At 34.3% G+C, this 72089-nt stretch overlaps 1 long non-coding RNA gene across 5 annotated transcripts; it reads left to right on the forward strand.

The window, feature by feature from the left end:
* Positions 1–2554: 2554 nt before the first annotated feature.
* On the forward strand, positions 2555–43807 carry LOC148953194 (uncharacterized). 5 transcript variants are annotated; one of them, XR_016141697.1, is made up of 4 exons: positions 2573–2659; positions 7724–7765; positions 36468–36593; positions 43312–43807. It is a non-coding gene; the product is annotated as an uncharacterized LOC148953194 (long non-coding RNA). The 5 variants fall into 5 exon arrangements; XR_016141695.1 differs by lacking the exon at positions 7724–7765 and having other exon boundaries at positions 2555–2659; positions 43312–43805; XR_016141698.1 differs by lacking the exon at positions 7724–7765 and having other exon boundaries at positions 2562–2580; positions 43312–43805.
* Positions 43808–72089: the final 28282 nt, after the last annotated feature.

The following is a 72089-nucleotide window of genomic DNA, read 5'->3' on the forward strand; positions in this document are numbered from 1 at the left end:
GAGCTTTCGTTAAATAATCTTTGGACGGTTTTGAATAAATTGACTATCAAAAATTTTTATCGGATGTATTTGGAGAAAAGACGTCGGAGGGGGGGTGGGGGTGGGGCCCAGCTACTTCACGATCACTTTTTACTATTAGATTTCCATACAAATGAGCCTCCTCTAAATGTTTTACAACCACCCCTTCCATAGCAATAGGAAACTATAAGCAACAATAGGTTAACAATAGGCAACTAGAATAACTTATAGCCCTTGCCCCAGGGAGGATTGTCAACCCCAGAGGTATGGTCATTTAACCTTTGGACTATTTTAAACAAAATGGCTATCTCAAAATTTTTATCGGATGCATTTCGGGAAAAGAGAGCTAGAGGGGGGGGGTAGTTGCTCTCCAATCACTTTTGACTATTATAAGGGCACTAGAACTGTTTATTCCCGGTTTAATGAGCCACTTCTAAAGTTTATACAACAACTCTTTCCATATGGAGGGCATCCTGGAAACAAATAATAAAACATTGAAGCTATTTAAAATTTATTTATTCATCTATATTTCGGATGTATTTGGAGAAAAGACGTCGAAGGGGGGGGGGGGGAGGGGGTAAGTCCGGCTACCCTATGATCACTTTTGACGATTGCATTTCCGAACAAATGGGCCTCCTCTAAATTTTTTACAACCACACCCTCCATAATAAACCTTATATATTAACAATAGGCATCTAGCATAGCTTATAGCCCATGCCCTAGGGAGGATTGTCAATCCCAGAGGTATAGTCATTTCACCTTTGGACTATTTTGAACAAAATGGCTATCTCAAAATATTGAAAAAGAGGGTGAAAAGAAGATGTGGTGGGGGACTAATTGCCATCCTCTCACTTTTGACTCTTAAAAAGGACACTAGAAATTCCGATTTCCAATCAAATGATCCCCTTCCGATGTCCGAGATCCAATCAAATGCGTCCCTTCCGAAGTTAATACGACCACCCCTTTCATACAAAACTATATTCCACAGGGGCATAAATTACAACACTTGTCAATGGGCTCTAGGGGTTCGTGTCAACCCTAGAGCTTTTGTTAAATGATCTTTGGACCATTTTGAACAAATTGGCTATCTAAAATTTTGTATAGGATATATTTGGAGAAAAGGCGTCGGAGAGGGGGGGGGTCGGCTACCCTATAATCACTTTTGACTATTGTATTTCCAAAAAAATGAGCCTCCTCTAAGTTTTTTACAACCATCCCTTCCTTAAAAACCTTATATGTTAACAATAGGCAACTAGCATAACTTATAAACCCTTGCCCCAGGGGCTGGGGAATGTCAAACCAGAAGAATGGTTACTTTGAATCTTAAAAAAGGAACTATAAATATCAATGTCCAATCAAATAAGTCCTCTCCTAAGTTTATACGACCACCCCTTCCATAAGAAGTGCCTTTGGGGAGAAAACAAACAAATAAATTATAAAACACTTAAGCGGCGTTCACATGCATGTCTAGCTAGAATCCCATGTCTAGACATGTGTCTAGCCAGACTTTAATGTCTAGGCAACGACCGTTCACAAGTAAAATTCAGTGCTTAGCTAAAACTAAAAATTTAGCTTTAAATAGATTACAGTTGTCATAGCTAGCCAATCAAGAGAGCTTATGCGGGCAAAACTTTCAAAATTGTAATTCCTATTTTTACTGTCACAAGATAATGGATGATATCAGCCAAAATCATTCATTACCTGTACTTCAGTATTATGTCTGGTGTTGTATATTTGCCTAAAATGAAAAATACGATTAATTGGGAAACAAAAATTAAACTTCAGTTAAAAATATAAACATAGATGATGAAAATACTGGAACTTGACACATTCTGATTGGCTGTAATCAAAAATCCTAGACATTGAGTTCTAAGCGCCATGTCTAGCATGTCTAGCTAAGCACCGAATTTTACTTGTGAACGGTTGTTGCCTAGACATTGAAGTTAAGCTAGATATGTGTCTAGACATGGGATTCTAGCTAGACACGAGCATATACAGGAGCATTCAAAGAGAGGGGCAACGATGGCAGCTGCTAAGGGTGCCACGGCAGGGGGATACCTCTGCAGGAGGCTACAAACTTTGATTTGGCTTTTTTTTACATATATTTGAGTCAGGAAGGGTACTGTAATTAATTTTCCTTGGGCACCACCAGCCCTAAGAAGGGCTCTACTGATAAATACATGAAGTGATCAGAACTATATGTATTTCTATGGTTAAGGTAGGAAATGAGGTTAGTCAAGAGTTAAGCAGCAGTGGTCAATCAGGTATAGTTTTAAATAGTGGATACTCAGTCCTTTGTTCTCCTGCATCTTGGGAGAATACAAAGATGGAGGCTTTGAGTGGATTGACACGGAGGAGGAAAGTAATTAGTTGCGTTGACCTCAAACAACTTTGTTTGGTAGTGAGTTGTTAGTAGTAGTAGTTCGATGAAACAATTTAATCTTTTGTGGCACATTTTCGGTTGAAAAACTCGTGTAATTTGTCTGAAAGTGGCGGAAACACTGCAGCATAGAAGCAAGAGTTTCATTTTGAAATAGCGACACATGGAATGGAGTTTCAAATGTGGGCCTAAGAGTGTTTAATCTGTCAATACAAATGTTCAGTCACTTTATTTTGAGTCATTCTTATATGGAAAAATTCGGTATATATATACCAAGTCATATTATTGAGTTAGGAAAAAAGTGAATACACCATTCGATGCCTTTTTTTATGCTGATTACAAATAGGGCCTATAATAATTATTTCTATCGGAATTTTAGCCCCCCCCCCTATACATGCCAATTCAGGGTAGGCTATATATTTCTACATTAGGGGTTAAAGTTCTACCAGATCATATTATTGAGTTAGGAATAAAGTGAATACACCATTCGATGCCTTTTTTTATGCTGATTACAAATATAATAATCATTTCTATTGGAAATGAATTTCAGCCCCCCCTAGGCCTATATATACCTAACCTAGCCTAAACCTTAATTGGCATATACCGGGGGGGGGCTGAAATTCATTTCCAATAGAAATGATTATTATATTCGTAATCAGCATAAAAAAGGCATTGAATGGTGTATTCACTTTATTCATAACTCAATAATATGATTTAGTAGAACTTTAGGTAAAGGGTAAAGGTGAATATCCACCAACTCATATTATTGAGTTAGGAATAAAGTAAATACACCAGTTGATAACTTTTTTTTATGCTGATTACGAATATAATAAGCTTTTCTATTGAAAATGAATTTCAGCCCCCCCCATCTATATATACCTAACCCTGAATTTGCATATCTAGGGGGGGGGGGCTGAAATTCATTTATGATAAAAATGCTTATTATATTTGTAATCAGCTTAACAAAAAGCATTGAATAGTGTATTCACTTTAGTCCTAACTCAATAATATGTTTTGGTAGATATTTACCAGGGTAAATTTCTACCAAATCATATTATTGAGTTAGGAATAAAGTGAATACACCATTTGATGCCTTTTTTATGCTGATTACAAATATAATAATGATTTCCAACAATTAACAACATATATATGAGATTTTCGGGACATAAAACTACAATTACCAATTAAAAAACTAACAATTATCTAGTTCAACATTGAAATAATGTTACTTGCTCAGTATCTAATCTAACTATGAGAATTTTAGAAAATCTGTACATAGAACACTTTACCAAAGAAGAGGACAATAATAAATTACGCAGACAAGAAGATTATTGGATCCATGCTCTTGGTACCGCGTATCCTTTTGGGCTAAATGATAGAGTTGCAAAATACGGAGACATGTCCAATGTACTTGCTAACTGTATTAATGGCTTAACTGAGCACCCTTCTTTTAATTGCCCCACTAAACATAAAAACCAATCAAGAGGACATAGGAAAAATAATAAAAAGAATTATTTATATTTAAATGCATTTTTAATCAATTTAGGTCACATATTTGAGACTAATGGAATGGCTAGTTTAATAAAATCTTTAATTAAATTATCAAGGAATAATTTGATAAAAACATTCTGGATTGCAAAAAATAATACAACTTGAAACTCGAAAACGAAATTAATTTATGAGACAGTTTGCATTTTAGCTAAATTAAAATTTATTTCAAAATATAAAAAATCTGATAAGATTGTTAATAAGGATAATAGATTATATTTGTCTGTTAATTTTAGTTCTAAACAAAGAGAATATATTAATTTACCCAGAATCTTAATCCAGCGAAGAGTGAAGAATGCCCTTCCATGTAATTTGGTGCATAAAGATAGTCCAATTTTAACATATAAATTTTCAAAAACGATTGGTCAAATGATTTTTAACTATAATTCAATACTTAAAAAACTTGACAAGGAGAGTAATTGGAAACCGGTTTGTAGTTGCGAGCAATTTTTACCGTAATTGGATCAAACTTACAAGCATATTTTGACGGAGGATTTGTCCATTATAAAGCATCTTGATCTTCAAAATATAATGAAAATGGGGGCTAAATTCCGTCTTTCTTACGGGATAAAACCAGCAGATATTCTTTGGGGATTAAAGAATGATTAAATTTATTTATTGATAAATGGTGCAAGAAGGAGAAAATTACTAAAGACAGATTTCAGAATTGGATAAATTTGATTTTGACTAGTGTACAAAATAGCATGTATAGAATTAATCCAACAAAATCTGAAAAAAATTCAATATTTTATATTGCCAATATGAAACAAGCAATTGCTAATATACAGAATGAATTTGTAATTCTACCAATTGATAAAGCTTGTAATCCTTCTCCCGTAATTTGTCAGAAAATCTATTGGGTTATATTATCAAAAGAGCTAAATAACAAAAAATACATACGAAAAGGCTCATATAGAGGAGAATAGTTTAATTGAAAATATAGAACAAAGAATTTTGAAAAAATTTGATATTAAAATAAATGATAATGATAAAAAGTTTCCTTTCTTATATTGGACAGTAAAATTTCATAAAAATCCACCAAAACCACGTTTTATTGCTGGGGCCGCAAGGTGTCCAACCAGAATTACGGCCACTGACCTATCTTTAATTTTAGGAGAAATTAGAAATAAATTTAAAGCATATTGCTCAGGAATTAAAAAAATTTCTAACTTTAACCCATATTGGAGTGTTAATAACTCGTTACAAGTGATAGATTCTTTGGCTGATGTTTCAGCTAAAAGAGTCGATTCATTTTACTTTACTACTCTTTATACAAATTTGTCACTTAATTTAGTATTCGAAAAATTGAAAATGGTGATAAAGAAATCTTTTCTTTTGTCTAATATAGGATTTTTGAAAATTGATACTTTTAATAAAAAAGCCCAATAGACGAACTTCTTTAGAAGTACTATAAATTCAAGATGTTATAGCTTGGATATGGTATGTGATTTATTGGAATTTATTCTATTTAATACTTTTATAAGATTTATTGGTAATTTATATAAACAAACTGTTGGCATTCCTAAGGGTAGGAATACGAGTCCATTCATAGCGGACTTGTTTTTAAGTCAATTAGAATACAAATATATGATAAATAAAAATAGCCCAAGCAATGTAAAATATATCCTTTCAAATAATAAAAGATATCTGGACGATCTCTTAGTAATAAATTGTGCAGAGTTTATTGAGATTTCAAAAAATATTTATCCACAAGAGGTAATTCTGGAGCCTAGCTATGAGATAGGACACTCTGATCATTTCTTAGATTTAAATATTAATATTTCAAATAATAATAAATTAGTTTTTAAAATATATAATAAAACAGATGATTTTAATTTTGAAGTAATTAATTTTCCATTCCTTGAAAGTAATATTCATTCTAATATCACTTATTCAGCTTATTATTCCCAATTATTTAGGTATGCAAAAATATGCAGTAATTACAAAGATTTTAAAAATATATATAAAAGGATGAGCGAAAAACTTAACTTGAGGTTTTTCTGCAAAAAAACTAGTTGGCAATTCAAAAAATTTAGTTTTATGTATCCCGAACTTTTAGGTAAATATACAAAAAATTATAAAGAAATACTTAATGATATTTTAATATAACTTCTCTTTTGCTTTTCTTTTTTGGAATTTTGAATTTGTAGACTGTTTTCAAACAAGCTTGAAGAACTTTAAATCTGTAATTGGTTCCGGATACCAATAAAAGACTTTTTTTATAACTCACATCTGGACCAGTCTTCATTTGTTCCAGAATGGTCTTTGTTCAGTGACCTCTGGGATTTTACTAAGGGAAGAATGAAACTCACTTGGTATGTAATTCTTAATAGCTTTACTAGTGTGCATGTATTTCACAAGTTTTACCTGACATAGGGATACCCTATAGATCTTGTGGTAGAGGCTCCACTGTGCCGGGTAAAGAAAGTAAAGCTTCGAAACCCGTTAAGGCAGGTGGTATTTCTTCTGGTGAGCCCTTATGGAAGGTTCTACTTGGAAATATTTTGCTAGGTTTAAGGTGCTTTTGCTTGTAAATTTACAACGACTTACATTTATTGATGACAACTTTACATGGATTTGGACATTTCTATTTGGTTGATGGTTCAGCTATACTGTTTGGTTCTAGGTAGTTGGACCGATGAGTAAGGTTAAAACCCTCGTTCAAGTGCACATTTGTCTCAATTGCTTGATTAGGATGACAGTTTTTTTTTTTTTTTTTTTTTTTTTTTTTTTTTTTTTTTTTTGCCAAGTAATTACGTCTAAAACATAATATTTGTAAAGAACATAAAAAAAGGCATTGAGTGGTATATTCACTTTAGTTGTAACTCAATAATATAATTTGGTAAATATTTACTGTATAATAGCCTAAGTTCATCAAAAATATGTCAGTATAAAAGGATATGTGTATGTTAGTTTCAATTTTTCTTTTAGAAAAACAGCTTTTGTAGTGACATTTTTTTTTTAAAGACATAAAGCTCAGGTTTTTCAAGACAAAGCTCAAAAATGGGGTAAAATTCTACTTTAGCTGCTTTTGACTATCTTGGGAAGGGGTTAGGTTAGGAAAATGAAACTTTCAGGGATGGGTCTTCAGGCTAAAGTATGACCTGGGAAGGTATTTTGAAGTACCTACCTCTACTCCTTCTCTCTCTAGAGGGTTCTGACCTTTGATGACCTTTAAAAATCTGTGTTATAGAAGTGAAACTTTGCAAAATAGATCTTCTGCTTAAATAAAGAGCAACAAAATTGGATAAATTTTTACCAAATCATATTATTAACTTACAAATAAATTAAATATACCACTTAATGCCTTTTTTATGCTCTTTCCAAATATAATAATCATTTTTGTCGGAAATGAATTTTACCCCCACCCCTATATATACCAATTCAGAGTATATATTTCCGGATTAAGGGGGGCTGAGGGCAAATTTTATTTCTTATGTAAATGGGAGGTAATTTTAAACTTTACCTCTAACCCCCTAATGTGCAAATATATACCCTGAATTGGTATTTAGGGGTGGGGGTAAAATTCATTTCCAACAAAAATGATTGTTATATTTGGAAGGAGCATAAAAAAGGCATCAAGTGGTATATTCACTTTATTTGTAAATCGATATTATGATTTGATAAATAATTACCCAAAATTTTTTTCAGCTTCAAAACTTTGCTCAATCCCAATGTAGAAGGTTTAAAGATATGCAAACACATTTCCTAAATTTTGGAAATAAAACATTGATATGACTTAAAATTCTGCTCAAATAACTGAAATTGCATTTTCAGAGCTAAGGCCAGAGAAAAAGAAACTGGTAACTGAAAATTAAGGTAAAATGTTGTTTTGTCAAAATTTCAATGGGTATAGACCTGTCATGTAGACAAATTTCAGGACCCTCTAGAGGGAGATGGAGTGGAGGTAGGTACTTCAAAATACCTTCCGGGACATACTTTAGCCTGTAGACCCATCCCTGAAAGTTTCATTTTCCTAACCTAACCCCATTTCAAGATAGCCAAAAGTAACTAAAGTAGAATTTTACCAAAAATAGAACTTTGATAAGAATAAGATTTTTATTCAGATTCACAATATATATGTTTTATTAAGTTTAATGTTACCCATCAAATTTCAGGCTACAAGCCTAAGAAGAAAAATGGATTTGAGGATGACAGCCCCCAGGGCAATGCATATAAGTTATACTAGTTGCCCATTGTTAACATTTAAGGTTTTTATAGAAGGGGTGGTTGTATAAACTTCAGAAGTGGCTCATTAATTTGAAATCAGTGATAAAAACAATAGTGATAGAGCATACCTAATGTTTGTTTCTGCTTTTCTCGCTTTTTTAATATAATTAACTATCCTGTGCATATACAAACAGTTTAAAAAAAAGGTTAAATGTTATTTGTCTTAAACCTATGCACATGCATAATAGAAAAGATGGTGATGGGGTCCAACTTGTTTCCTGGAGGGCTCTTAGTGAGCTTGAGTAGAGAAAATGGTCTCTCTGCTGAGTCCCTGGGGCAGGAAAAAGACATCAGAATAAGTATACTATTTACATTTGATCAGGCCTTATAATGTTTCCATTGTTAGTAAATTTTTAACCAATTACTCAAATACCATGATTTACATCTTGATTTTTATTATTACAATACAATCTTGATTTTTATTATTATATCTTTCAAACAACTCAAGCTCTTCTTTTACATTTCCAGTAGGCATATTTAACTTAAAGTAAAATCCCTCTCTTAGTGTTGATTTAGCTTCTCTATATGCAGTGAGATTAGGTGCTTTTTTATGATTTTGTTAACAATTAACTATTTTATTAATGACTATTAATGGTGCCCTTTGAAGAATGATAGGAATTCCATCTGTGTGAACTAGGGTAAAGGCACCAATGATTTGACAGTATTTTTTTTCAAAAAAACACTTTTACTACTCTGGAAGGCCTAACTTGGCAAAAAAAACACTTTTTCTACTCTGGAAGGCCTAACAAGACTTTCGGTTTGAAAAGGGTTTCAGTATGTAGGAAAAACATGATAAAAGCTAATATCTATGTTTGAATTTGGCTGAAGGAAAATTTTTAGTTGGCCTTGTATTCCACTACATCAGAAAAGAATTTTTGACACTTGGAACATAGTTATGTCAATATAACATTAGCTGCCATTTTAATTTGACTTTATCAAGAAAAAACCAATGTGGCTACATTTTAGAGAAGATCAGATGTATCTTGATGAATTGGTGCTGATCCCAACTTTTTTTTTTACAAAAAAAAAAACAAGTAATGACAGTTTGAACATTACATAGTTAAAAAGTTGTTGAGAGCTCTTTTTGTGTCAAAAACAGGAAACTGATTAAATTGAATATTCCCTTTTTATCTCAGTGTATTGGATATAATGTCCCCATTTTGCATTGTCAAAATATAACAATGGGTTCAGGAGATGGTGTTCCAAGTCACAACTAAGCAGAGTTATCCTGTTTTGAAGGAAAATTTCAACAGTGGTTCCAAAATTGCACTGTCAAATCATCAGTACCTTTATCCTAACTATAAGTAAGAGAGCAAATTTCAGGCAATTTTTGGTATTCTTTTAGTTTGTTTTTGGAATAATATTTTCCTAGTTAGAATAATTCAGATAATGGTTACCATTCCTGAATCAGCTACAAAAGGCAATTTGTCAATGTGTTAAATTAAAAAAAGTACTTTCCCAAAAAGAAGTTTTCAAAGTAAAGACCCATATTAAAATTTAAGACAAGCAGAAAGAAAGTCCTATATTAAGTCCTATATCACTGCATATGTGACCAAAGCTCATTTTTTTTAATTCTGTGAATAAATAAGAAAAAATTAATAAACATCAAAATGAATGAAAGAAGATGAAAATACTGCCATAACAACCACTGAAATCTTGATCATCTAAAATCCTTTTCTCAGTCAGTAAATACAATAAGTTCATTGATTTAATTTCTAAAACAGAGGCTAAAACTATAGCATTGTCTATAGTAAAGATCATAAGGCTTCATTGTTTTATTATTTATTTATTTATTATTTTTGAAGATGATTTCTTAACCACATTGGCAAATGTGGTGAATATTTTGAGGGGACAAACGCCTCTCTTCTTCAGCATGAAACGAAGTAATATAATCAATGCGAGTGCCGAAGAACAAACTAACAAATAAAACGCGGAAAGTTAATGTTAATGTGAAAAAAAAACAATGAAAAAAAAACAAAAATTAACAGATGAATAAAAATCAATAAAAGCCAAAAATTGTAAGAATTAAAACCAAACACCTAACAACAATAAAAGTGAGTCATTCACTAATATCCGTGATTTGCAAAGAAATTCAAAATTGAACCGCCATCAATGGATACTAGCAAATAACTGAGAAATAAAAGAAAAACATGCATTCACTCAAACCTAGACAAAACAGCAATGAATGAGTTTGAGAGCAATGTCATCTGACTCCTGATTTTAATAATTGCATTCCTTGCAGACACTTTTTGAGACTTAAGGGGCTGTTGATGTGTCTGATGAATTGATTGGGAAGTATTACAAGGTTTATATCTGGGACTATAAAGGTATCAGCTTCTCTTTTGAGAAAACCGAAATACAACTCATTTATTTCTTAAATCACCTGAATCCTTGCTCAAAGCTAGATCTAAATGTTGGTATATATAAATTCCAACAGCTTCTCTGTAGTGCTGGACAATACCTTTGTCATGCGAAATTAGGCTAGCTTGATTAAACAAAATAGTATGGTCTGGGTTTTCAAAAATGTGCTCTGCAACAGCAGAGTCAAAAATTTCAGTTTTTTTTTGCGTTTTATGTGTATTATTAATTGAGGTAGAGTACTGAGTTAATCTATCCATAAGTTGCTGATCAGTTCTTCCAATATACCAAAGACCACACAAACAAGGAGTTCTGTAGACACCAGAGTTTTCACCTATCAGGAGAGGGTCTTTACCTTAATAAATTTGGGAACTGATAGTTTTTCTGGGTCTATAGTAAGTGTAAATATTATTTTTTTTGTAGATTTTTTGAAATGTGGTCTGAAACCCCTTTAACGTACGGGAGACCAAGATAAACTAAATTTTCCATTTGATTTACGTTTTCTGTGTAACTATCTGATAATCTTTTAATGTGTTTTGCAATTACAGAATTTAGTAAACTAATTGGATAACCATTCCCAAATAAAATATCTCTAAGGTGGTCGAGCTCTGAATCCAAGAAGCGACAACTCCTCTTTTCACAGCAGGAGAATGATTAGAGGAATAATTTAAGTAATGGTCACTATGTGTGGGTTTTCTATGGACACCAAACTCGAAACATGTATCATCTCGGTGCACCAGAACATCTAAGAAAGGAAGACGCTTCTCTACCTCTGATTCCTGAGTAAATTTAAGTTTGGATAGGGAAATTCTTATCAGTTTATTTTGCCCACTAATTCAGGCTCAAAAATCCTATATTAAAAATTCCGCTGATTTCGTTTCCAAGGTGAAGCGAGTCTAGGTTTAACCAAATACAAGAATTGACAGTTTTGATGCAGATTCAATGTTTACCAATTGTGATCCTCAAAAGGCCGAACTGATTTTGGAGCATAAAGTTAATTCTAACCCATCTATATCAGAAAAATCTACTCTTTTGAATCAGACACTTCTTTCACTTACAGCTCTTTATAACAGAACTTCTTTTTACTTCCATTATAGAGGCATTTTTTATAGACAGAAATATGGGCTTTCTATGGGCTCCCCCCTTTCACCAATACAGGCTGATATCTTCATGAAAGACCTTGAAGAAAGGGCTATTTCGCAAAGTTTTTGTAAACCTTTATTTTGGCTTCGTTTTAAAGACGATATTTTTCATTTGTGGGAGCATGGTGAGAAGTCTCTGGGTTCTTTTCTTCACTTGCTCAACTCCTTGGATCAAAAACTCTGGTGTCTACAGAATTCCTTGTTCGTGTGGCCTTTGGTATATTGGAAGAACTGATCAGTGACTTACGGATAGATTAACTCAGCACTCTACCTCAATTAATAATACACATAAAAAGCAAAAAAAAAAAATGAAAATTTTGACTCTGCTGTTGCAGAGCACATTTTTGAAAACCCAGACCATACTATTCTGTTTAATCAAGCTAGCCTAATTTTGTATGACAAAGGTATTGCCCAGCACTACAGAGAAGCTGTTGAAATTTATAAATACCAACATTTAGGTCTAGCTTTGAACAGGGATTCAGGTGATTTAAGAATAAATGAGTTGTATTTCGTTTTTCTGAAAAAAGAAGCCGAGACTTTAATGGTCCGAGATATAAACCTTGTAACACTTTCCCAATCACTTAATCAGACACGTCAACAACCCCTTAAGTCTCAAAGAGTGTCTGCAAGGAATGCAATTATTAAAATCAGGAGTCAGATGACATGGCTCTCAAACTCATTCAATGCTGTTTTGTTTTGTTTTGAGTGAATGAATGTTTTTCTTTTATTTCTAAGTTATTCGCTAGTATCCGTCGATGGCGGTTCAATTTTGAATTTATTTGCAAATCACGGATATTGGTGAATTACTCACTTTATTGTTGTTAGGTATTTGGTTTTAGTTCTTACAATTTTTTGGCTTTTATTGATTTTTATTCATCTTTTAATTTATTGTTTTTTTTTCATTGTTTTTTTTTCACATTCACATTGACTTTCCGCGTTTTATTTGTTTGTTTGTTCTTCGGCACTCGCATTGATTATATTTTTTCGTTTCGCGCTGAAGAAGAGAAGCGTTTGTCTCTCGAAATATTCGCTTTGTTGTGTTTTTTCAGTATTTTCGATTGGCCTTTAAAAACCCCATTTTTGCTCGCTTTTCTTTCTTTTTATTATTTTTGTTTCCCAGAGGCTCTTCATTTGGAATGGGTTGTGGCATAAACTTTGGAGGGAGCTCATTTGATTGGAAATCAGAAGTTATAGTGTCCCTTCTAAGAGTCAAAAGTGACTGGAGGGCAACTAACCTCCTGTGCCCTCCTTTCCCCAAATGCATTCGATCAAAATTTTGAGATTGCTATTTTGTTCAAAATTGTCATAAGATAATATAACAATGCCTCCAGGGTTGACACAGCCACCCAGAGCCCTAGAGCAAGGGTTGCAAATTATGCTCTGGGGGTATATAAGGTTTTTTTTTTGGAAGGGGTGGTTGTATAAACTTTGGAGGAGGCTCATTTGATTTGAAATTAAAATTTCGAGTTCCTTTTTTATGAGTCAAATGTGATTAGCAGACAAGAAGGCCCCCTCCCATGCCTTTTTTCCCCAAATTTATCCAACCAAAATTTTGAGATAGCCATTTTGTTCAAAATTGCCGAAAGGTCATATATCAATGCCACTAGGGATTGCACAATCCCCCAGAGCCCAGAGGCAAGGGTTGTAAGTTATAACCCAGGGGCATATAAGGTTCTTATGGAAGGGGTAGCTATGTAGACTTTGGACGAGACTCATTTGATTTGAAATTGAAAGTTGTAGTTCCCCTTCTAAGAGTCCAAAGTGATTGGAGGGCAATGTCTCCAAGTGCTTCTGATCAAATTTTAAGATAGCCACTTTGTTCAAAATAGTCCAAAGATCATATAAAAATGCCTCTAGGGTTGACAGAACCCCCCAAAGCCCAGGAACATTGGTTTTAAGTTATGCCCTGGGGGCATATATGGTTCTTATGGAAGGGAGGCTCATTTGATTGGAAATTGAAAGTTCTAGTTTACTTCTTAAGAGACAAAAGTCATCAGAGGGAAACCAGCCCCAAGACCCACCTCCCTTTCATCCTTTTGCTTCAAATATGTTTAATCAAAATTTTGCGATAGGTATTTTGTTGAAAATAGTTCAAAGGAAAAGCAATTATTGTTCCAGGTTTGATTCCCAGCCCCTTGGACAAAGGCTGTAAGTTATGCTAGTAGCCCATTGTTAACATAAAGTGTTTTATGGAAAGGGTGGATGTATAAACATTGGAGGAGGCTCATTTGATTTGAAATTCAAGAGTCAAAACTGGTCAGAGGGTAACCAGCCCCCCTTTCATTCATTTCTTTCCCCAAACGCATCCAATAAATATTTTGAGATACAGTAACAATTTAGTTCGAAATAGTCCAAAAATGAAATAACTGTAACTCATGGGTTGACAAACCCCCAACAGCTCCCAGGGTCACTTATGGAAGTTTTCCATTGATAGGATAAAAGGTTTTTTGTTCTGGATTCTGGATCTCCAAAATTGGAAATAAGAAGTTCTAGTGCCCCTTTTAAGAGGAAAAAGTGATTGGAGGGGCACTACCCTCCCCCCCCCCCCCCTACCCACGCCCTGTTTCCCCAAATGTATCTAATTCAAATTTTGAAATAGTCGTTTTATTCAAAATTATTCAAAGATTAAATAACTACACCTGCAGGGTTGACAAAACCCCCCATAGCTCCCAGGGCAAGAACTGTAAGCTATACAAATCGTGTTCTGCAAACCACCACCCACCCATCCTTTTTTGCCAACATATCTCTTTTTAAGAGTCAACAGTGATTGGAGGGCAATGATTGTGATGGAGCTCCCCCCCCCCTCCCCGGACACCTTTCCCCAAATGCATCCAATCAAAATTTTGAGATAGTCATTTCGTTCAAATAGTCCAAAGGTCAAATAACGATGCCCCCAAGGCTAACAAAACTCCTGTAACCTGGGGACAAGACCTGTAAGTTGTGTAAGTTGCCTATTGTTAACACATAAGGTTTCTATGGAAGGGGTGGTTATGAACTTTGGAGGAGGCATATTCGATTCAAGTTTCAGTTGCTGGGTCTTTTTTACAGGGACAAGTACCAAGCTTGTTACACAACCTTGCTGCAGTGGGGGTTGAATCCAGGCCCGTATTGCCATGCAGTTCCTATTTGTCATAATATAAAAAAACGAACCATAATAACCAAGATTATTGAACAAAACAACAAATTAATATGCGTTTTAATATACATACACTGATATTTATTCCCTGAAGGCTTAATAATTCTAGATTTATTAAAGTTAAAAAACTGAAAAAAATTTAAAATGCATTTTGTTTTCAGTAAAGCTCTTTTCAGCCAATAAACAGTTGCATTCATTACTTCTGTCAGAACTAAGAACTGTGAGAACTTTTAGATGCTCCCCTTTACAGTTATAAAAGTATCAAGAAAACGTTTTATTCAGAATAGTCACAAGGTCTAATAGCTTTGCCCCTGTGGATGTCATCCCCCCATGTCATGTATTTTGTTTTCAGTAAAGCTCTTTTTAGCTAATAAACAGTAGCATTCATTACTTCTGTCAGAACTAAGAACTGGGAGAACTTTTAGATGCTCCCCTTTACGGTTATAAAAGTATCAAGAAAACGTTTTATTCAGAATAGTCACAAGGTCTAATAGTTTTGCCCCCGTGGATGTCATGCCCCCAGGGCAAGGAATTATTCAATTTGTCCATTTTTGACATGAAGGATTTATTATTGGGAAATGGTGGAATGTGTGATCATGGGTGTGTCCAAAAAGACTAAGGGTATTGTGGTGAAATTTTATGGGATGTTGAGGGGTATATTGAGTTAAATAAAAAGATACTATCTGCATCCACGTGGTCAAAAATGTATATCTGCAATATTTTTGAAACTAGTTAGGGTATTAACTTAAAACTTCAAGGAAAACTGCTACTACTGCTGTGGCTGCAAATTTGACTAGTTGTGACTGCAACAGTGACTAATTCCAACTGTGACAACTTGAACTGGTATTACATTTACTTGTAACTAATTTCAGGGAATGATAGGGAATGTTGAACAAAATCAAAATACGTTATGTGCAGTCTGATTGTCAAATGGGTGCATCCGCAATATCTCAGGAATTGCTGGAGGGCATTAATTTGAAAAATTTATGGTACATTGAACAGTGCTTGAACCTTCAGAGAATGCTTAAGGGGATTTCAAACTAAATCAAAAGACACTATGTGCATCAATGTTATCAGTAGTAAAAAAAAAACTAAATTTAATAAATTAAAAGTTTAGTAGTTAAAATTAACAATCATAGTAAACACAAAGATCACATATGCAAATATAGATGAATAAATAATTATCAAATAGCTTCAACGTTTTATTATTTATTTATTATACTTTCCCAAGAGGCACTTCATATAGAAGGGGTCGTTGTATAAACTTCAGAGGGAACTCATTCGATTGGAAATCAGAAGCTTCAGTGCACTTTTCAAGAGTCAAAAGTGGCTGGAGGGCAACTAGCCACCCATCCCCCATGCCCTCTTTTCACTTTACTGGAAACTATATGTGTCTTGAACAGTCTTGGAAAGAACTAACAAAATTAAACTGAATATTTGATATGCAACAATACAAATTTCTGAAAGCTCATCAGTTCTAGATTTTATTTCACTGTAATTTTGTTATTATTTTCAATGTTGTAATAAGTATGAAAGAACATATTTGTGATATAATTTGTTTTCAGTAAACAACAATGAAGCAGTATGCTTTAGACTTTCACTGTTAGGAAAGGGGACGGTAGCCAAACTCTTGTTTGTTTTGTCTTTTGTCGGTTTTAAGCTTGATTTGTGGATTTAATTCAAGTTTTACACGTTTATGGTTTATTTATTCATTTATATGGTACCTGTTGTATGTTTGCTTGCCATGATTATGTATTTAATTTCTGTTTGTTTTGCATTTCCTTTATTCTTATTAGTAATTTCTGGTCGTTTTGAATTTGAATTATTATAGTAATAAATTTCTGCTTATCTTAAGTTTAATATGGCATTTACTTTTCTTTGAAACACTTCTTTTTTGGAAAGTTTTTTTTTCAATTAATTTCGTAAAAATATGAATAAAATAAACAACATGACAAGATTCAAAATAGATGAAAGTGCAGACAGAATATTTATCAGTATCTTTATCATAAAGTATGGTAATCATTATAGTTTTGCCAATTTGAAATAACAGCATGTAAAGAAACCACACCCCCTAGGCAAAACCTGACAACTCAGCTTGAAACCTTGAAACTCAGCTTTTGTTGTTGTTATAATCACTGGTTTTACTGTATCATACTGTTCAAAGAAGCCTTGGTAGGTGACTAACAGATCTAAAAATGCTTCTTACAGCAAAATAATAATGGAAATAATTCTTCTCTATTAATTGAATCTATTCTAGAGGAGGAAGGAGGCTAATTTGTCATAACAGCATAAAAAAGATACCAGTTTTACAAAATATATGGGAAAATAATAATTTTTTTTTGGGGGGGGGGTGAGTCTAGTCTCAATCGTCCTAGTAATATATTCATGGTGGTTTTGGTCTAAACCAAGTTTGTTTTATTTGATTGGCGGGTTGGTTTTTGCTTTTCTGCCTCTAATTGATTTGATAGGGAATAGCTCTTTTTCGCATACTCTAAAGCATGCATGTATTAAAATGTAAAACATGGAGATTCAAAAAAAAGCTGTGTAAAACGACATAAAACATGGGGAATTCAACAAAACGCTATCCTGCATTAAAAGGAGGATGGTACTGTCAGTAGAATGGCCATAATAACTCGTGACAGTACACCAAATATGGGCATAGAATACTGACAACACACCATATATGGGCATGGAATCCCTAGGGAGAATGATTGCGTAATCGGTCAATGACCTATTTTTCCAAGGTGTGTCAACAACAACAACATCGACCTTTACATTCGCTGAGAGCGTGCCAAAAACAACAACAACAACATCGACCTTGACATTCGCTGAGAGCGTGCACTTACAACAACAACAACATCTACCGTGGAACACCTGTGCTGTCGACCTCAATTCACCTATCGTGAATCAATAATTCCCCTTAGGAACAACAAATTAATTCCCCTTTCTTGACAGATCAATCAACCAATGACATCATCTGTCAGACTTTAAAAATTTTCACATAGAAACGATTCTCCAGGAATAGATCCAAGTCATTAATGTCTTTGCCTCGGAAACAACTCTTTTGGTCTAACTCCAAAGGATATTAATAGACAAAGTCCATGGAAACAATTCTCCAAGAAACATCTTAGCGATGAATTGTTTTAGCGCGGGAATCAGGTTTCTTATTAATTTGAAATGCATTAGCGCAGAGATGCCAAAAACATAAGGAACACGCTGAATTACGTTTAGGGATTATTTGGGCGAAACTGTTTTAGACAGGTTATAGAACTATTTCGGCGAAACAGTTAGAGACATTTTAAAAGAAGATTTTTGAAGGGATTTTAGAAGAGAATTTAATGGTGAAACTCTGTGGTCGTTATAATACACAAGTTTCATTTGAACAGTGTTGTGAGGTCCTCTAACCCAACCCAAAGGGTTCCAATCCTCCTACCCCAACCCCGAAGGAAGCCCCCGGTCCTCAAAGGTCCCCCAAGCTCCCAAAGGGCCACCGGCGCCCCCAAAGGCCCACCCAGACCCCCAAAGGGCACCCCGGACCCCCAGAGGCCCCCCCGGTCCTCAAAGGTCCCCCTGGCCCCCAACTGCCCCCGGACCCCCAAAGGCCCTCCCTGTGCCCCAAAGGCCCTCCCTATGCCCCAAAAGCCCTCCCCGGCCCCCAAAGGTCCCCCGGACCAGAGAAGTGCCGCCGGGATGCGCCGTGGGCCAGGAAAGCGCCGCAGGATGTGCCGCAGGGATGCGCCGCGGGTCAGGAAAGCGCCGCAGGGGATACGCCGCAGGGAGGCACCGCAGGAAAGCACCGCAGGATGCGCCGCAGGGATGTGCCGCAAAAAAAGTAAACTAAAAAGTAAAAATTTCGAAATGTTATCCCCCAAACGCCCTCCTCAGACCCCAAAGGCCCTCCCCTGGTCCTCAAAGGTCCCCCGGGCTCCCAAAAGACCACTCAATCCTCAAGGGCCCCCGGATCCCCAAACGCCCTCCCTGGGCCCCAAAGGTCCTCCCCCGGTCCCCATACATGCACACAAAAACTTACACACACACACCAAAACTTACACACACAGACAAAAACTTACACACACACACTAAAACTTACACACACACCAAAACTTACACACACACACTCCAAAAATTACACACACACACACACACAAACTTACACACACACACACACACACACACACAAAAACTTACACATGCACACGAAAACTTACATGCACAAAAAAACTTACATGCACACAAAAACTTACACACACACACACAAAACTTACACACAAACACACGAAAACAAACACACACACTACAAAACTAAAACACACAAAAAAAATTACACAAAAACACACACACAAAAAAAAAAACTTTCACATGAAAACAAAAAAAACTCACACAAACAAACACAAAAACTTACACACACACGAAAACTTACACACATACACGTCAAAACTTACACACACAAAAGCTTAGACACACAAAAACTTACACACACACACACAAAAAACTTATACACACAAAAACTTACACAAACTTACACACACACACACAAACTTACACACACACACAAAAAACTTACAACCACACACAAAAGATAAGACACACAAAAACTTAAACACACACCCACACAAAAACTAAGACCAACACGCAAAAACTTACATTCACACAAAAACTTAAATGCACACAAAAACTTACACACACACACACAAAAACTTACACACACGCACAAAACACACACACACACACAAAAACTTACACACACACACACATGAAAAATTACACACACACGACAAAAATTACACACACACGCAATAACATACAAACACACACACAAAAACTTACACACACACACACACAAAAAAACTTAAAAAAGCAACAGGCAAATTTGGAGAAAAAACCAAATTACACACACACACACACACACAAAACTTACACACACACACACACGACATAACGAACAAACCCGACAACAAATACACACACACAAAAACTTAAACACAAAACAACACGCACAAAAACAAAATAACACAAGCCCACAAAAAAAACTCACACACACACGCACAAAAACTTGCACACACACACACACACGAAAACTTACACACACACTCCAAAACTAACACACACAAAAACTTAAAGAAAAACACACACAAAAACTTACACATTCACTCGAAAACTTACATGCACACAAAAACTTACTTGCACATAAAAACTTACACACACACACACACACAAAACTTACACACACAAACACACGAAAACTCACTTGCGAAAACACACAAAAGTTAGAAAAAATTAAAAATGTTCCTGGTTGACCAAATATATACTGAATAAAATTTTGAGTAAATAAACATTTAATAATATATAAAGGTTAAATTAAATTAATAATAGCCATTATATTTCATCAACACACAAAAGATTGAAAAAATGAACTAAGTACATTATTAACCAATGCAATATGGCTAAAAATTATGAAGGCAAAAACCATATAAACATTCTAAGGGTCCAATTGGGATATAATAGCCAATCTGTTGCAAAACACACACAAGTTAGAAAAACTGCAAAATGTTCCTTTATTACCTCTGTAAAACCTCTAAAAATGAAGAATTAATACACATTTTCAACTAGCTCAGGTTAATTGTTTTAAAGATGACAGAGTCAGTAGCTAAAAAACACACTAGTAAGAAAAAATACAAAAAGTTCATTTATTACATATGAAAAACGGCTCAAAATGAAGAATTCATACACATTTTCAACTAGCTAAGGGTAAGTGTTTTAAATATGAGCCATTCTGTTGCGAAAACACACAAAAGTTAGAAAAAATACAAAATATTCCTTCATTACCTCTGCAATACGGGTAAAAATGAAGAATTCATACACATTTTCAACTAGCTAAGGGTAAGTGTTTTAAATATGAGCCATTCTGTTGTGAAAACACACAAAAGTTAGAAAAAATGCAAAATATTCCTTTATTACCTATGAAATACGGCTAATAATTAAAAAGTCATAAACATTTTCTACTAGCTAAAGGTTGAATTTTTTATATATGAGCCATTCTATTTCGAAAACACAAAAGTTAGAAAAAATGCAAAATGTTCCTTTATTACCTCTGCAATACGGCTAAAAATGAAGAATTCATAAACATTTTCAACTAGCTAAGGGTAAGTGTTTTAAATATGAGCCATTCTGGTACGAACACACACACAACTAAGAAAAAATGCAAAATGTTCCTTTATTACATCAGCAAAACGGCAAAAAATGAAGAATTCATACATATTTTCAACTAGCTAAGTGTAAGTGTTTTAAATATGACCCATTCTATTGCGAAAACAAACAAAAGTTTGGACCAAAGGAATTCTATTAAATATTGGCATCGTATTTACTGCTATACAGTAAATATTATTAAAGTACGCCATATTTATAAAGGTTAAATGTTTTAAATATTAGCCATTCCATTTCGTAATAACCCACAAGTTTGAAAAAATGCAAAATGTTAATTTTTTACCTCTTCAAAAAGTATTAAATTGAATAATTAATTGACTTTTTAATCTATATAAGGGTAAGTGTTTTAAATATGAGCCATTCTGTTGCGAAAACACACAAAAGTTAGAAAAAATACAAAATATTCCTTTATTACCTCTGCAATACGGCTAAAAATGAAGAATTCATACACATTTTCAACTAGCTAAGGGTAAGTGTTTTAAATATGAGCCATTCTGTTGCGAAAACACACAAAAGTTAGAAAAAATACAAAATATTCCTTTATTACCTCTGCAAAACGGCTAAAAATGAAGAATTCATACACATTTTCAACTAGCTAAGGGTAAGTGTTTTAAATATGAGTCATTCTGTTGTGAAAACACACAAAAGTTAGAAAAAATACAAAATATTCCTTTATTACCTCTGCAAAACGGCTAAAATGAAGAATTCATACACATTTTCAACTAGCTAAAGGGTAAATGTTTTAAATATGAGCCATTCTATTGCGAAAACACACAAAAGTTAGAAAAAATGCAAAATGTTGCTTTATTACCTCTGCAATACGGCTAAAAATGAATAATTCATACACAATTACAACTAGCTAAGGGTAAATGTTTTAAATATGATCCATTCTGTTGCGAAAACACACATAATTTAGAAAAAAAAAAAAAATATTCATTTATTACCTCTGAAAAACGTGTAAAACTGAAGAATTAATACACTTTTTCAAGTAGCTAAGTGTAAATGTTTTAAATTTGAGCCATTCTATTGCGTAAACACACAAAAGTTAGAAAAAATGCAAAATGTTCCTTTATTACCTCTGCAATACGGCTAAAAATGAAAAATTCATACACATTTTCAACTAGCTAAGGGTAAGTGTTTTAAATATGAGCCATTCTTTTGCGAAAACACAAAAAAGTTATAAAAAATTAAGATTTTTCCTTTATTAACTCTTAAATACGGGTAATAATGAAGAATTCATACACATTTTCATCTAGCTAAGTTTTAGTGTTTTAAATATGAGCCATTCTGTTGCGAAAACACACAAAAGTTAGAAAAAATACAAAATATTCCTTTATTACCTCTGCAAAACGGCTAAAAATGAAGAATTCATACACATTTTCAACTAGCTAAGGTTAATTGTTTTAAATATTATAGTTAATGTTTATAAATAAAAAAAAAGTTATAAAAATTACAAAATATTAATTTATTAAATATTAAAAACGTATAAAAATGACGAATTAATTCACATTTTCAACTAGCTAAGGTTAAGTATTTTAATATGAGCCATTCAGTTGCGAAAACACACAAAAGTTAGAAAAAAAACAAAATAATCCATTATTACCTCTGCAAAACGGCTAAAAATGAAGAATTCATACACATTTTCAACTAGCTAAGGGTAAGTGTTTTAAATATGAGCCATTCTGTTGCGAAAACACACAAAAGTTAGAAAAAATACAAAATATTCCTTTATTACCTCTGCAAAACGGCTAAAAATGAAGAATTCATACACATTTTCAACTAGCTAAGGGTAAGTGTTTTAAAAATGATACATTCAGTTGCGAAAACACACAAAATTTAGAAAAAATAAAAAAAAATAATTTATTAAATAAGAATAACGGCAAAAATATATTATAAATTTATATAAAAAAAAAATATAAGGGAATGAGTTTTTAAAATTAGAAAAAATGTTTCTAAAAAACACAAAAGTTATAAAAAATAAAAAATAATCCTTTATTACCTCTGCAATACGGCTAAAAATGAAGACTTCATACACATTTTCAACTAGCTAAGGGTAAGTGTTTTAAATATGAGCCATTCTGTTGCGAAAACACACAAAAGTTAGAAAAAATACAAAATATTCCTTTATTACCTCTGCAAAACGGCTAAAAATGAAGAATTCATACACATTTTCAACTAGCTAAGGGTAAGTGTTTTAAATATGAGCCATTCTGTTGCGAAAACACACAAAAGTTAGAAAAAATACAAAATATTCCTTTATTACCTCTGCAAAATGGCTAAAAATGAAGAGTTCATACACATTTTCAACTAGCTAAGGGTAAGTGTTTTAAATATGAGCCATTCTGTTGCGAAAACACACAAAAGTTAGAAAAAATACAACCTGACCCCCCTAATTGAAGGATATGAATTAGAACCATGGGAAAGTAATTTTATCGTATTTTGCATTTCCCACAAGAGGACACTTTTCGAGTAAAAGTAAAGAGCTACCAGACTAAACCAAAGATATGATGAAATAATAACGAATAATTGTTCAAACTTAAATTTTCTGTATTACGGGAATAGTTTATTTTCGAACCATTATATCTACCAAACGTTCAATACCTGAGTTAAATTAAGAGGTTTCAATTTCAGGAAAAAATTAATCATATTTTGCTTATTTTCGTTGGAAAACACACTGAAAAGACATATTATTGAACTCACATCAAACATTGCCGGGCTTGCATTTGAAGAACCTTCCATTATTTTCTATCTTGTCCTCTATTTCAGCATATACTGACTTTTAAAGATTTTCAACGCTCTTAAATATACTAACCTAACGGTTATTTATTTACGAAATTGTGCAAACTGTTGATTTAGAACAATAATTACCTTTCTATATATCAATTAACACTCACTAGAATTGCCACTTTTCACTTGCGGAGAATGGTTTCAAAAGAATACTTCTTACATCGCATAGACTAATTGTGTCAAACAAGGCATCTTCAATACAGATTAAGTAATTTTTACGTTCGATTTTTTTTCGAATATAGAAGAGCAGCAATAGGAAGTGAGACTTTCTGTAAAACTATCAAAGATTGATTGGATGTACGGTTGGTAGCGGTTATATTTTGTTAGGTAAGGTTAAGTTAGGGTAGACTAGCTTAGCCTACGTACGAGAAAGAAAAGTTCTTAGGTGTGGAGCTCCCCCACCGCCTCAACCATCGCTCTTGAAATCCCTTGAATTAGGTTAGAGACAGACAAAAAGTTAGGTGTATGGTTAGGTTAGGTTAGATTATGTTAGGTTAATTTAGGTTAGACGAGCTTAGCCTACGTAGCCCCCCCTCCCCCACCGCCTCAACCATCGCTCTTGAAATCCCTTGAATTAGGTTAGAGACAGACAAAAAGTTAGGTGTATGGTTAGGTTAGGTTAGATTATGTTAGGTTAGGTTAATTAACGGCAGCCTATTTGTTAAGGTTTTTTATTTATTTTTTTTTGGGGGGGGGGGGCTCCCGCCCCCTCAACAAAAGTTAGGTGTATGCCTAAAGTTAGGTGTGGGGCCACGGGGACTGAAAGCCTACCACGGGTGGGACCCCCACCACCAAGGTTAGGTTACCTAACATTTCAAGGTGACCCCCCCCAACCCCGGGGCCACGGGACCGAAAGCCTGACACGGGTAGGACCCTCACCACCAAGGTCAGGTTAGGTTAGATTAGGTTAAGTTACCTAACATTTCTAGGTTAACTTACATCAGGTTAAGTGGCGCGCCACTTAACCTGATGTAAGTTAACCTAGAAATGTTAGGTAACTTAACCTAATCTAACCTAACCTGACCTTGGTGGTGAGGGTCCTACCCGTGTCAGGCTTTCGGTCCCGTGGCCCTGGGGTTGGGGGGGGACCGTGGTAGGCTTTCAGTCCCCGTGGCCCCCGGGAGTGGGGGGGGCCGTACGTAGGCTAAGCTAGTCTAACCTAAATTAACCTAACCTAATCTAACCTAACCTAACCACACACCTAACTTTTTGTTGAGGGGGCGGAGCCCCCCCCCCCAAAAAAATAAAAAACCTTAACAAAAGAGGCTGCCGTTAATTAACCTAACATAATCTAACCTAACCTAACCATACACCTAACTTTTTGTCTGTCTCTAACCTAATTCATGGGATTTCAAGAGCGAGGGTTGCGGCGGTGGGGGAGGGGGGGCTACGTAGGCTAATCGAGTCTAACCTAAATTAACCTAACATAATCTAACCTAACCTAACCATACACCTAACTTTTGTCTGTCTCTAACCTAATTCAAGGGATTTCAAGAGCGATGGTTGAGGCGGTGGGGGAGCTCCACACCTAAGAACTTTTCTTTCTCGTACGTAGGCTTAGCTAGTCTACCCTAAATTAACCTAACTTAACATAATCTAACCTAGCCTAACCATACACCTAATCAATCTTTGATAGTTTTACAGAAATTCTCACTTCCCATTGATGCTCTTCTATGTCCAAAACAAAATCGAACGTAACAATTAATTAATCTGCATTGAAGATGTCTCGTTTGACACAATTAGTCTATGCGATGTAAGAAGTATTGTTTTGAAACCATTCTCCGCGAGTGAAAAGTGGCAATTCTAGTGAGTGTTAATTGATATATAGACAGGTAATTATTGTTCTAAATCAACAGTTTGCACAATTTCGTAAATAAATAACCGTTAGGTTAGTATATTTAAGAGCGTTGAAAAGCTTTAAAAGTCAGTATATGCTGAAATATAGGACAAGATAGAAAATAATGGAAGGTTCTTCAAATGCAAGCCCGGCATTGTTTGATGTGAGTTCAATAATATGTCTTCTCACTGTATTTTCCAACGAAAATAAGCAAAATATGATGAATTTTTTCCTGAAATTGAAACCTCTTAGTTTAACTCAGGTATTGAACCTTCGGTAGATATAATGTTTCAAAAATAAACTATTCCCGTAATACAGAAAATTTAAGTTTGAACAATTATTCGCTATTATTTAATCATATCTTTGGTTTAGTCTGGTAGCTCTTTACTTTTAATCGAAAACTGTCCTCTTGTGGGAAATGCAAAATACGATGAAATTACTTTCCCATGGTTCTAATTCATATCCTTCAATTAGGGGGGTCAGGTTGTATTTTTTCTAACTTTTGTGTGTTTTCGCAACAGAATGGCTCATATTTAACACACTGACCCTTAGCTAGTTGAAAATGTGTATGAATTCTTCATTTTTAGCCGTTTTGCAGAGGTAATAAAGGAACATTTTGTATTTTTTCTAACTTTTGTGTGTTTTCGCAACAGAATGGCTCATATTTAAAACACTTACCCTTAGCTAGTTGAAAATTTATATGAATTCTTCATTTTTAGCCGTTTTGCAGAGGTAATAAAGGAATATTTTGTATGTTTTTTAACTTTTGTGTGTTTTCGCAACAGAATGGCTCATATTTAAAACACTCACCCTTAGCTAGTTGAAAATTTGTATGAATTCTTCATTTTTATCAGTTTTGCAGAGTTAATATATGAATATTTTCTATTTTCTCTAACTTTTGTGTTTTTGCAACAGAATGGCTCATATTTAAAACATTTACCCTTAGCTAGTTGAAAATGTATATGAATTCTTCATTTTTACCCGTATTGCAGAGGTAATAAAGGAACATTTTGCATTTTTTTTCTAACTTTTGTGTGTTTTCGCAATAGAATGGCTCATATTTAAAACATTTACCCTTAGCTAGTTGAAAATGTGTATGAATTCTTCATTTTTAGCCGTTTTGCAGAGGTAATAAAGGAATATTTTGTATTTTTTTCTAACTTTTGTGTGTTTTCGCAACAGAATGGTTCATATTTAAAACACTTACCCTTAGCTAGTTGAAAATGTGTATTAATTCTTCATTTTTAGCCGTTTTGCAGAGGTAATAAAGGAATATTTTGTATTTTTTCTAAGTTTTGTGTGTTTTCGAACCAGAATGGATCGTAGTTAAAAAACTTACTCTTAGATAGATGAAAATGTGTATGAATTCTTCATTTTTAGACGTTTTGCAGAGGTAATAAAGGACTATTTTGTATTTTTTCTAACTTTTGTGTGTTTTCGCAACAGAATGGCTCATATTTAAAACACTTACCCTTAGCTAGTTGAAAATGTGTATGAATTCTTCATTTTTAGCCGTTTTGCAGAGGTAATAAAGGAACATTTTGTATTTTTTCTAACTTTTGTGTGTTTTCGCAATAGAATGGCTCATATTTAAAACATTTAAACTTATCTAGATTATATTGTGTATGAATTATTAATTTTTATCCGTATTGCATAGGTAATAAATGAATATATTGTATTTTTTCTAACTTTTGTGTGTTTTCGCTACAGAATGGTTCATATTTAAAACACTTACCCTTAGCTAGTTGAAAATGTGTATGAATTCTTCATTTTTAGCCGTATTGCAGAGGTAATAATGGAACATTTTGTATTTTTTCTAACTTTTGTGTGTTTTCGCAACAGAATGGCTCATATTTAAAACACTTACCCTTAGCTAGTTGAAAATGTGTATGAATTCTTCATTTTTAGCCGTTTTGCAGAGGTAATAAAGGAATATTTTGTATTTTTTTCTAACTTGTGTGTTTTCGCGACAGAATGGCTCATATTTAAAACATTTACCCTTAGCTAGTTGAAAATGTGTATGAATTCTTCATTTTTAGCCGTATTGCAGAGGTAATAAAGGAACGTTTTGCATTTTTTCTAACTTTTGTGTGTTTTCGCAATAGATTGGCTCATATTTAAACACTTACCCTTAGCTAGTTGAAAATGTGTATGAATTCTTCATTTTAGCCGTTTTGTAGAGGTAATAAAGGAATATTTTGTATTTTTTCTAACTTTTGTGTGTTTTCACAACAGAATGGCTCATATTTAAAACACTTACCCTTAGCTAGTTGAAAATGTGTATGAAATATTCATTATTATCCTGTTTTCAGAGGTAATAAATGAATATTTTGTATTTTTTCCTAACTTTTGTGTGTTTTCGCAATAGAATGGCTCATATTTAAAACATTAACCCTTAGCTAGTTGAAAATGTGTATGAATTCTTCATTATTATCCGTTTTGCAGAGGTAATAAAGGAACATATTGTATTTTTTCTAACTTTTGTGTGTTTTCGCAATAGAATGGCTTATATTTAAAACACTTACTCTTAGCTAGTTGAAAATGTGTATGAATTCTTAATTTTTACCCGTATTACAGAGGTAATAAATGAACAGTTTGTATTTTTTTCTAACTTTTGTGTTTTTTCACAACAGAATGGCTCATATTTAAAACACTTACACTTAGCTAGTTGAAAATGTATATGAATTCTTCATTTTTAGCCGTTTTGCAGAGGTAATAAAGTAATATTTTGTATTTTTTATAACTTTTGTGTGTTTTCACAACAGAATGGCTCATATTTAAAACACTTACCCTTAGCTAGTAGAAAATGTGTATGAATTCTTCATTTTTACCCGTATTGCAGAGGTAATAAAGGAATATTTTGTATTTTTTCTAACTTTTGTGTGTTTTCGCAACAGAATGGCTCATATTTAAAACACTTACCCTTAGTAGTTGAAAATGTGTATGAATTCTTCATTTTTAGCCGTTTTGCAGAGGTAATAAAGGAATATTTTGCATTTTATTCTAACTTTTTTGTGTTTTCGCAACATAATGGCTCATATTAAAAACACATACCATTATATAGTTGAAAATGTTTATGAATTCTTCATTTTTACCCGTATTGCAGAGGTAATAAAGGAATATTTTGTTTTATTTGTATCTTTTGTGTGTTTTCGCTACAGACTGTCTCATATTTAAAACATTTACCCTTAGCTATCTGAAACTGTGTATTAATTATTCATTTTTAGCCATATTGCAGAGGTAATAAATGAACATTTTGCATTTTTTCTAACTTTTGTGTTTTTTCGCAATAGAATGGCTCATATTTAAAACATTTACTCTTATATATTTTAAAATGTGTATGAATTCTTAATTTTTAGACATATTTCTGTGGTAATGAACGAAAATTTTGGATTTTTTCTAACTTTTGTGTGTTTTCGCAACAGAATGGCTCATATTTAAAACACTTACCCTTAGCTAGTTGAAAATGTGTATGAATTCTTCATTTTTAGCCGTTTTGCAGAGATAATAAAGGAATATTTTGTATTTTTTCTAACTTTTGTGTGTTTTCGCAAGTGAGTTTTCGTGTGTTTGTGTGTGTAAGTTTTGTGTGTGTGTGTGTGTGTGTAAGTTTTTGTGTGCATGTAAGTTTTTGTGTGAATTTAAGTTTTCGTTTGCTTGTGTTAGTTTTTGTGTGTGTGTGTGTGTGTAAGTTTTTGTGTGTGTAATTTTTTGAGTGTGTGTGTAAGTTTTCGTGTGTGTGTGTGTGTGTGTGTGTGTGTGTGTGCAATTTTTTGTGTGTTTGTGTGTGAGTTTTTTTGTGTTCATGTGTTTGTTTGTTTGTGTGTGTGTGTGTGTGTAAGTTTTTGTGTGTGTGTAAGTTTTTGTGTGTGTGTGTGAGTTTTCGTGTGTGTGTGTGTGTAAGTTTTGTGTGTGTGTGTAAGTTTTTGTGTGAATGTTATTTTTTTTCTGCTTGTAAGTTTTCGTGTGCATGTGTAAGTTTTTGTGTGTGTGTGTGTGTGTGTAAGTTTTTGTGTGTGTGTGTGTAAGTTTTGGCGTGTGTGTGTAAGTTTTGGCGTGTGTGTGTAATTTTTCATGTGTGTGTGTGTGTAAGTTTTTGTGTGTGTGTTTGTAAGTTTTTGTGTGTGTGTGTAAGTTTTTGTGTGTGTGTGTAAGTTTTTGTGTGCATGTAAGTTTTTGTGTGCATGTAAGTTTTTGCGTGTGGGTCTAAGTTTTTGTGTGTGTGTGTGTATAAGTTTTTTGTGTGGATGTAAGTTTTTTGTGTGTGTGTGTGTAATTGTGTGTGTTTTTGTGTGTGTGTGTTAGTTTTTTTGTGTGTAAGTTTTTTGTGTGTGTGTGTGTAAGTTTGTGTGTGTGTAAGTTTTTGTGTGTGTAAGTTTTGAAGTGTATGTGTGTAAGTTTTCGTGTGTGTGTGTGTGTAAGTTTTTGTGTGAATGTAAGTTTTCGTGTGCTTGTGTGTGTGTGTAAGTTTTTGTGTGTGTGTGTGTGAGTTTTTTTTGTGTTGATGTGTAATTTTTTTTGTGTGTGTGTGTGTGTGTGTGTGTTTATGTTTTTGTTTGTTTTTTTTTTTTTTCGTGAGTGTGTGTTTTTTCGTTTTTGTGTGTGTATTTTTTTTGTGTGTGTGTGTGTGTAAGTTTTTGTGTGCATGTAAGTTTTTGTCTGCATGTAAGTTTTCGTGTGCATGTGTAAGTTTTTGTGTGTGTGTGTGTGTGTGTAAGTTTTTGTGTGTGTGTGTGTAAGTTTTGGCGTGTGTGTGTACTTTTTCGTGTGTGTGTGTCAGTTTTCGTGTGTGTGTGTAAGTTTTTGTGTGTGTGTGTAAGTTTTGGTGTGTGTGTGTAAGTTTTTGTGTGCATGTATGGGGACTGGGGGAGGACCTTTGGGGGCCAGGGTGGGCGTTTGGGGATCCGGGGGCCCTTGTGGATTGTGGGGTCTTTTGGGAGCCCGGGGGACCTTTGAGGACCAGGGGAGGGCCTTTGGGGTCTGAGGAGGGCGTTTGGGGGATAACATTTCGAAATTTTTACTTTTTAGTTTACTTTTTTTGCGGCGCATCCCTGCGGCGCATCCTGCGGTGCTTTCCTGCAGTGCCTCCCTGCGGTGCATCCCCTGCGGCGCTTTCCTGACCCGCGGCGCATCCCTGCGGCACATCCTGTGGCGCTTGCCTGGCCCCCGGCGCATCCCGGCGGCGCTTCTCTGGTCCGGGGGACCTTTGGGGGCCGGAGGAGGGCCTTTGGGGCACAGGGAGGGCGTTTGGGGCACAGGGAAGGCCTTTGGGGGTCCGGGGGGGCAGTTGGGGGCCAGGGGGACCTTTGAGGACCGGGGGGGGCCTCTGGGGTCCGGGGTGCCCTTTGGGGGTCTGGGTGGGCCTTTGGGGGCGCCGGTGGCCCTTTGGGAGCTTGGGGGACCTTTGAGGACCGGGGGCTTCCTTCGGGGTTGGGGTAGGAGGATTGAAACCCTTTGGGTTGGGTTAGAGGACCTCACAACACTGTTCAAATGAAACTTGTGTATTATAACGACCACAGAGTTTCACCATTAAATTCTCTTCTAAAATCCCTTCAAAAATCATCTTTTAAAATGTCTCTATCTGTTTCGCCGAAATATTTTTATAACCTGTCTACAACAGTTTCGCCCAAATAATCCCTAAACGTAATTCAGCGTGTTCCTTTTGTTTTTGGCATCTCTGCGCTAATGCATTTCAAATTAATAAGAAACCTGATTCCCGCGCTAAAACAATTCATCGCTAAGATATTTCTTGGAGAATTGTTTCCATGGCCTTTGGCTATTAATATCCTTTTGAGTTCGACCAAAAGAGTTGTTTCCGAGGCAAAGACATTAATGACTTGGATCTATTCCTGGAGAATCGTTTCTATGTGAAAATTTTTAAAGTCTGACAGATGATTTCATTGGTTGATTGATCTGTCAAGAAAGGGGAATTAATTTGTTGTTTCTAAGGGGAATTATTGATTCACGATAGGTGAATTTAGGTCGACAGCACAGGTGTTCCAAGGTCGATGTTGTTGTTGTTTTAAGTGCACGCTCTCAGCGAATGTCAAGGTCGATGTTGTTGTTGTTGTTTTTGGCACGCTCTCAGCGAATGTAAAGGTCGATGTTGTTGTTGTTGACACATTGGAAAAAGAGGTCATTGACCGATTACGCAATCATTCTCCCTAGGGATTCCATGCCCATATATGGAGTGTTGTCCGTATTCTATGCCCATATTTGGTGTGCTGTCACGAGATATTATGACCATTCTACTACTGTCAGCTGAAACATATGCATGTGTAAACTTCCTCCATGGCTTAAGTATCTGTACTCTATATGACCTAATAAGCTAGTTTCAGGAAGGGTTATTTGGTCACTAGAAACATGATGGATGTCGAAGCATCATATGAATGAGTATTTTGAAGCCAGGATAATTGTGATCCAAAAAATTATTGTGTGCCAATCACTTCTCACACTCTGGTAATGTTTACTTGCTGGACAATCTGAGGGGTTGAGGCCCATAGGCTGGAAAAAATTACAGTTAGCCTGTATGGTTTCTTGGGGTGAAGTAAACCTTCTGACCAGGGATATGTTAAGTTCTTCAATCCTAAATTTCTCAAAAAGTACACACTGTCTTTTTTTGGACAATCCTTTAAACAAGCATAAGGATCCATTGGTTGACTACAAATTAATGCAAGGACCATCTGAACCATTTGAGTAGGCTATTGTTTCTGTCTCTGCAATTATTGCTTAGATCAATGCTCTGAGTCTTGATAGCAAGTAAAAATTAACTTCTAATACTATACACTTTTGGTTTTATTATTCCTTTGTGGTATATTGTTTCGAATATTAGTTCTACAGTATTCTCTGGTGTTTTTTTTTTCACAACCCTTGGAAAAAAGGAAGAATAACTTAAACGTTTCAACCAAAACCTCTGCTCAGCCGTCATCAGTACTAAAATTCTACAAAGCAAAATAAAAAGATGAATCTCAAAAAGAAGAAAATCATAACAAAAAGTCACCTTCTCAGGTGGACAGTAATAAGACATTTTTTTTTTATTTTACCCAACCCCACACTAGAGACTATCTCCAACGAATTTACTTGCGTTTGAGGCAAACAAAATTTAATCCCTTATCTAAGAAGAAAAGTCAAGGATTTTGATTTTTTTTTGTGCTCTAAGTTTTTACAGATTTTTCTGATAGACAATACCTTGCGAGGTAAAGGTCTCGATGAAAAGGATTTTGAGCTATTCTTGGAATTTTCATCTGCTGGTGAAAGCCTTTACTGTAAAGTATGTCAAGTTTTAGATATTGTATCACTCAGAGAAAAATTCACGTTTAGGGTCGTTCAGAATGTAAATCAATGACTGAAAATCAACCCTTTCACTAAATTATCTTTCTGATTGTGAACCTAATTGTAAAAGAAATGGAGCAAATATGGAATAACTCTTTTTGTCTACTAATGTTGTAAAAACTGTTGCTGGTTAGCTCAGCTATTATCTTTTTTGATAAATAAAAATCACTAAGAACAAATTTGGTCAAGTGATCCTTGTAAGGTTGTTGTAAACAAGTTTTGTCGATCTCACTGGATAAGCGGATGATTGATATATTCATAGGATTGTAAGTAAAATTGTCAAAAATTAAAGAGCACCTGAGTCAAGGGGGAATACGTATAGTGTATACTCGTGTAGATTTGGAGAAAAACATTTTAGACAAACCTCTATACAGAGTTGGAGGTCACCTTGTAAAAATCAAAAGGGTAAAAATCAATCTTTCCTTTAATCAAGATTATTTATCCATCTGCATGAATAAGGTCTAGTATTGATATTTTGTCCGTAAATACATCTTTTGCCCAAAAAAGACTAATCCTTGAAACTTTACTTTTAACCAAGAGAAATAAACGTAACATCTTCAAACTTTGACCCCAGAGTAAGAAGTGCCAATTGGATGGGGGAGGAAGGAGAAGATTAATTGTATGTTCAGCCCCCCCTCCTCCTGCTAGGCTTTAAAAATACCTTTTATGGGAACTTTGATTGAAAAAACATCAATTCCCCTAGATTCTGAAAAATACCGTTTTTTTCGTATCTTCCTTAAACAAAATATTAAAAATATATCCTTGCCCCCCCCTACATTTGTGTAATTTCGTATCAGTGGTGGATCCAGGGGAGGGGCGAGGGGGTGCGCGCCCCCTAACGTAGCCTAAAGTAGTGTAATTTACTTAATTAACGCAAGATTGCGTTTATTAAACTTGCTCCTTACGCAAGTTTATCGGATCAACCTATTTTGCCCCCCCCTAAAAATCCTGGATCCGCCCCTGTTTCACATCCCTGGCTAAGATTGGGAGTTTAATTATCTGATCTAAGCAGGTTTGTTATTCGGTTTTATGTCATAGGTGTGTTAATATATACAAATAAATGGGTTTCATATAGGTGTTTTTTTTCTAGATTTACAGACCCCTATCAATTATATAAAGCAAAATTTGGGTGATTAGGCGCACACATGACTCGTATAACAAGAGTAACCTTTGGTTCCCATTGATTTGATTATTTTAAAATACAAATCGGCTTACGGATAGCGGATGTCAGAAAATCGCAAAAATGTTTATACAGAAACGGTCCACTGCAGCCATTGAAACGCAAAAAAATATTATATCAAATGGCTAATCTGTATTAGCTTAGGCCAGCTATGCCTAATGAAAAATTTAATTCTTATCTTCTATGCTCATTTCCCTGGAAATACCCCCCCCCCAAGCCCCAAGTATTAAAACCTTACATTAAAAAGACACAGCCCTCCTGTTGCTTGTCAAATATCATGGAAAACTTCTGGTAAACATGATTAGTTTCTCAGTTACTTGCAATTTGCGGTTCTATAAAGCTTTCAATTCAGAATAACGGTTTTCAAAGGTTCAGTAGAAATATTTCAACGCAACTGTTGAACCTATGTGACGTATAAACTTGAAGCAAAAATTGGAGGAAATTTGACAGATCACGCAAAAAAGGCCTTTTTTTGTATGAAATCGCATCAGTGGGAACTGATGTTGTCGATTATGACATCAAGATCCCTGATTTGTTCCACAATAAGAGTGTAATGACAGTAGTAATTTGGAGACAATCTATTTAAAAATGAACTACCATACACTCATCCTCATTGGTGTGTATATAATTAATTCCCATTGCATCAACTTCCCAATACATTTATACCTTCCTGGGATTGTTCATTATCAATAATGGACATCGTTGGCCAATAGTATCTAATGTCGCCAGGTTGTATTTTTGTAGTCGAGTGCTTAATGGCTGTTGACAAATACTTTATAAACATGCATAATAACTTTGTACCCATGCTGCTACCATAAGGACCATAGCTTAGCATAGGCTCATGTACTGACAAAGCATCACCAATAACAGCCTAACATTTTTCCTGAGTGAAGGGATGTGCATTTTATCTAAAGATGACCTGAAAATGATATAAACGCAGTCAAAACATACCTTCGTCCACTTTATTAACAACTCCTTTCTTGCTTAAAGAAGTAGGGGGCAATGCAAGAGGGCCTTTTATGGAATCCCTGCTCAGCTGCTTGCCAAAAGTTATTTGCTTCAAAACAACTTTGGACTCTTGAGACAATAGGCTTAGTATTTCCATTATAAAATAGAATATTGACGCATTAGAGATTGGATACTACCTAACAAATATATTTGACCTCTTTTAAGCAACGGTTTGGTGAAATGTTAAGGATTACATCAAAAGATTACACAAAAAGATTTTATAAGCGCAAGCTTTTATTCCATATAATTTGGAAACTCGTCTGTTTATAGTGATTTTTTATATCAAGATTTTGAAAGGTCTTAAATAATATTTATTGTAAAAAATGAGTAATTAAATACAACACTAATGACTACTTGTTTGTTTATCCAAACTTTATGGTGTTGTTGTTGTTTGGGGTTTGACGCGTTCGACCAATAGGTTATATGCATTCGTATCACTCGAATATTCAAACTTAGAATATTATGTCATAGTTGAAAAATTGAAGCAAATAGTTGTATCTAATATATAATTCCTAGAAGGAGTGTATTCACTTTGCAAAGAATTGTATCTTGGAAAATTCGTGACGAGTGTATGTTTCTTTTATATCGAGGATCACTGAAATTTAAAGAAAGATTTGATGACTATTCTCTGATGGAGGAAACTCCTGATTACTAAAATGTTGTTGTTTTTGCATGACAAAAAAAAATGAAGGACTGGTGAGCCATTGTACCTCCTGTACCAATTAGGATCAGTAATATAATGATGTTGTATTGACAATCAGTTCTTTATTAGAATATTTTTTGGAAAAATTGCGATTTTTTGTACTTTCTGATTTCCAATCAACTAAAGGTACAGTGATGTCACCTAGCATCAAATTTCTTTTATTAAAAGCAGAAGGTTTGGACAGTTGTTGCAAAATAGCACAGTGACGGATGAAATGTGATACTTAAGGCCAGCAGAAGATAAAGATCAGTTCAGTTCAAGAATAGGGTACTTATTGCAACAAAATAGATTATTGTCAATTATAATTATTATCAATAAGCTATTGCAACATGGCACTTCAAGGACTAATTAAAATAGGCAAAATACCCCGTTTAAAATTGCTCACCGACAGTAAATTACTCGTTGCAGAAGTACTAAATGTAGATCCATAACATTTTTGATGAACTTTTGATTAACCATAACGTTGGGTTGGTATTTGAGGCTAGTTTATTTTTTATTAATCCCCAGACAAGATTTTTTTCTTCAACAGGTAGGTGTTCTGTTTTTCTGTATCAAAATTATTTTGATTCAGAATTTGTCTACAACATGTATTTTTTTATTTCAGTCGGATTTCTGTTCCCTTTCCTACTGAAGAGGATGCTACAATTGCATATAGAACTTTCATAGTTGACTTTCATAAACGAAGCAAATGTACGAGGCAATTTCAACTATGTAGGAAAAACCTCCAAGTGTGAGTTTTGCTGTTATAATTTTGCTAAGACAATGTCTAACTATGCCTGAAAATAACTAAAATGCTATTTTTTCTGGAACAATTTATGCATCCACCCAAAATTCGAAAAACTTCAGAAATTTAAAACAAAACTTTTTTTTGGAAAACTTTGTCCCCTAATGTTCCAAGTTCTACTAGTTAGTCAATTAGATCAATGTTATAGGGGAGGGGGAATATATATATATATATATATATATATATATGGTTTCAGCATGTTATTCTAGAGGTTTCTAAAGAGAGGGCTAATGCAAATCTTACGAAGAGGTTTCCCCCTTACTTTGCTGTTGATCTTTTTAATAGTTAATCTAATTGTATGCACACGATTAAGAAGGAATAAAAGTCTTCTTTTTTAAAATCTACTTTTCCTTTCAAATTTACTATGAATGTGATTTCCAATAATTCAGCTTATTTCAATGTTTATTTTTTAATTGTTTGCCATTCTATTTTCTACGTTAGGTAAAAATTGTGTTTATTTATTTTCATTAATAACGCTCGTTAAATAAATCTTCAGAATGCGAGTTGGTGGGATGGTGTTCATTGTTCGTAGTGACAGTTGAAAGCTTAAGTATTTTGAGTGATGGACGGTTCATTGGGTTGTTACATTCTAAAACAACAACAAAAATACAGTTCAGCTGAATATATATGTTCAATCCAGAAAAAAAAATTCAAATAATCTTGAAGTATAGGGGAGAGTATCCGTACTTGGGACAATTTTTTTTGTTTGCCTCCAACTTCCTCAAGCTTTGTGATCAGGAAACAAAAATTTTTCAGCATCTTTTGCATTAACTAAGAAAGTTACCCTCAAGGTTTAAAACCGGGAGCTCATTCAATTTTTAAGGAAAGGCATTAATTTTACCACCCTCCATTTTGTCCCAAGTATAGAATTGGGCTCCGTAGATGGGACAAGTGGTGACCATAGCTATTTAATAGAGATAGTGGAGTAAAATTATAAGAACAGAAAGAAAGAAGTACAAATGTGTAAACCAAGATATCATTTTGAAATGATATCACCAACACTGTGGTATATTCCTTTTTTGTTTCTTTTTAAGATAAGATATTTGTTTCAAAAAATTTCTATCACAAGCCCCGAAGGGCCGAATTCGCATGCCGGAGTCATTAAACCAAAAAAAAAAAAAAAAAAATCATAAAAAAGCACAACAACTAAAAAACCAGTAAATCAATGCCAAAAAACAACAATATCAGAATGGCAAAACCATTCATTAGTCAAAAATATTAAGCGGCAAAATGTCAGAAAATTAAAAAGTTAAAAAAACAATAAAAAAAGTGAAATAAATTTAGCGTTATAAAGGTTTAAAAAAGAAGATATAAAAAGGAGGTGGGAACAAAAAAATCAAACGAATATAAAACTTAGGTATCACTAGTACCGAAAAATAAATAGAAAGAAAGACAACTAGAGGTTTATTTTATCAGTAATGAAGGGGACAATGGTTTTTTCATACCTGGAGATAAAGCAACGGATAGGGGACAAAATAGAAACGGGTTCAGAAACCGTACTTTGCAGGTGGTGTCTGGGTGGGGAGTGTCTTTCTGGGAAAATGTTCTCCGTGCGAAGGTTTATTATTGTATTTTTTTGCAAAACGGAGGTACAAAGTTCCTCTCTTGTGCTCAAGAGTTTCCAGCATAGCCTTTTTTTAGAATGAGCGAGTATAGTACCTTAGCTTCTTTAAAACTTTTTCTCAGGGCTCTTTTTTGAATGAATTCAATTTTTTCTGATTCATCGTGGGAGATGCCACGATGCCAAACTGGACAAGCATCTTCAAGATGCGGGCAGACAAAGAAATTATAGATCCTTAAAGAATGGGTTGGGGGGACGTTCAGAGGAAATTACAACCCCAGGTAATTTAAAGGAAGACATAGAAATATCTGGGGGGATAGGGTTGAGGAAAAAGGGTGAGGTTTTAAGGAAGCATATTGGTATTTTCATAGATTTAGAGGGGTTTACTCCGATGTAGTCCGCAACGTCAGCTGCAATATCATTGAGGATGCTCATACCGTTGCTTACTAAGTTTCTGTAGCATGTTTCAACAACCGTTGGGTCTTCCACAAATGTTCACCTTTCGGGAAATCGCTTAGCAAGGCTATTTATCATAACAGAAAAAGGAGGGGACCTAGGAGAGTACCTTGGGGTACTCCATTGTGGACAGGGAGGGGACTGAAATAAGGTTTCTCATACTTGACTACCTGTGAACTATTTAATAAAACGGAGGCAAACAATTTAATCAGGAAAGAATCAATATTGAAATCAGATACAAGTTTCTCAACTAAAATAGTATGGCTAACAAGGTCAAATACTTTTTGAAAGTCAATGGAAATTAAATTTAGCCAGCAATGGTTTTTTGATGATTTTCCTAATTGAGTTAATAAAAAGTAGAAGTAGATTTGAGGTTCCCGGATTGTCTCAGGTCAGTAAGAGGTAGGATTTTTTCTTTTAGCTAATCTGCAAGGAATCCTTCATATAGTTTAGAGAATATAGGAGTGAGTGAAATAGGATGAACACCTTCAAAACCAGGTTCTCTGTTTTTCTTCTTTAAGGGGGTTATGAAACCCTGTTTCCAAATTAGCTGATATTGGTCAGACTCAGTAACCTCATTGAAAAGAACAGACAAGGGCTTTGAAAGGAAGTCACTTAAAGCACCAATAAGAAGAAATGGGATATTTAAAGGGCAGACACTTGTTTTTCGTAGTTTCCCAATTCTTCTTTTAATCTCAGACGAAGAGATGGAGGAGAATGCAGGTGGAAGATCATCTGTTGGTGGTTGACAAGACAATGCCAGAAGGCTCTTGATGATGGAATCGACGAATTTGTTAAGATGTAAGTTCAGGCGATTCAGGTAGGTTGAAATCAAGCTTCTCTAGACTCCTACCAAATAACTTTTTTTTTACCTTGGAATACCAATTGTTTGATTTATTGGCAATCAATTCTTCGACTTTATTCTTGTATTAGGATCGGCCAGATTTATGTATTTTCTTTTTGATTGCTTTTCTTAGTTTATTAGCTTTATCCAGTTTACCATTTCTGAAAAGATTAAAGTTTTTTCTAATTAGTTCTTTTACGTAGTACCCAGCCACGAAAAAGGAGGAAAAGAAGGGATCCTCTCAGCTGAAGGTCCCTCCTTCGGATCTGTTGCATTGGATCTTGAAACATCTTTCAAAACTGAAACCTCTTCCGGGCTGCTGTCACTTTAAAGAAAGAGCGATTTCTTGTGATTTTTGGATTTTAAACGATAGCGTGTGAGAGCCTCTTTCTTGGCTTCTTAGCTTTTCGAAGCAGTATCCTGCAGACTCCTTTTTGGTTGACTTCTTTATATGGCCTTTCTTGGACGAGCTTTTCGGTATGGTCTTATCAACACAGTTGAAACTGTCTGGATTGAAGTGCAGGTGACTTGTGTGTGTTTTGAAACTACGCCTCCCTCTTCTTCTGGATTTGAGTAAGTTATATCTTCATCTCCTTTTGTTTGTTTCTTTTTGTAGAACCAAAACAAAGTAGCCAACATTCAAAGGAGAAAAAGGAGGGCTCCTCCTTTGGGCTGCTGTCACTTTAAAAAAAGAGCGATTTCTTATGATTTTTGGATTTTAAACAAGGGTTTGTGAGAGCCTCTTTCTTGGCTTCTTAGCTTTTTGAAGCAGTATTCTGCAGACTCCTTTTGGTTGACTTCTTTATGTGGCCTTTCTCAGACGATCTTTTGGATATGGCCTTATCATCACAGTTGAAACTGTCTGGATTGAAGTGCAGGTGACTTGTGTGTGTTTTGAAACTACGCCTCCCTCTTCTTCTGGATTTGAGTAAGTTATATCTTCATCTCCTTTTGTTTGTTTCTTTTTGTAGAACCAAAACAAAGTAGCCAACATTCAAAGGAGAAAAAGGAGGGCTCCTCCTTTGGGCTGCTGTCACTTTAAAAAAAGAGCGATTTCTTATGATTTTTGGATTTTAAACAAGGGTTTGTGAGAGCCTCTTTCTTGGCTTCTTAGCTTTTTGAAGCAGTATTCTGCAGACTCCTTTTGGTTGACTTCTTTATGTGGCCTTTCTCAGACGATCTTTTGGATATGGCCTTATCATCACAGTTGAAACTGTCTGGATTGAAGTGCAGGTGACTTGTGTGTGTCTTCTTCTGGATTTGAGGAAGTCTTATTTTCATCTTTTTTTTGTTTGTTTTTCTTTTTGAAGAACGAAAAAAAAATGGCAAACATTTAAAGCAGAAAATGACGGCTCTTCTTGGGCTTCTGTCACTTTCAAAAAAGAGCGATTTCTTATGATTGTTGGATTTTAAACAAGGGTTTATGAGAGCCTCTTTTTTGGATTCTTAGATTTTCGAAGGATAGCCTTGAAAACCTGCAGTGATGTTTGATGGGTTGAATGAAGAGGTATAAGTAACGCCAATAAACTGGGGATTTCTTACAGAGAAACTAGAAATAGCATTGTTTTAATGGGATTTCTGAGAGTAGAAGACCCCAAGATCAAGTGGTTGTAGTTGGTGTGGCGTATGTGGAGGCAAGGTTAACATGATCAACTGGCTATCTTTCGCTACTTGGAGGGCTTCAACTGATAAGTGAGGTTCGTGACTATCTATAATGAGTAGCTGGGGCTTCTCTTTGCTTGGCAGTACAGTGGAGACAAAGTGATAAAGAAAATCAAAGAACAAGCTGCTGTCCAGCCACTGTCGCTAACACAAGCAACAGTACCAGGTTGAACCCCTAAAGTCATCCTATTTAATGTCTTTTTCCTTGGGAAGACCAGCATTGATGGAATTGAGTTTCCAGATTCTGAAACACAGGCAAGAATTATCACAGTCTGTCCTCTATCTGCAGAAGTTGCTCTTCCAACTTGACGTAATCTAATCTCGGCAGCAATCTTGAGGGACTTTTGTATGGTGTTCTAGGCACTCTCATCCATATTACATATATTCTGGGGAGAGAAAGCATACCTGGTATATGTTAGCATAGATGCTAACATTGTAGTGGTTGAATCTGCTTCCCCTAGAGGGGATAGTTGCTTCAAGTTTTCTGAGTGGAAGGACTTGGTTTCGTGACATAGTCCATGCTACCAATTCTCGCCTGCTCTTTTCTTGTCATTCCAACTTGAAGGATACAGCAATCTATTTTTCCCTGCGTACTCATAGGCTAACTCACGAACTTCCATGTCAAGAAATCTTAACATGTCAAAGCAAAGTAAACCCTGGCTATTTTATTTCTTTTATAGTTGCCATACATAGGACATGTCTCAAGGACCAATACTTGGGACTGTCCCAGACATGGAACCAAACATTCTCACTGAAATAATTCAGTTTTAATCTAAAATTATTAAAAGAACTCTTTAGACCCATCAATTCTATCTCACGAAGATTTAATGAATAAGGAAGTGAAAGTAAATGGTCACTTCATACATCTCCCCAAACAGTTCACAGAACTTCTCAAAATATTTTTGAGAATCTATCTGAAATTTAGGACCCATCTACTTAAAGAAAAATGGTGACTTTTGATTTGAAACTTCTGCAGATGTGTCACCTATTGCAAAGATGTCTTTGTGTTCATTTTTTTTTTTCGCAATGTGGCATGGGTGTCTTTTTAGGGCTGTCCCAAGTATGGAACGTCCCGAGTATGGACAATCTTCCCTACCAATACTAAAAGTGTGTCAAATAAAAAACAACAAATAAAAAAAAAAATTCAAAAATTTAATGACAGAAGAAGAAAAATAGATAGCCAAAAGTACCAATAATTTGTATATTAAAGCTACGAAACATTTTATAATAGTTTAAAATGGTGATTGGCTCTTTTGTTAAGTGGATGTGTGACTGGGATAGTCCGGGGAGGGGGCAGGACCCCGGAAGACAGGGTTTGGAGAAAAGGGCCAGGATGGTGACATGATCCGAGGAAGGGTGGGTTCCTAATCGAGTAAAGAAATTTAATAGGGCTTGATAAAAAATGAAGTTAACTGAGTCTAAACAGTAGAATATGTATTAATAATGCTTCTAGAATTCATTTTTGACAGAAATGTAATCAGCGGGCTCATTTGTTCAATTCTAAGCCCTGGAAGCCAGCTATTGCGTTATCTTAGATTACTAATTTTCTGCCCATAACCAACAAACATACGCTAAAAAAAAGTCATTGAACTCGGAAGAAAACTGGTTATTGTGTCATCTCGGCTCAATCCCAAAAATATGATGTTCAATGACCTATAAATAGCATTATCCTTCAAAAAAATATAAATCAAGGACAATTGTCCTTGACAATAGCCCAAACAAAAAAGTCAATAATCTTGGAGGGAAACCACTTAAGGTGTCATTTCAAATCTTTGCATGGGCGCCCATAAGGGGGGGGGGGCAGGAGGGGGCGTCTACCCCCCTGGTTGAATGACGCTGCCCTATATTTGTATATTTTTGTTTTGAGATTTCTAACAATGCCCGTTTTTGCCTAAATTTTTGCCTTTGGCGAAAATTCTACCGAACGCTATAAAAGTTGGAGGGGCGGTGCGTCCCTCCCCGCCCCCTCGGGACGCCCCTGCCTATATGTATGTGTTTTCAACCTTAATTACTAAGAAAATGACACCATTTCTTTATGCACGAGGAAATTTATCCCGAAATTGTCAACGGGGCTTGAACCCCTGCCCTTGTACTTCTTTTTAACGCAGAATAAGCATGATTCATTTATTTCATAATTTCAGGAATTTTCAAAGCAATACACCCGGACAGTTAAGAACTGCCGTGCAATCATTTTATGACCACCTGATTCTTATGTTGAAAACTATAGAAAAATTTGACCCTCTAAGTTAATGCGATGGCGTCAAAACTCTCCGGAGCTGCATCAAACCCTACGCCACTTCGAGCTACGTATGGATTTGCCGCTTTTATTTTTATTACCTTTGTCATAATTTTGTATTTACTATGGGCTTTTTTGCCTGACTCTTGGTTAGCCATGATGAGGCTCACCTATTACCCAAGGAGGTATTGGGCAATAGCTGTTCCTACGTATTTGGTTACTATATTATTAATGTTTGGATTTTGGTTTTACCCTGCCTTACAAGCTGCCAGTGTTCCAGAAGAATATTATAAGCAGAAATTTAAAAAGAATTAATTGTTATGCTATCTACGTAAGCAATGTTCATAGTTGTATAAACACAGTAATTTTATGAAATAAAAGATATTTGTTTTTATAAATTTCTGTGTCATATAAGTGAATCACGTGTGGTCCTTCTGACCGGTCTGGTGACAGTTTTCCCCTTTTTCCTTAACTGATGCCGTTTGACGTCACAGCTTTCCAATTTCCTGGTGCAAAACCCGTTTTCGAGAACAATAGCTAAAAACAATGCTAGGGCCTTCATCCCCATGCCCAAAGACCAAGGGTTTCCCGTTAGCCAGGTATATGTGTATCTTTATAACTATCATTTTATTAAGCATTTCAGATTGTTATACAATCAAGTTCTGTAGCGTTGCTAATATAGAAAGGACTTAAATATGAAAAGAATGACATGGAAATTTTAAAAGGAATTTGCTTGTAGGAAAGGTAAAAAAATATTTATGGACTGCTTTTTGGATTTTGTTTATTTTTAGTATTATTTCTCGCTGCTGTTCAACAGCCGTGACAATATATTGTGTTTATTGAAAACTGGGAGTTAGCTGCGCTGTCATTAACGCCAAAACAAAAGTAGTTTCTTAGCATTTATTTTACCAAAAATTCATATTCATTTTACCAGTACAATAATCACCAAAATTCTTTAGGAACCCTATGTTTTGATTTATGTGCTATCGCACAACGCAAACCCAAATGTGTAGCCATGCCAAATGGGATTTTTCCGCCTACAATGATAAGATAGTTGTACGTATTATTCTTCCATAACATCTTTTTTTAGGCATAGTTGGTGCAACTAAATGAAAGAGAAATGGGCCGAGGGGTGTCTGAAGCCGCCAAAAGGCGTCTATTTAGTCATATGTTTCAAAAATATTTCTGAAGGTGGAACTAAGGGAAGAACTTCCTTCTCCCCTCATGTATAGGTATGCTCCCTGGTTTGGGTATCCGTAATCTATAGTTTAGAAACAAGCAATGTTCACTAGCTACTTTTTAAAATACCTTGAAACGAATTTAGTGTTTTATAATTGTAGTTTTTTTTTTGCTGAACTTCAGTTGTAGTTACTTGTCCAATGACGGTACTGTGTAAGGAAGTTTTGTTTTCTTATTGCCTAATTTTGTATATTAAGACACTGTATAATATTTCAAATTATACTAAAAATCTCAAACCCCAATGATAGCCTCTTTCTTTTTGTGGGGACGTTATGACAATGATACTACTCATCATAAGGTGATAATCATTAGCATGAATGATTATTACGTGATAGTTCCCGCCTTCTTTGATGTTGTCAATGCACTTTTACAACTATGTATTAAACAATTGTTTGAATCGAGAATTTGTCCAGTGACTTTTTTGATTCTTTTTTTAAATTGTTAAAATTTCGGTATGTTTCCAATATTCGTGTTTTAAGTTTCCATATGTGCATTAGCTCTCCATGGATCATTGTTTGGCGTTATCTAAAGAGATAATGTGGTGAAACTTGAACTTGTATTTTTCAAAAATACAGAAAAGCTGAATTATACACTGCTGCTGCTTATAAGCTATCGCATCATCAAGATTATAAGGTCAGCACAGCTACACTCGGCTCATCTCCATCCCACTTTTTTCAGAGCTTTGCCCTTTTCTCCCTCTTGTCAAGCTCCCATTTTCGTGAGATTATTTCGAATGACCTCAATATTTTTGCAGTTTACACAAGCTGCAAAGAACGCATAAGGACAAAACTAAAAATTATATTCAGAAGTCCAAAAAGATGGCAACAATGCAGGCTGATCTTTGTAAATTGAGAAACATTTTACGAATGGTTTACCGGGATTACGCAAAATATTCAAAATTACAGATTAAAATTCTCTCTGAAAGAGCGGATTTTGTTGAAAAGTCGGCTAGAAATGCTTTCGCAAAACTTCATAGTAATATCCAAAAGAAATGTTGCATGTTTAATGAAAAGCTTCTAAGGTATGGACCGGCAACTATGGAACAGTTTACAGATGTAATGGGAAATTACTCTAAGCTGTTCCTGAGATATTGCTGATGCATCATTTGGCAACATGTATGCACATAGTGTGTTTTGATTTAGTTCAGACTCTCCCTAAAATTCCCTGAAAGTTTCACCTTAACACCATGAGCCTCAGTAGCAGCAGTAATCATAGTAGCGGTAGTAATATACACACTGTATCTTTTGTTTAGTTCAACAGCCCCCCAGCACACCCTAAAAGTTTTATCTTTATGTTCTAAGCCGTTCCTGATATATTGCTTATAAACCCTTTAGACAACCTACATGTACAGAGGGTGTTTTGATTTTGTGCAACATCCCCTAAACATTCCCTGAAAGCTTCATCTTAATACTCTTAGCCTTAGTAATAGTAATAGTCGTAGCAGTAGCAGTATCATTAGTAGCGGCAACAGCAGCAGTATGCACATAGCGCCTTTGGTTTATTTCAACCTCCCTCTCAACATATACTGAAAGCTTCAACTTAAAAATCTAAGTAGTTCTTGGCACATTGCTGATACATCTTTTTGACAACCTGGATATGGTGTGTTTTGATTTAGTTCAGCATCCCCTTAACATTCTCTGAAGTTTTCATTTTAAAACTCTTAGCGTTAGTAGTAGCAGTAATAATAGCAGGAGTAGTAGTAGTAGCAGTAGAAGTAGTAGTAGCAGCATACAAAATATTGCCTTTTGGTTAGTTCAACATCTCCAAAATACCCTGTAATCTTAAACTTAATATTCTTAATTAAACTTAAAAATTCCTTCCTAAGATATAGCAGATACGCCCTTTTGACAACCTGCATACACGTAGTGATTTAGGTCAACTTCCTCCCTCAATATTTCCTGAAATTTTTACTTTAATACCATTAGCCTTAACAGTAGTAGTAGTCGTAGTAATAGCAGTAGTAATAGCATTAACAGTAGTAGTAGTAATAGTGGTAGTAGCAGTTGCAGTAGTATTAGTAGTAGTAGTAGCAGTAGTAGTAGTAGAAGCAGCAGCAGTAGTAGAAGTAGTAGTAGCACCAGTAGTAGCAGCAGTAGTAGTAGTAGTAGCAGTAATAGTAGTTGTCTTAGTAGTAGTAGTACAGCAGCAGCGTGCAAATACAGCGTTTGGTCAATAGATCACCCCCCTCATTTTTCCCAGAAAGTTTCAACTTGATGCTCTAATTATATTAAAGAATATACTGTAGCCCATATCCGGGTTACAGCGGTAGCTTGCAACCTAGAAAGAGACGATCACGTCCCACAGTACAAAATAAAATAGTCCACAGCTCCTAAAAGTAAGATCAGACCAAAAAATGAAGTGTACTATTAGAACCACACTGTCCATTACCCCTATATGGGAAACTAACTGTCCCTTGACATGAAAAACAAAGAAAATATATTGTTTTGATAATCAAGAAAAGTGGCTGAAACCACAATATTCCGCATCGACAGCAGGTTTGTTTTTTCGTTTTTTTAAGTGTAGATTAAAAATTGATACTGTGAATGGAAATGTTGTATATATCATCGGTATTATGGTTTTAATGATTAATTAAAAAAAAGTTTTTCCACAAAATAAGTTTTTTCAATACTGTGTCTTTTCAAAGATGTTTGATAATTATAGCAAGTCCACCTTCTAACAACGATTTCTACTAAGCTTCAAACTTCGGCAAATATTTTTGCAATTACCAGTTTTTTGCTCCTTACGCAATCAAAAGTTTTTTCATACTGTAGTCTATTAAAAGACATTTGATTGCTATAGCAAGTCCAATTTCTAGCAACAATATTTACTAAGCTTCAAACTTTTGGGTTTCTTTTTAAGGTTTTTGATTTGTTGTAGTCCCTTGTTCAAATATATATATAATTATTTTTGCAATTACCAGTTTTGCTCTTTTCACAATCTATATCTTTTAATACTGTGTCTTTTCAAATATGTTTGATTATTAAAGCGAGTCCAATTTGTAACAACGATTTCTACTAAGCTTCAAACCTTGGCAAATATTTTTGCAATTACCAGAGTTTTGCTCTTTATGCAATTCAATGTTTTTTCATACTGCAGTTTATTCTGTAACTACAAAAATATTTACGATGTTTAACCAATAATACAATTTTTTTAATTCAAACTAGAAAAATACCTGAAAATTTTAAAATTAGTTTTGTTTTTTGTCTCCTGGAACTAAATTTTTTTCGGCTTAACCCGTAAAGTACATATCTCTGTAGCATTGTCCTATCAATGGCTAGACTTTTTTCTATAGAACAGTTGTAGAAAGTTTTATTTTTAATCAAACTATTCGTGGTAACGAACTGTATAGTAAGAGTGACTCGTCTCAACAGTAACCGAAACTCTAAAAAAAGGAATTTTAACATCAATAAATACATTAAAAGAATCAGATTTTTATGCTTATTTTAAATATTTAAATGTCAATAAGATTAGTTTTACTTATCAAAAGTTACGAGCTTGAGAAAATTGGCTCTATTTTCAAAAAAGGAGAAAACAACCCCTAAAAAAGTCATAGAATCTTAATGAAAATCACACCATAAGTTTCTAAGTATTAGAAAACCCAACTGTAGAACATTCAAGCTCCTATCTGCAAAAATGTAGAATTTGGTATTTTTTGCCAAAAGAAAGATCACAGATGCGTGTTAATTAATTTTTTTTCTTTCCCCCAGAGTTGATTTTATCGACCTATTGGTCCTAGAATGTCACAAGAGGGCTCATTCAAACAGAAATTAAAAGTTCTAGTACCGTTTTTAGTAAAAAATAAAATAAAAAATAAAATCACTTTAAAAAAAATGTCTTTTCATACTGCAATCTTTTCAAAGATATTTGATTTTTGAAACAATTAAAAAGTTAATGGTAACGAATTGTAAAGTAAAAGCGACTCGTCTCAGTAGTAACCGAAACTATAAAAAACGGAATTTCGATACCAATAGATGCATCAAAAGAATCGGATTCTTATGCTGATCATGTTTAAGATCGATCAATAATGTCATAATCGTAGGTATAAGCCAGGTCGTCTCTTATTATTCCAATTAAGAAAAAACCATAGGCTTTTCCTGTTTGTAATCGAAAAGTTCGTGGTAACAAACTATATAGAAAGGGCGACTCGTCTCAACAGTTACCGAAACTCTAAAAAACGGGATTTTAATATTAATAGATATATCAAAAGAATCGGATTTTTATGCTGATTTTAAATATTTAAATTTCAGTAAGTTTAATTTTACTCATCAAAAGTTACGAGCCTGAGAAAATTGGCTCTATTTTCGAAAAAGGAGAAAACACCCTCTAAAAATCATAGAATCTGAATGAAAATCAACAGAATCTGAGTATTAGAAAACCCTCGTGTGGAGCATTCAAGCTCCTATCTGCAAAAATGTAGAATTTGGTATTTTTTGCCAAAAGAAAGATCACGCATGCGTGTTTATTTGTTGTTTTTTTCTTTTTTCTTTCCCTCAGGGTTGATTGTATCGACCCATTGGTCCTAGAATGTCGCAAGAGGGCTCATTCAAACATAAATTAAAAGTTCTAGTGCTTTTTTAAATTAAAAAAAAAAATAGAATTACTTTTTACAAAAAAATTACATTTGTTATGTCTTTTCATACTGCAATCTTTTCAAAGATATTTTATTTTTGAAACAATTAAAAAGTTCTTGGTAACGAATTTTAAAGTAAAAGCGACTCGTCTCAGTAGTAACCGAAACTTTAAAAAACGGAATTTCGATACCAATAGATGCATCAAAAGAATCGCATTTTTATGGTGATCATGTTAAAGATCGATCAATAATCGTAATGTCATAATCGTAGATTTAAGCCAGGTTGTCTCTTACTATTCCAATTAAGAAAAAACCAAGGTCGTATCCAGGGGGGAATACGAAAATTTAGTCTAAAAAATACCCATCTCGAGGATGTTAGACAAAGTCCACGGGAAAAAAAATCGGGTAGACCCCCCCCCCCCGAACAAAAATCCTGGATATGGCCCTGGAAAAAACCATAGGCTTTTTCCTATTTATAATCAAAAAGTTCGTGGTAACGAACTGTATAGAAAGGACGACTCTTCTTTTAATAAAAAAAAACAGTGAAAAATAAAAACAGAATCACTTTAAACAAAAAAAAAACTGAATTTTTAATGCCTTTTCATACTGCAGTCTTTTCAAAGATATTTAATTTTTGAAATAATCAAAAAGTTCGTGGTAACGAACTGTATAGTAAGAGCGACTCGTTGCAATAGTAACCAAAACTTTAAAAAACGGAATTTTGATACCAATAGATACACCAAAAGAACGATTTTATGCTGATCCTCTTAAAGATTGATCAATGATGTCATAATTGTAGGTTGTAGCCAGGTCGTCTTTTACTATTCCAATTAAGAAAAAGCCATAGGCTTTTTCCTGTTTGTAATCAAACAGTTCGTGGTAACGAATTGTAAGTAAGGAGCGACCCGGCTCAATGGTAACCGAAACTCTAGAAAATGGATTTTTGATACCAATAGATACATCAAAAGAATCAGATTTCAAAGCTGATTTCAAATATATAACTTTCATTAAGTTCAGTGCTACCCATCAAAAGTTACGTGTCTGAGAAAATTCGGCTGATTTTCAAAAAAAAGGAGGAAAGACCCCCTAAAAAATATAGGACCTTAATGAAAATCACACCATCATATTCAGCGTATCAGAGAACCCTACAGTAGAGGTTTCAAGCTCCTATCTATAAAAATATGGAATTTTGCATTTTTGGCCAGAAGAAAGATCACGGATGCGTGTTTATTTGTTTGTTTTTTTTTTGTTTTTTTTTTCCCATGGGTGATCGTATCGACTTAGTGCTCCTAGAATATCGTGGATGGGCTCATTGGAACGGAAATTAAAAGTTCTAGTGCCCTTTTTAAGTGACCAAAAAAAATGGAGGGCAACTAAGCCCCCTCCAACGCATATTTTTTTCCCAAAGTCATCCGATTAAAATTTGGAGATAGCCACTTTGTTCAGCATGTACGAAAATATGATAACTATGTATTTAAGGATGACTTAATTCCCCAAAGTCCTCGGGGGGAGGGCTGAAAGTTATGAACTTTACCCAATGTTAACATATGGTATTGGTTATTGGGAAGTATAAAGACGTTTTCAGGGGGGATTTTATCTGGTAGTGGGGGTTGGGGGTTATGTGGGAGGATCTTTCCATGAAGGAACTTTCATGGGGGAAGGGACATTGGTATGAAGGGGGCGCCAGATTTCCCAGCATTCTTTAAAAAAAAGACCAGAAATCGAATTAAAAAAAATAAGTTTTTCCATTGAAAGTAAGGAGGAAAATCATAGATCACAAAGAATAAAAGATTTCAAGCATATGATTGGATTCACCCCCTATTCAAGGTCTACTTCTTTAAGCACCTGAGGTGCCAGTACTTTTCCGAGAACTATTAGTTCTAATTAACGGCGTTTAGGATTAAGGGTCATTTTTAAAGTGAAAACTTTTGAATAAATCTTAAATAGAAAGCCCTTGAGTAGAAGGCAAATTCCCTAATATACGTATTAAGAATATATGAATATAGAAGTTCGTTACGTAAGTTAATTCGTAAGTTACGTATATTTGTTGCTAATAAAAACGTTCGTAAATACAATTAAACAAGTTTCGAGAAAGCCATTTAACCTAATAAAAGTAAAATTAATATGAAAATTTTATTGTAATTATTCATGTACGGTGAGCCAAAATCAAAACCTGTATTAATTCAAAAACGTTCAAAATTAAACAAAAAAAAGTTTTTTTAACTGAAAGTAAGGAACGACGTTAAAACTTAAAACGAACAGAAATTATTCCGTATATGAAAGGGGTTGTCCCCTCCTCAACGCCTCGCTCTTTACGTTAAAGTTTGACTTTCTCACAACTCTATTTTTTAAACAATAAAAAAATTTAGCGTAAAGAGCGAGGCGTTGAGGAGAGGACAGCCCCTTTCATATACAGAATAATTTCTGTATTGGTATTTCTGTATAGTATTGGTTTTAGTTTATTGGAAAGCCATTTAGCACGAGAAAAGTAAAATTAATATGCAAATTTTTTTTTACTTATTCAGTGAAGGTAAGCCAAAATCAAAGCTGCATTAATTAAAAAACGTTCAGAAATTAAATAAAAAAAACAAGTTTTTTTTAACTGAAAGTAAGGAGTGACATTAAAACTTAAACCGAACAAAAATTATTCCGTATATGAAAGGAGCTGTTCCCTCCTCAACGCCTCGCTCTTTACGCTAAAGCTTTTTATTGTTCTAAAAAATAGAGTTGTGAGAAAGAGTCAAACTTTAGCGTAAAGAGCGAGGCGTTGAGGAGGGGACAGCCCCTTTCATATACGGAATAATTTCTGTTCGTTTTAAGTTTTAATGTCGCTCCTTACTTTCAGTTAAAATAACTTGTTTTTTTTTATTTAAATACATTAAGGAACGAACTGTAACCCATAGTAACTGATGTATTAAATCAAACAGTTCGTGGTTATAATAAGGAGCTGCGTAATGGCTCATTTTAAAGGAAATTGTTGTATATAGAAAAATTGTAATTAAAAAAAATAATTATTATTATAAAATAAATATTTGCGATATGGTAAAGAACTAACTCTAGGCCACAGTAAAAAATTTAATTTTGAAAAGAATAATGTTTAAAGACGATCATTAGAAGAACTATAATATAATAAGGGGGTTTTAGAATACATAGCTTAGTCAGTAGAGTTTTAACAGAATATCTGATAGGGCAATTGAATATAGAGTAAATCCTGAAGATTTTAAATAAAGCCATTTTACTTCATAGACCGCCGAAGTTATTATGTAAACTGCAAAAATATTTACAGTATCTGAGCAATAATTTATATTTTTAATTAAAACTAGAAAAATTCCTGAAAATTTGAAAATCCGTTTTGTTTTCCAAACAGTTGTTTCAACAAGTGTTTTTTCAAACAAGTGTTTTTTCAAACTGTATAGTAAGAGCGACTAGTCTCAATAGTAACCGAAACTCTAAAAAACGGAATTTTGATACCAATAGATACATAAAAAGAATTGGATTTTTATGCTGATTTTAAATATATAAGTTTCATCAAATTTAATTTACCCATAAGAAGTTATGACCCTGCGAAAATTTGCCTTATATCTGAAAAAATAACTCCCCCTAAAAGTTATAGAATCTTAATGAAAACCCCACCAGCAGATTCAGCATATCAGGAAATCTTACTATAGAGGTTTCAAGTTTCTATCTGCAAAAATGTGGAATTTGGTATTTTTTACCAGAAGAAAGGTCACGGATGCGTGTTTATTTGTTTGTTTTTTCCCCAGGATTGATCGTATCGACCCCTTGGACCTAGAAGTTCAAAAAATGGCTCATTCGAATTGAAATTAAAAGTTCTAGTGCCTAAAAATAAAAAAAAAATAGAATCGCTTTAAAAAAAAGCATTTTGATGTCTTTTCATACTGCATCTTTTCAAAGATTAAATAAATATTTTTTTTTACCTGAAAGTAAGGAGCGACATTAAAACTTAAAACGAACAGAAATTATTCCGCATAAGTTTACCTTAGAGAACAAACCGTAGTCAATAGTAACTAAAACATTATAAGGATCATTATATAGATGATAACTATTCCTTAAGTAATTTTGTTATATAAGAGATCATTAGTAATAAATAGAGATTATGTAAGTTTCATCGGTATCGTGGCTGTAGAGATGGCTGAAACCTAGTAAAGAACAAAGTACATATTGGACTTAGTTAGCTTATTACTTATTACTTCATGTATGGTTACTACCTACGATTATTACGTCACTCATCAAGATTGGCCACATAAATGGAGTTTTTAGTGGTAGAATTGATTTATTAAAAAAAATAAAAAATTCATTACAAATAGCACTAGTTCGTGGTAACAAACAGTATAGTAAGAGAGACTCGTCTCAGAGCTAAAGCAAAAGGCATGAAAATATGGTCAAGGTGTGACGAACGAAAATAAAGCAGAACGATATCAGCAGCTATAAGACACGTGACAATAAGATCACAGCGATTAATCAATTAATTACGTAAAGGAACGATCATAAATGGTGTCAGTCAAGATGATCGCATATAGTAGTTATTAATAGTTATATTAAAGAATATAATGTTGCTCATATCCGGGTTATAGCGGTAGCTTGCAACCTAGAAAGAGACGATCACGTCCCATAGTACAAAATTAAATAGCCCATAGCTCCTAAAAGTAGGATCAGACCAAAAAATTAAGTACACTATTAGAACCGCACTGTACATTACCCCTATATGGGAAACCAACTGTTAGTCCCCGAAGCCGCGCCACGCCGAAATGACGGCGGCGAATGTGTGATTAAGTACCGGCGGCTAAAGTTTTTTGGCGGCGCGCCGTCGATTTTAGACCGGCGGCACGCCACGGCGCGCCGATTTTTCTGATTAAAAATAATAATAAAAATTCCACTTCACCAAGCACGTTCAACCTCGATTTTAGTAAGGATTTTTAAATGGTTGGCTAAAAACATACAAGAACAATATGACAAAACAGGAATTTGTTGGGCCGTGCGGAAAGTGTTTATGTTCACCATCGATCAGACCAAGTAGAATTCTCATTTCTAGCCACTAGACCCAGGGAAACCTATGTTGTGTTTATGTTTAACATCGCATTGTTCCTATAAAATCCCGTGTTTAGTAATGTCCTTCTTATTAATGGTTTGGGATAATGTGTTTATAACTTTCAAATTTTTAAGTCCAAACATCTCCTGTTCATCAAATACATACGAAAAGGAAGTGAAAAAAAAAAAAATAACAACATCGAAAAAACACTGTATACAAATCAGATACCATGGCTTAACAACACCAACAATTTTAAATCAGCAGTTAATTCACTTCAGTTACAATTGATGTAACAAAAGTGAGTTTGTTCACTCTGCCTGGAGCCATTGATCTTTTTGCAGTCACTATCAGTCCTGTCGTGCTAAAAAGCCGTTTAGCTGGGGCACATGTGGCCGGTACAGCCAGAACTTGACGAACGTAAACTGCCACTCGCGGGATCTGATACTAGTATTGGACCTTGGGGTCCCACAGAATGCCGCAAATGGGCTTCTTCTTTGTATCTGCTGAAATAAGTTGTTTTATAAGGGAGAACAAACCTGCACCTTCACCATAGGGCTCCTGCGCACTACACTACAGGAGGCACCAAACTGCACCTTTACCCTCTTTTCTTATCAACACGGAATAACCCTCCGAAATTCTTTTCTGAAGGGAGTGGTATAACGTTTCAAGTCAAAGTTTAAGGCTACTTCAACTTCAGTGTGCTCTGCTAACTGTGCAAAAAAAAGTAATTCATTTCTATAGATATATTTCTGTACTAGCTCTAGATAATCTACCAAGCGGGAAACTACCGCAAATCAGCATCGATAAATTAATGAAACCCAAAACGAACAAAAATAACAATAAATAACTGAGTCAAACTCAAAACGAGCAGAAATTAATATGCGTTTGGCTCAAAAACCCTATGACTTACCAAGGCCAGAAAATAATTTTCACTTTAATGAAAAAATATAAATGTTTTTACTTTTATAACTTTAATAAATCAAAAAATATTAACATTTTGATTACTAAATATCAGTATATGTATATTAAACTGACAATGCATATTCATTTGTATTTTTGTATCAAGTAGTTCATGGTAACGAACTGTATAATAAGAGCTACTCGTCTCAATAGTATCCGGGTTGCAGCGGTAGGTAGAAACCTAGTAAGAAACGATCACGCCCCATAGTAAAAACTAATGTAACCCATAAAGCCTGAAAAAAGATTCAGATCAAAACAAAAAGTACACTATTAGAACCGCCTTGTTCAAAACTTCTATAAAGCAAACCTACCGTCCTTTGGCTTGAATAACAAAGAATATATATTGGCTTGAAAATCAAGCAAATTGACTTTAACCACGACATTCTCCACAAACGACATCTTTTTTTCTTTCCGCTTTTTCTTCTTCCTCAGCTAGCTGGGCACTCAAAAATCATAGAGAGCTGTATAATGGCTCATTTTAAATTTAATTGCTACATCTAGTGACTTTTGTAATTAAAAATAAATTAATTTTTAAGTAGAATCAATTTTGTCAAAAAAACTGCATTTTTGATTTATTTTCATACTGCAGCCTTTTCAAAAATATTTGAATTTCGAAGCAATCACACAGTTCATGATAATGAACTCAATAGTAGTAATAGCTACTTGTCTCAATAGTAACCGAAATTCTAAAGAACGAAACTGCATCCGGGTTGCAGCGGTAGCTAGCAACCTAGTAAGAGACGATCACTTCGAATGTTAAGAAATATAAAAACCCATAGCTCCTAAAAAAGGAGTCAGATCAAAACAAGAAGTATACTATTAGAACCACCTTGTCCAAAACCTCTGTATAGCAAACTTACCGTCCCTTGGCTTGAATAACAAGGAAAATATGTTTGCTTGAAAATCAAGAAAATTGACTTTAACCACGATATTCTCCACAAACGGCATCTATTTTTCTTTCCGCTTTTTTTTTACTCCTCAGCTAGTTGGGCACTGGAAAATCATAGAGAGCTGTATAATGACTCATTTTAAAGGAAATCGCTACATCTAGTCACTTTTGTAATTAAAAATAAAATAGTTTTTAAGTAGAATCAGTTTTGTCAAAAATTTATAATAAAGAACGACCTCTTGCCTATACTAAATGTTATACGCCACTTAATTATAGTATAGGTTAGTAATGCCACAGATAGCTTGGCACTGGAACATCGTAGAGAGTTGTTCAATGGTTCATTTTAAAGGAAATTAATGGGGTTACAAACCTTTTGTAATTAAAGCAAATAATTTTTAAAATAGAGTTTACATTAAAGAACGATCATTGGAATAAAAAACTATTGCCTACATTGGACTTAGTTAGCTACTTGATCGTTTGAGGTTCGTCTCTTACTATTTCAAAGAAGAAAAACCCGTAGGCTTTTTCCTGTTTGTAATTAGGTCTTTATATTAAAAGACGATCATTAGAAGAACCAACCATTGCATACATTGAACTTAGTTAGCTACCTGACTCTTTGAGAGTCGTCTCCTACTACTCCAAAGAAGAAAAAGCCTTAGGCTTTTCCCTGTTTGTAATCAGGGTTCAAGCCAAGGGACGATAAGTTTGCTATACAGAGGTTTCGTACAATATAATAAAGAAAGAACCTTAGCTCATAGCTTACATAAAGGACCGATATAGTTCATCATAAATGGTATTTGTCAATCTTTTATATTAAAAGACGATCATTGGATTGCCAAACCATTGCATACATTGGACTTAGTTAGCTACTTAATTTTTTTAGATTCGTCTCTTACTAATTCAAAGAAGAAAAAACCGTAGGCTGTTTCCTGTTTGTAATGATATATTATTGGACGATAATTCTGATGAAGTATCTGATGAAGAACTGCCTTGTCTGAAACCCCGATATGGGAATTTTTCTGTCCCTTGGCTTGAACAACAAGGAAAACAAATTGGATTGAAAATCCAGAAAAGTGGTAGCTACTACAGCATTCTGCCTAAACGGCCTCTTTTTCTTTATTTTCTTCCACAGATAGCTTGGCACTGGAACATCGCAGTGAGTTCAAAAGCTCATTTTAAAGGAAATTAATGGGGTTAAAAACCTTTTGTAATTAAAAAAAATAATTTTTAAAATAGAATAAATTTTTCTATGAAAAACCTCATGTTTCCTGTTAAAGATTGATCAATAACGTCATAATCATAGGCCGTAGCCAGGTCGCCTCTTACTATTCCAATTTAGAAAAGCTATAGGTTTTTTCCTGTTTGTAATTTCATTCAGTACAAGATTGATTGGCTCAAAAAGTTGTCATTGGGCTTCGTTTGTGCTGTGTTATCCGGGTTGCAGCGGTAGCTAGCAACCTAGTAAGAGACGATGATGTCCAATTTTAAGAAATATAAAACCCATAGCTCCTAAAAAGTGAGTTAGATCAAAACAAAAAGTACACCAATCGAACCGCCTGGTTCAACACCCCTGTATGGGAAACTTTCTGTCCTTTGGCATGAGCAGCAAGCGAAATATATGGACTTGAAAATCAAGAAAATTGGCAGCTACTACAAGATTCTGCCTAAACGGGATATTTTTTTTTCTTGTTTTCCACAGATAGCTTGGAACTGGAAAATCGTAGAAAGTTGTTAAATGGCTCATTTTAAAGGAAATTAATTGGGTTAAAAATATTTTGTAACTAAAATAAATTGTTTCTAAGAGAGAATAAACTTTTCAATTAAAAACTGCATTTTTGATGTCTTTTCATCCTGCAGTCTTTCAAAGATATTTGATTTTTGTACATAAATCATAATCGTATACCAGCGGTAAGATTTGAACCCACGCATCCGAAGAGACTGATGGCTAACACTAGCGCCTTGGACCACTCGGCCAATCTGCCTCTCATAACTAAATATATGTGAATTTTACATAAAGGCTCGATCATCGAATTTAAGCTGAAACTAAGTAAAGGACAATTATGCCTCCATATATTCACAGTGTGATGTATAAGATTTCCCATTACATCTGTAAACTGTTCCACAGTTGCCGGTTCATACCTTGGAAGCTTTTCACTAACCATGCAACATTTCTTTTGGATATTACTATGAAGTTTTGCGAAAGCATCTCTAGCTGACTTTTCAACAAATTACATAAAAGACGATCATTGGAATAACAAACAATTGCATACATTGGAATTAGTTAGCTACTTCTTTGTTTGAGGTTCGTCTCTTACTATTTCAAAGAAGAAAAAGCCGTAGGCTTTTTCCTGTTTATTATCAGTTTATTTCTCGGGTTTCAGCGGTAGCTAGCATTATTGCTCAGGAACCGTAAATATTTTAGCAATTTACGTAATAACTTTAGCGATTCTGAACTGAACCTAAAAAATTTTCCAACTTTTTCTCATGTCTTAAAAAGATATTGCTTATACTTTATAAGAAAAGAAATTCAGTAATTTCTACTAAAAGAAAACGATTAAAGAAAAAAAGATTTCTACTAAGCTTCAAACTATTTATTTCTTTTTAAGGTTTTTGAATTGTTGTAATCCCTCGTCAAAAAATATTCTAATATTTTTGCAATTACCAATTTTTGTTCTTTAAGTAATTTAGTAGAAACTTCTTCATACATGAAAATCTTCAGTTTTCCACATATGTGTGACGAGTGTCATGACGTTATTTCAATTTTTCTTACTTGACATCATTTGCAGAAACAAAAATGAAGACTCTTAACGAATTTTTTCAGACCTCTGATCTATCTAGATCGTTTATACTTCTACTAAGCTTCAAACTTTTGGTTTTCTGTTTTAAGATTTCTGAATTGTTGTAGCAATATATATAACACTGTAGCAAAATTATTACCAATCATCTTGTATAGGAAGATCAAAATAATATTTTTAACATTATACATAAAGGATTGATATAGTTCATCGTAAATGGTTTAAGTTGAGGAGTTATTAATAGAAGATTTGTTTAGACTTTAGCACATTAATGCTCAATGTCCCCATTTGGGAACATCTCATTTGGATTTTTTAGCTACAAGGTAGAAGCTTGGGCAAGTTTTTTATAATCTGGGTTGCAGCGGTAGCTACCAACCTAGTAAGAGACGACCACGTCCAATGTTAAGAAATAAAAAAAAACCATAACTCCTAAAAAAAAGTCAAATCGAAACAAAAAGTACACCAGTAGAACCTGCCATATCTGAAACCCCTGAATAGGAAACTTTCTGTCATTTGACTTTAACAGCAAGGGAAATATATTGGCTTGAAAATTTACATTAAAAGACAATCAATTGAATATATAGTAAATAACGAACTCAGCCCAAAAACTGAACCCTGTGACTCATTACTATTATCTTCATTATTTTAGCTAGGATGGAAATAAAACGAGTTTTTTTTAATTAAAAGATATTGCTATTAATTCAATATCTTAAAGAGTTCTCCCTGACGGGGAATCGTAACCCGTTCTCCCAAGTTACAAGCGTGTCTACTTATCATTAGACTATCGAAGAACTATAAAAAAAAGTTACATATAAGACATGATAATAACTTTGTTAATCCACAAAAATCATAAAAGGAATTGGTCTGGTTAATTATAAGTGACGATTATTTTATTTTCAACAGTATCATAGCTACAGAAATGACTGAAACCTAACAAAGAATAATCCGGATTGCAGCGGTAGCTAGCAACCTCCGGGTTGCAGCGGTAGCTAGCAACCTAGTAAGAGACAATCACGTCCAATGTTAAGAAATATAAAAACCCATAACTCCTAAGAAAAAAAGTCAGATCAAAACAAAAAGTACACCATTAGAACCGCCAAGTCTAAAACCACTGTATAGGAAAATTTCTGTCATTTGGGTTGAACAGCAAGGGAAACATATTTGCTTGAAAATCAAGAAAATTGGCAGCTACTACAGCATTCTGCCTAAACGGCATCTTTTTTTCTTTCTTCTTTCTCTTCCACAGATAGCTTGGCACTGGAACATTGTAGAGTCGTTCAATGGCTCATCTTAAAGGAAATCTCTAGATCTAGTGTCATTTGTACTTAATTTTTTTTTAATAGAATCATTTTTTTACGAAAAACGTGATTTTTTGTATACAACATTGATCAATGACGTCATAGTCGTTGGATGTAGTTAGTACATAAAGGCTCGATCATCGAATAAAGCTGAAACTAAGTAAAGGACAATTATGCCTCCATATATTCAAAGTGATGTCTAATATTTCCCATTACATCTGTAAACTGTTCCACAGTTGCCGGTCCATACTTTGGAAGCTTTTCATTAAACATGCAACAGTTCTTTTGGATATTACTATGAAGTTTTGCGGAAGCATTTTTAGCCGACTTTTCAACAAAATCCTTTCTTTCAGAGAGAATTTTAATATGTAATTTGGAATATATTGCGTAATCCTGGTAAGACATTCGTAAAAGGTTTCTCAATTTACAAATATCAGCCTGCATTGTTGCCATCTTCTTGGACTTCTGAATATAATTTTTAATTTTGGACTTATGCGTTCTTAGCAGCTTGTGTAAACTGCAAAAATACCCTTGGTATCCGAGCAATATTTTGAATTTTTCAATTCAAGCTAGAAAAATACCTTAAAATTTTAAAATTAGTTTTATTTTTGGTTAGGTTCTAACTACCCGACGTGGGATTTAATATGTATTTCCAGAACAAAAAATTCAATTTTTTATATATTTTATTTTTCAATTTAGAATCGCTAAAGTTATTACGTAAACTCCAAAAAAATTTATGATTTCTGAGCAACAATTTTAATCTTTTCATTCAAATTAACAAAATACCTGGAAATTTAAAAATTAGTTTTATTTTTTGTTAGGTTATGGGTACTTGATACGAGTCTTAAGAAGTGTTAAATAGATAAGAATATTATTCTTGTTTTGGAATAAATGCCTTCTAAGCGAGTTATACGTAATTAAAAAAAACAGTACTACACAAAACAGAAATACCATCATGTAGTTAATGGTAACTGTTGACATTGTGGAAAGGCTTGAACGTTTTCTGTTTATGTTTTCAATTGAGTTATTCAGGCTTACGGACTGCATTTTTGAAATGAAACCTCAAAAACATAACTATAAACAACTAGATGCGATAAGTGATAAACTAAAAACAACTCTATTACGTTAAAGTCAATTTGTCTTGATTTTCCAGCCAATATATTTTCTTTGTTATTCGAGCCAAAGGAAGGTAAGTTTTCTATATAGAAGTTTTGGACAAGGCAGCTCTAATAGTGTACTTCATGCTTTGATCTGAATCTTTTTTTCAGGAGTTATGGGTTACTTTAGTTTTTACTATTGGACTTGATCGCCTCTTACTAGGTTGCTAGATACCGCTGCAACTCGGATTGCTAGCTACCGCTGCAACCCGGATGAACAACTCTCTACGATGTTCCAGTGCCAAGCTATCTATGGAATATAAAGTTTTAACATAACTTTACCACGAACTGTTTGATTGCTTCAAAAATCAAATATCTTTGAAAAGACAGCAGTATAAAAAGACATCACAAATGCAGTTTTTTGTGGAAAAATTATTCCGTTTTAAAAATGATTTGTTTTAACTACAAAAGGTTTTTAACCCAATTAATTTCCTTTAAAATGAGCCATTGAACAACTCTCTACGATGTTCCAGTGCCAAGCTATCTGTGGAAAAGAAAGAAGAAAGAAAAAAAGATGCCGTTTAGGCAGAATGCTGTAGTAGCTGCTACTTTTCTTGATTTTCAAGCCAATATATTTCCCTTGCTGTTCAAGCCAAATGACAGAAAGTTTCCTATACAGGAGTTTCAGACATGGCGGTTCTAATGGTTTACTTTTTGTTTTGATCTAAATTTTTTTAGGGCTTATGGGTTTTTATATTTCTTAACATTGGAAGTGATCGTCTCTTGCTAGGTTACTAGCTACCGCTACAATCCGGACTACTATACAAATACCCCCTCCCTTAATTTAAACTACTGGTATTCATTGATGCAAGAAGTTTTTTTCAAAGCGCGTATTTCAGCTTTTGGTTAATATGGATTATGGTTCGCCTCAGAAGTTGAACAATATACTTCTATGTACTTTTCATCCCCAACAAAGAATTGAGATTTTTTTTACTAAATTTAGAAAACCTGCCGATGTGACTGCGTGAGGAATGTCTGGAAACAACATCAACCCTATAATTACTTCTTTAATATCAGTTACTGTAGCACATTGGCTAGTGAGGTCTCCTCCTGACAAGGAAGATAAAAGTTCGAGTCGCTCTACAGTAACAAGTGAATCCTAATTATAAAAATTTCGAAAATATAGTCTATACGAAGGACTTCATAGATAAAATTGGTTTCATCACGGAAGTGTGATTTCTGCCAAAGGTCTAACATTTGTTTCTGATGAAGCCATTGATTTTGTATTTCTGAACATTGGAAGTGATCGTCTCTGACTATGTTGCTAGCTACCGCTACAACCCGGACTACTATACAAATACCCCCTCCCTCAATTCAAGCTACTGGTATTCATTGATGCAAGAAGTTTTTTTCAAAGCGCGTATTTCAGCTTTTGGTTAATATGGATTATGGTTCGCCTCAGAAGTTGAACAATATACTTCTATGTACTTTTCATCCCCAACAAAGAATTGAGATTTTTTTTTAGAAGTTCGAGTCACTCTACAGTAACAACTGAATCCTAATTATAAAAATTTCTAAAATATAGTCTATACGAAGGACTTCACAGATAAAATTGGTTTCATCACGGGAGATTGATTTAGTTTTTACTATGGTACGTGATCGTCTCTTACTAGGTTTCTAGATACCGCTGCAACCCGGATTTCTAGCTACCACTGCAACCCGGATGAACAACTCTCTATGATTTTCCAGGGCCAATCTATTATGGAATATAAAGTTTTAACATAACTTCACCAAAAACTGTTTGATTCCTTCAAAAATCAAATATTTGAAAAGACTGCAGTATGAAAAGACATCACAAATGCAGTTTTTGCGGAAAAAATTATTCCGTTTTAAAAATAATTTGTTTTAATTACAAAAGGTTTTTAACCCAATCAATTTCCTTTAAAATGAGCCATTGAACAACTATCTACGATGTTACAGTGCCATGCTATCTGTGGAAAAGAAAGAAGAAAGAAAAAAGATGCCGTTTAGGCAGAATGCTATAGTAGCTGCCGCATTTCTTGATTTTCAAGCCAATATATTTCCCTTGCTATTCAAGCCAAATGACAGAAAGTTTCCTATACAGGGGGTTTCAGACATGGCGGTTCTAATGGTGTACTTTTTGTTTTGATCTAAATTTTTTTTAGGACTTATGGGTTTTTATATTTCTTAACATTGGAAGTGATCGTCTCTTACTAGGTTGCTAGCTACCGCTACAACCCGGACTACTATACAAATACCCCCTCCCTCAATTTAAGCTACTTGTATTCATTGATGCAAGAAGTTTTTTCAAAGCGCGTATTTCAGCTTTTGGTTAATATGGATTATGGTTCGCCTGAGAAAATGAACAATATACTTCTATGTACTTTTCATCCCCAACAAAGAATTGAGATTTTTTTACTAAATTTAGAAAACCTGCCGATGTGACTGCGTGAGGAATCTCTAAAAACATCATCAACCCTATAATTACTTCTTTAATATCAGTTACTGTTGCGCATTGGCTAGTGAGGTCTCCTCTTGACAAGGAAGATAGAAGTTCGAGTCGCTCTGCAGTAACAAGTGAATCCTAATTATAAAAATCTCTAAAATATAGTCTATGATATCAATGATCATTAGAAGCGTTTCCACTTCGTTTACTTTGAGCAACTTTATTAAAAGCAGTATATTCCCAGTTACTTTATGAAGGACTTCATAGATAAAATTGGTTTCATCACGGAAGAGTGATTTCTGCCAAAGGTCTAACATTTGTTTCTGATTTTTTTTTTTCATTGGAAGCGCATTTAGAAGAAGAGAACTTGAAATCATCAGAGTAGAAGAGAGCTTGAATCTGATCTAAAAGAGAGTTGAAGAAAGGGGATGACAAAAACCTGGATAAAATATTTCTGATAGTCAAAGCAGCTTGTTTGACTACATCCTGTTCTGAACGCTTTTGCAAATGGACCATGACTGGTAAAATTACTTCAGACACAACACACTGGGTCTTAAAACTTTTTAAAAAACAACTGAGTTTAGGTCTAACGGTATCAATATCTGTTTTATCACCTTTCAGTAGTTCCATAAGTCGAGGACGTAACTGAATCAGTCCATCACCTACAACAAGCTGAATTTGGTCATTACTTGCATCTGAGATGTATGACAGAGCAGAGCATGCATACACTAAAAGCTCTTCCTCAGAGTTTAGAAGAAGACGTTCTAAACAATAAAAATAAAGCATAGCTTAACAATGGATTGGTGGGAAACATGGTTCTTGCATGACTGGAACAAGGTATAAGCAACATTTCTCAGACAATTTATATCAGTGGTCTTAGAAACCAAGTCCAGTAGAAAATTTCCATCAAAGAAATAACTTGGTTTAGATGGATAAAATAGTCGGTTTAGATCTTCACTGATATCAACTTGATCATCTGTTATATTGACAGATAATTCCTGTTCTTCTTGTTCATTCCACGGGTAGATCGATAACGGATTCCCTTCAAACTTGAAACTGGAATTGACGTTTATACCAGAGCCATATGTATCTTGAAGAGTTTGCCATATATTAGTTTCATCTTTTAGAAAATCTTGATCAGCTAGAAGCGTAAACAATTGATCATTTGTTTTATAGATGGTGCTGAAGCCATTATTTCTGAACAAAACAGCCAATTCATCATTTTTAACTTCGGAGGTTAGATCAACAAGGCCTTGATAAGTCAGTTGAGTGGAGGTTCTGTCAGAACACTTATTACTGGGTAGTTTTTCTAATATGTTTTTCTGAATAATTTTTCTTGTTCACTTGTATCTCTTTCAACTATCCAGCCATGAAAGAATTTCACCTGCAAAAGATTGAACACAGTGAATTCAGGAGTAATTTCAAACTCAAAAACGCCGTAAAACTTCACATTTATGTCAATTCCACTTTGATGCTTTGATAGTCTAACACGCTATCCACTGCACCAGGCAGACTTTCAAGGATCCAATTTTTGATTGATTAATACTTTACTTAATTTTATGTTAAAGATTGATCAATGACGTCATAATTGTAGATCGTAGCCAAGTCGTCCCTTACTATTCCAATTAAGAAAAAGCCATAGGCTTTATCCTGTTTGCCTGAAGGATCGATATTGTAAATGGTTATAATAAAGAACGACCTCTTGTCTATACTAATCAGGGTTGCAGCGGTAGCTAGCATCTGCTACATCTAGCGCCTTTTTTAATTAAAAATAAAATAGTTTCCGGTTTGCAGCGTTAGCTAGCAACCTAGAGAGACGACTACTTCCAATTTAAAGAAATATAAAAACCCATAACTGCTAAAAATAGAGTCAGATCATTAATGCATACATTGGAATTAGTTAGCTACTTGATTGTTTGAGGTTCGTCTCTTACTATTTCAAAGAAGAAAAAGCCGTAGGCTTTTTCCTGTTTTTAATCAGTTAATTATCCGGGTTGCACGATAGCTAGCAACTTACATAAAGGACCTATATAGTTCATCATAAATGGTATTTGTCAATTAGGTTTTTTTTATATCTGGGTTGCAGCGGTAGCTAGCAACCTAGTAAGAGACGATAACGTCTGATGATCATCTTCTACAAAGCTGCTAGCTACCGCTGCAATGTGGATTACTAGCTACCACTGTAGCAAGTATAACATAAAGGCTACAGAAAGTCTACTATCTTTCTCTAAGCTATAGTCGTTCCTGGTGTTAAGATACTGCAAAAGTTTATTAAGGTACTTCACTCCATTTTCCCAATTTCCCAATTTTACTGCAATATTTGTTTAGACTCCTTCCCTTTAAGTTTCCTTACTGCTTTGCCAGGGTTACTGGTAACTGTTGACATTGTGGAAAGGCTTGAACGTTTTCTGTTTATGTTTTCAATTGAGTTATTCAGGCTTACGGACTGCATTTTTGAAATGAAACCTCAAAAACATAAATATTAACAACTAGATGCGATAAGTGATAAACTAAAAACAACTCTATTACGTTAAAGTCAATTTGTCTTGATTTTCCAGCCAATATATTTTCTTTGTTATTCGAGCCAAACGGTAAGTTTGCTATATAGAAGTTTTGGACAAGGCGGCTCTAATAGTGTACTTCTTGTTTTGATCTGAATCTTTTTTCAGGAGTTATGGGTTACTCTAGTTTTTACTATGGGACGTGATTGTCTCTTACTAGGTTGCTAGATACCGCTGCAATCCGGATTGCTAGCTACCACTGCAACCCGGATGAACAACTCTCTACGATGTTCCAGTGCCAAGCTCTCTATGGAATATAAAGTTTTAATATAACTTTACCACGAACTGTAAGATTGCTTCAAAAATCAAATATCTTTGAAAAGACAGCAGTGTGAAAAGACATCACAAATGCAGTTTTTAGTGGAAAAAATTATTCCGTTTTCAAAATAATTTGTTTTAATTACAAAATGTTTTTAACCCCATTAATTTCCTTTTAAATGAGCCATTGAACAATTCTCTACGATGTTCCAGTGCCAAGCTATCTGTGGAAGAGAAAGAAGAAAGAAAAAAGATTCCGTTTAGGCAGAATGCTGGAGTAGCTGCCACTTTTCTTCATTTTCAAGCCAATATATTTTCCCTGCTGTTCAAGCCAAATGACAGAAAGTTGCTTATACAGGGGTTTCCAGACATGGCGGTTCTAATGGTGTACTTTTTGTTTTGATCTAACTTTTTTTTAGGACTTATGGGTTTTTATATTTCTTAACATTGGAAGTGATCGTCTCTTACTAGGTTGCTAGCTACCGCTACAACCCGGACTACTATACAAATACCCCCTCCCTCAATTCAAGCTACTGGTATTCATTGATGCAAGAAGTTTTTTTCAAAGCGCGTATTTCAGCTTTTGGTTAATATGGATTATGGTTCGCCTCAGAAGTTGAACAATATACTTCTATGTACTTTTCATCCCCAACAAAGAATTGAGATTTTTTTTACTAAATTTAGAAAACCTGCCGATGTGACTATGTGAGGAATGTCTGGAAACATCATCAACCCTATAATTACTTCTTTAATATCAGTTACTGTAGCGCATTGGCTAGTGAGACCTCCTCCTGACAAGGAAGAAAGAAGTTCGAGTCGCTCTGCAGTAACAAGTGAATCCTAATTATAAAAATTTCTAAAATATAGTCTATACGAGGGACTTCACAGATAAAATTGGCTGGAATTGACCTTTATACCAGAGCCATATGTATCTTGAAGAGTTTACCATATATTAGTATCATATCTTAGAAAATCTTGATCAGTTAAAAGTGTAAACAACTGATCATTTGTTTTATAGATGGTGCTGAAGCCATTATTTCTGAACAAATTTAAATGAGTTTTATTCTATTTTAATGTTTAAACAATTTGATACAATATTATTATTATTATTAAATACCAAAATTATTTGTAATTACCAGTTTTTTGGTTTCAGTTGATCCGGGTCGCAGCGGTAGCTAGCAACCTAGTAAGAGACGATCACTTCCAATGTTAAGAAATATAAAAACCCATAGCTCCTAAAAAAGGAGTCAGATCAAAACAAAAAGTACACGATTAGAACCGCCTTGTTCGAAACCCCTGTATAGGAAACTTTCTGTCCCTTGGCTTGAACAGCAAGGGAAATATACTGGCTTGAAAATCAAGAAAAGTGGCGGCTACTACAACATTCTGCCTAAACGGCATATTTTCTTCTTTTTTCTTTTTTCTTTTTTTCTTTTCCATAGATAGCTTGGTACTGGAACATCGCAGGGAGTTGTTCAATGGCTCATTTTAAAGGAAATGATTTGGGTTAAAAATCTTTTGTAACGAAAATAAACTATTTCTAAGAGAGAATACATTTCCCACTAAAACTGCATTTTTGATGTCTTTTCATGCTGCAGTCTTTTCAAAGATATTTGATTTTTGTACATAAATCATAATCGTATACCAGCGGTAAGATTTGAACCCACGCCTCCGAAGAGACTGTTGGCTAACACCAGCTCCTTGGACCACTCGGCCACGCTGCCTCTCAAAACTATATATGTGAATCTGGGTTGCAGTAGTAGTAAACATTTCCGGGTTGCAGCGGTAGCTAGCAATCCGAGTTACAGCGGTAGCTAGCAACCAAGTAAGAGACGATCACCTCCAATGTTAAGAAATATAAAAACCCATAGCTCCTAAAAACGGATCAAGACAAAAAGTACAGAGTCAGATCAAGACAAAAAGTACACCATTAGAACCGCCTTGTCCAAAACCCCTGTATAGGAAACTTTCTGTCCCTTGGCTTGAACAGCAAGGCAACTATATTGGGTTGAAAAGAAAAGTGGCAGCTACCACAACATTCTGCCTAAACGGCATGTTTTTTTCTTTTTTCTTTCTTGTTTTCCACAGATAGCTTGGCACTGGAACATCGTAAAGAGTTGTTCAATGGCTCATTTTAAAGGAAATTAATTGGGTTAAAAATCTTTTGTAACTGACATAAATTATTTCTAAGAGAGAATAATTTTTTCAATTAAAAACTGCATTTTTGATGTCTTTTCATACTGCAGTCTTTTCAAAGATATTTGATGTTTGCACATAAATCATAATCGTACACCATTATATCTACTAATAACCATATATGACGTAAAAAGTGACATGACGTAATATCTAAAACCTATTGTGTACTAATAACCATATATGACGTAAAAATTGAAAAAATCAATTTTTATTTTATTTTCGTTTTCAGCAAAGAACCGCTAAAGTTATAAACTGCACAAATATTTATGGTATCTGAGAAATAGTTTCAATCCTTTAATTTAAACTAGAAAAATACCTGAAAATTTTAAAATTAGTTTAATTTTTTGTTAGGTACTTGGTACTTGATACGTGATTATATTAAAAGACCATCATTAGAAGAACAAACCATTGCATACATTGGACTTAGTTAGCTGCCTGATTCTTTGAGAGTTGTCTCTTACTACTCCAAAGAAGAAAAAGCCTTAGGCTTTTTCTTGTTCGGCTTTTTCTTGTCGGCCACGCTGCCTCTCAAAACTATATATGTGAATCTGGGTTGCAGTAGTAGTAAACATTTCCGGGTTGCAGCGGTAGCTAGCAATCCGAGTTACAGCGGTAGCTAGCAACCAAGTAAGAGACATTATATTAAAGGACAATCATTAGACCATCATTGGTTTCATTTATATCATAGCTGTAGAGCCCACCCCTATTGTCCTCAAATTCAAACTTGTATTCTCCGTTAGACAGGGCTTTTTGATCTCTTCATCTCATCCATGGGTTGGTGAGCCCGACCCGCTTGTCATGGAAACTGTTTTGTTTGTTGAGTTTGAGAACTGGCATGTCTTGATCCCCTTTACAATAGACCTTAGAAGAATTATCATGACAATCCAAAGGCTTACCACACCAATCTTGAGTTATTGTTATAACAGGAGCATTCAGTTTTTCTTGTATAAGGTTTGCCTGTTAAGAATTATCACTCTCAGAAAATTTTTCATCTATTATACCAGCCGTGTGACACACAAAATTCTCCAGTGTTTGCACAGCAAGCACTGCAGCATAGTATTGGACATAAACACCAAATCAAGATAAATAATAATATTAAAACTGGCACTAAAATTACTACTGCCAATACCCAGCCAACGATATGAATTGTATCAGAATAACAGGTGTAAATAAGGCGGTATCCTCGGGGATAATTATCACACTTGATCTCTTTTCTACAATTGCTGACTTCTTTGACTTCTTTAGGATAATGTTTAGCAATGTAATACCCAGTGCAATCCCAGTCAATATCATTTGGTTTACAAATAAAATAATTCGCCTTAGTGCTCAGACATAAATCTCCTTTGCATTGTAATTGGTCCTTATGAAATATAAGTTCGGTTAATTCTCTTTTTATAGGATCCGATGCATTAGCAACGTAAACGCTGAAAAAATCGTAATATACCAGATTAACATATTAAATTTTAAACTTTTTAAAGTATTTTCAACGTTCAAAGTCTTACGCATAATATTATGTATCGAGTAGTTAGAGCCAAACAAAAACAAAACTAATTTAAAAATTGTCAGGTATTTTCCTGGTTTGAATTAAAAAATAAAAATTTTTGCTTGGACACCATAAATATTTTTGCAGTTTACGCAATAATTTTAGCGATTCTGAACTAAAAACTAAAATAACAAAAAAAGAGTCATTTTCCTACGGAAATATAGCACAACGTTACAGAGATACGCACTTCAGGAGTTGAATCAAAAATTTTGGTTCAGGGACATAATTATAACTTTGAAGTGAGGGATGAAATGAAACTTTTGTTGATTAAATCAAACAAAAAACAAAAAAAATCTTAGATTCTCAGGTATTTATCAGTTTGCATAATAACCTTTGAAATTCTGAACTGAAAACTAAAAAAATATGAATTCCTTCTTTATGGTAATATATGACAACGTTATAGAAACAAACACTTAAGGAATTAATAACTTTGAACTGAGAGATGAGATAAAATTATTTTCTAGTTTCAGTTGACAAATTAGATTTTTCAGAGAAAAACTACATTTTTCTATAGCTCTGTAGTAGATAATGTTCTTATTATCGCCCTGCATACAAAAATCAAAATAGGATTTTACCATTATAAAAAGCATGCAGATATATCCGGGTTGCAGCGGTAGCTAGCAACCTAGTAAGAGACGATCACGTCCAATGTTAAGAAGTAAAATAACTCATAACTCCTAAAAAATATTGTCAGATCAAAACAAAAAGTATACTATTAGAACCGCCTTGTCCAAAACCCCTATAAAGGAAACTTACCACCCTTTGGCTTGAATAACAAAGAAAATATATTGGCTTGAAAATCAGGAAAATTGACTTTAACCACGTTATTCTGCACAAACGGGATAATTTTTTCTTTCTTTTGTTTCCAGAGATAGCTTGGCACTGGAACATCGTAGAGAGTTGTTCAATGGCTCATTTTAAAGGAAATCTCTAGATTTAGCGCCTTTTGAACTTAATTTTTTTTATTAATTATTTTTCACGAAAAACTTAATTTTGTATATACAATATTGATCAATGACGTCATAGTCGTCGGATGTAGTAAATAAAGTCTCGATAATCGAATTTAAGCTGAAACTAAGTAAAGGACAACTAAGCCTCCATATATTCACAGTGATGTATAAGATTTCCCATTACATCTGTAAACTGTTCCACAGTTGCCGGTCCATACCTTGGAAGCTTTTCACTAAACATTCAACATTTCTTTTGGATATTACTATGAAGTTTTGCGAAAGCATCTCTAGCTGACTTTTCAACAAAATCTATTCTTTCAGAGATAATTTTAATCTTTAATTTTGAATATTTTTCGTAATCCCGGTAAAACATTCGTAAAATTTTTCTCAGTTTACAAAGATCAGCCTGTGCGTTCTTTGCAGCTTGTGTAAACTGCAAAAATATCCATGGTATCCGAGCAATAGTTTGAATATTTCAATACAAGCTGGAAAAATACCTTACAATGTTAAAATTAGTTTTATTTTTGGTTAGGTTCTAACTACCCGATGTGGGATTGACTATGTATTTTCAGACCAAAAAATTACATTTTTTAATATATATTTTATTTTTCAGTTTAGAATCGCTAAAGTTATTATGTAAACTGCAAAAATATTTATGATATCTGAGCAATAATTTTAATTTTTTCATTCAAACTAACAAAATACCTGAAAATTTAAAAATTAGTTTTATTTTTTGTTAGGTTATGGATACCTGATACGACTTATAAGAAGTGTTAATTAGATGAAAATATTATTTCTTGTTTTGTAATA

Source organism: Artemia sp. Qi Xiang Cuo, chromosome 4 (assembly GCF_049724085.1).
Source record: "Artemia sp. Qi Xiang Cuo chromosome 4, ASM4972408v1, whole genome shotgun sequence".
NCBI classification, from domain to species: Eukaryota; Metazoa; Arthropoda; class Branchiopoda; order Anostraca; family Artemiidae; genus Artemia; species Artemia sp. Qi Xiang Cuo.